Source organism: Heteronotia binoei, chromosome 15 (assembly GCF_032191835.1).
Source record: "Heteronotia binoei isolate CCM8104 ecotype False Entrance Well chromosome 15, APGP_CSIRO_Hbin_v1, whole genome shotgun sequence".
In the NCBI taxonomy this organism is placed as follows: Eukaryota; Metazoa; Chordata; class Lepidosauria; order Squamata; family Gekkonidae; genus Heteronotia; species Heteronotia binoei.
The window spans coordinates 22,193,988-22,255,788 of NC_083237.1; the positions used below are offsets into that span (position 1 = coordinate 22,193,988).

The 61,801-nt window shown below is 48.1% G+C and overlaps 2 protein-coding genes across 2 annotated transcripts; both read left to right on the plus strand.

Moving 5' to 3' along the window:
• Positions 1–3,127: 3,127 nt before the first annotated feature.
• On the plus strand, positions 3,128–36,085 carry LOC132583312 (carbonic anhydrase 4-like). The gene is made up of 10 exons (XM_060254975.1): positions 3,128–3,197; positions 5,480–5,609; positions 21,236–21,312; positions 29,638–29,667; positions 30,378–30,542; positions 31,427–31,575; positions 32,004–32,093; positions 32,945–33,023; positions 34,813–34,976; positions 35,879–36,085. The coding sequence occupies exons 1-10, from the start codon at positions 3,128–3,130 to the stop codon at positions 36,083–36,085; spliced, it is 1,161 nt and encodes a 386-aa protein (XP_060110958.1).
• A 12,395-nt stretch (positions 36,086–48,480) lies between these two features.
• On the plus strand, positions 48,481–58,039 carry LOC132583313 (carbonic anhydrase 4-like). Its single transcript, XM_060254976.1, has 8 exons — positions 48,481–48,556; positions 49,553–49,582; positions 49,957–50,121; positions 53,946–54,094; positions 54,817–54,906; positions 55,738–55,816; positions 56,919–57,082; positions 57,825–58,039. Exons 1-8 carry the CDS (start codon positions 48,481–48,483, stop codon positions 58,035–58,037), a joined length of 966 nt encoding a protein of 321 aa, XP_060110959.1. The 3' UTR covers positions 58,038–58,039.
• The last annotated feature ends 3,762 nt before the right edge of the window (positions 58,040–61,801 follow it).

Below are 61,801 nucleotides of genomic sequence, written 5' to 3' on the forward strand. Positions count from 1 at the left end.
GGGGGGGGGGGGGCGGTGCTCTAGGCAGACTCTGACCTTGGCACCCATCTGCTCCAGCACTCCATTTTCTATAGCAGGGGTGGCCAATGGTAGCTCTCCAGATGTACAGCTCCCATCAGCCCCAGGCAGCATGGCCGGGGCTGATGGGAGTTGTAGGCAAAAAACATCTGGAGAGCTACCGTTGGCCACCCCTGTTCTATAGTACCCAATCAGTCATTTTTTTTATTGAGAAACCAACAGACATCACACAAAAGGCACAACGGCCCCCACTATGAACCTGTCTCAAGTTGGGAGTTCATCTCCTCCTCTGTGCAGATGGTCAGGAGCTGGAGTTTAAGGAGGCCATTTGAGGGGTGCTGGTTTGAGGAAATACACCAAAATGATGGATGACAATGAAGAGGGTGAGGCGGAGGGGGGAAGCTTGGGACAGACAGGACACCTCCCACAACAGTTAGGAGGCAGTCAGGAACCATAGGAGGCTGAGCGAGGGGTTTGGCTGCTGAAGGAGCAGCACCCAGACAAAGCCCACACACCTCTTTCTATCCTCCTTTGCTATTTCCGCGGCATGCTGAACAGCTCCCACCTCTCTTCTTTCTGATACTACAGTGAAGTTACTAGTTGCCAGAGGACTTTTCCTCCCTCATTACCTGTCACAAAGAGTGAGGGGGAGATGAGCACAGGAGAGGCTGGTGAAGAGGCAAGGAAAGGCAGGAGTGGCCGTTAAGGAGGGAGGCCTGCCCTGTGAGCATGGCTGCCAACCCCCAGGCTCCCAACCCATATGAAGAGAAGACAAATCAGCACTACAAGCACTTTTTACTGCAAGTACTTTTTATTCCAGGGATGGCCAAACTTGCTTAATGTAGGAGCCACATAGAGTAAACATCAGATATTTGAGCGCTGCAAGACAGGATGGAAGGAAGGAAAGCAAATAGATGGGGGAGATGGAGATGGAAAGAAAGCCACTTTAAATGCATTCTCCCAGCTGCTGGCTGGTTTGGCTTGGAAAAGTGATTTATGAGATAAATGCTTTTTCCAAGCCAGCTGATGGGGCGGTGAAGGCTTCGAGAGCCACATAATATATGTGAAAAAGCCGTAGTTTGGCCACCCCCTGCTCTATTACAAGCACTTTCCGCCTGTCAAGTTTGGAGTTTGGACTGACTTTCATGAACTTTGGGATTGAATTCTTTACACCTTCATGAACTTTAGGATTGTGAATTATATATTTATAAGAAGTTTGTTCTTGAATGTATGTTGGAATTTTTATTTATTTATTTATTTATATCCCACCCTCCCCGCCGAAGCAGCCTCAGGGCGGCTCACGACATAAAATCCCACAAACAATTAAATTAATGAGCATTAAAATTACACATTCAATAATAAAATAGATATACAATGATTAAAACAGTTAAAACAGAATATTGAGTGGGTGCTATTCTGGTGGCTACAGCTTTTCTTCCACTTCTCTTAAATACCAGTGCCGAGTCAATTGAATGCCAGCTGGAAGAGGACAGTCTTGCAGGCCCTGCAGAACTGCACAAGGTTCCACAAGGCCTTCACTTCATCTGGCAGTTGGTTCCACCAGCAGGGGGCTGCAATTGAGAAGGCCCTGTCTCTCGTTGATTTCAATCGGGCCTCCTTCAGCCCGGGGATTACAAATAGATTTTGTGATCCCGATCTAAGTACTCTCTGGGGAACATGTGGGGAGAGATGGTCCCTAAGGTAGACAGGTCCTAGGCCATATAGGACTTTAAAGGTAATAACCAGCACCTTGTAACAAATCTGGTATACTATTGGCAGCCAGTGCAGTTCCCGCAGTCCCGGCTGAATGTGCTCCCACCTGGGGAGTCCCAATAACAGCTGGGCGGCCGCGTTCTGCACTAGCTGCAGCTTTTGGGTTTGGCACAAAGGCAGCCCCATGTAGAGGGCATTACAGTAGTCCAGCCTTGAGGTGACCATTGCATGGATCACTGTTGCCAGGTCGCCATGCTCCAGGAAGGGGACCAACTGCCTTCCCCATCTAAGATGGAAGAACGCAGATTTAGCAGTGGCTACTATCTGGGCCTCCATTGTCAAGGCAGGCTCCAGTAGCACCCCCAAGATCTTGACCTTGTGCGCCATTGCCAGTGGCGCACCGTCAAAAGCCAGTAGGGGAATTTCCCTTCCCAGACCGCCACAACTTAAGCGAAGGACCTCTGTCTTCGCTGGATTGAGCTTCAATCTGCTCAACCTAAGCCATCCGGCCACAGCTTGTAGCACCAGGTCCAGATTTTCTGGGACACAGTCAGGCCGGCCGTCCATCAGTAGATAGAGCTGGGTGTCATCAGCGTACTGGTGACAACCCAACCCATACCTCCAGGCACTCTGGTTAAGGGGGTGCATGTAGATGTTGAACAACATCGAGAGAACACCACCCCTTGAAGCACCCCGCAGTCAAACGCGTGCCTCCGGGACAGTTCACCCCCAATCGCCACCCTTTGTCCCCGACCATCAAGGAAGGAGGAAAGCCATTGCAAGGCCAACCCCTGAATCCCTGCGCCAGTGAGACGGCAGGTCAGCAACCGATGGTCGACCGTATCGAACGCTGCCGATAGGTCCAACAACATCAGTACCGCCGAGCCGCCTCAATCCAGATGCCGCTGGAGGTCATCCACCAGGGCGACCAGCACTGTCTCCATTCCGTGACCTGGGCGGAAGCTGGACTGGTGAGGGTCTAGGACGGAAGCGTCATCCAGAAAGCTCTGTAACTGTAGCGCTACTGCCCTCTCAATAATTTTACCCAAAAAGGGTAAATTCGAGACCGGCTGGTAATGTGCCAATTCAGCCGGGTCTAACAAATATAAGGTGTTTGTAATTATAAATACAAATATATGTTAGTTTGGTTCATCATGGTATTTTATCATTGTTGATATCAGCCCCCAGGCAGGGCTTGGATTTCTCCCAGCATTACAGTTTCTTTCCAGACAGCCATCAGTCCCCCTGGAGAAAATGCTTGCTTTGCTGGGTGGCCTCTGGGACCTGCTGGGGCCCTCCCACTGCCCTTCCCAGGCTCCACCCCCAAATATCCAGGGATTTCTTAACCTACAGCTGGCAATCCTGCAGCTGTGACCCACTTTTCAGGTTGGGAAACATGGAACTAGCCAATCTCTTGGAGACCTGGTCTCAGGTGGAGGTGGAGGCATCGCCCACTTACCTGCTCTGTAAGGGACAGTAAACAGAGAGCTGAGGACACAGTATAAAGACCTTCAGTACAAAACATATTCAAAGAATCATAGAATTGGAAGGGACCTCCAGGCTCATCTAATCCAACCCTCTGCTCAATGCAGGAACTTCACAGATACCTCCCCCAGTGATACCTATCCCAGTATACCTGCTCCATGCCCCAAAGATGGTAAAAAAATCTCCAGAACCCCTGTTCAGACTGACCTGGAGAAAAATAGCTGCCTGACCCAAAATGGCAAACAGCAGTTCCTGGGACATGTAAGGGCCATGAGAAGTAAGCACTGGTGCAACCCTTCCTGTCCTCCTTCCCATGATCTGCCTAGATTCACAGAATCACCACTGCTGATAGATGGCCATTTGGCCTCTGATTAAAAACCTCCAAAGAAGGAGAGCCCACCACCTCCCAAGGAAGCCTGTTCCACTGAGGAACTGCTCTGTCAGGGTGTTCTTCCTAATGTTTAGCCAGAAACTCTCCTGATTTAATTTCAACTTGTTGGTTCTGGTCCAACTTTCTGGGCCACAGAAAAAACTCCACACCATCCTCTATATGACAGTACTTGAAGATGGTGATCCTATCACCTTGGCACCCATCTCAGCTGAGTGTAGATATATTGGGAGAGGAAGGGAGATTGTCCCCAAGGGAGAGCAAGCACAACAAAGCATCCACTTTCCACAGAGATACCTCTCTGTCAAGTTTATCGAGTTGACAATCTCAAGAAGTATTGGCTAAGCATAAAACATGGGACCAAGCCCGAAGATCCTCTTTCCAGTCTTTATCCTATGTGGAGCACTTTGGATAAACTTAGAGGCTGTGGCAGTGGAAGAGCCGGATCTTGCTCATCAGGTACACGTGTTCCTCTCACGGGCCCACTAGATGTAATGTTTGCATAAGAGCTGTGTCTACATAGGACCATCATGAAAGGACTTGAAATCCCAGAAATGTCAGTTTGACAGGGGCCTAAGCACATTAGATGTCACCCACAGGCAAATATAACTCTCCCCTTCACATGAGTCTCAGGGCACAGTCAGGCAGGATCTTATTTCTTCACCAACACATTGGGGGCCTCATGGCCAACTCTAGCATGGCCACCGTTGGCGCCTCAAGGCCCAAACCACTTCAGAAGTCAGAAAGATGTTTTCTCAGCAAGTAGCAGAGGTTGCATAAGATGTTCTCTGAGGGTGCTTTTTCTCTTGTCAAAGCAGATTGGCAGCTACCTGTATTTGTTTCTTCATCAGATGAAGTTCAAACTTGGCAAGAGGAAGAGTGACTAAACGGATTTCCACCTCCGAGTTGCTGCACAGGAAGGCCACAAAGGCAACACTTTCAGTTGCTTCTCTCTTTGCCTCAGGGCTCTTCAGCTTACTCACACACAAAAAAAGAAAGGAAGAAAACAAAATCACAACCAGATTGAGAGAACTGGGGCGGAAACCTTGGTTTCCCTATTCCCTACCAGGATTTCTTCCTGGATCTTGAGTGGCAGGAGGACAGGCTTCCCTTTGCCCACTAGGCAGCACTCCCATGACATCTGTTCCCATAAAATCCTGCTGCTGATACCATCACTCAGTTTCTCCATGTCAGGGCATGCAACCAGTTCTCAATTATTTTTTTGAAGTGGGGACCAACATTGACTCCTGAGATTATTTTTGAAGTATTGTCTTACCTTTGCACTTTACAGCAGTTTCTCCATTGGGTAGCTTGGTATTTCTTAACTAGAAACCTCCCTATTCTTAGTGGATGGCCTCGTTCTGCTACAAGAGTTACTGACAGAAGGCCACCCACCAGCTTTACTATTGGAAACAACAAACTGGGAGTCTGTGAAGACTCAGCTGGGGAAAGGAGGATTGCATTCCCCCTCTGTAATATAGTGGATTCCACACATAAATGAGGCAAGGTGGTAGTGAAACGTCAGCTCTTTACTGATTTCAGCATAGTATAGGCTAAGCAAAAAGACTGGAAACTGGGCCAACAGGGCCAACTATTTATGCACACAAAGTACCCGAGCTAGCATGCGATTGGGTCATTCAAACCAGCTGGGGGCTTGTGACTGGAGCAGGGCAGCAGGGATTTCGATCCTACTGCCCATTGTTCCAGAGTCCCCAAGCTCAGTCCTATAGGCTCCAATGAGCCAGGCAAGAACTCCATATACTAGATACAATTCTATCCAAATATACAACACCCTCTCAACCTAAATTGACCTCTTCTAGGAGACTGTAAAGTCCAAACACTAGGAGGACAATTAGCTTACTCCGTACTCAATAGGTAACGGGCAGCCCAATCCAGAGAACCGCCATGTAGCTGCGCTCAAGTGCAGAACTAGTGTCGGCGGCCACATTCGGCTCCCAAAGGGAGACGGCATGCCACGCTTGGAGGGGGAAGAGCGGCCCGATGAGTGAGAGAGAACCTGTTGCCATGGTGATTCAGCCCAGGCGCATGCCATTGGCCTGCTGCCAAGGTGAGGGTGGAGGAGGCGCAGGCTCACGCAGGGCCACGGGTGTCACGGCTGGGGCCGGGTCAGGCAAAGTCCAGAGGCAGTCCGAGGTCTGTAGCCAGCAAGCAGGAGTGTCCGAGGTGCCAAATCCAAATCGCTGTGCAAGTATCGCAGGTCCGAGGTCCAGAAGCCGAGGTCAGGGAGTCCAGAAGTCAGAAGCCAAAGTCAGGAATTCAGGAACCAAAGTCAAGCCGGAGTGGATGCTAGAACGTCAGTGAGATGACTAGTTGCTTCCACAAAGCCTCCTCCCAAAGCCCACAGCTATATAGCCCTCTGCTGGCTGTTGCCCATTTGGGCTAATTGCTGGCTCTGGGAGGCAGCCAGGATCCTGTTACAACTCAAGCATCCTTGCTCTTAGGAGGGCCAGAATCCTCTCAACACTCAGGACTCAGGGAGCGTCTTGCTTGTGAGCGTGCCGCCCTCCTCCGATCCCTGAGGTCCTGACGGAGGCGGTCACGCACACGAGCCACCCGAGAGGGCGAGGCAGGGGGGCTGGGATCTTCTTCAGCAGGAGGCAGGGGTACTGGTGCAGGTGGCAGGGGTACAGTTTCCTTGGCAGACTCGTCTTCCTCTGCAGGGTCCCCAGCACCCATGACAACGGGATTGGCCAGCCTGTTGCACGTGACCGGGCGAGGGGGTGGAAAGCCCGCACCTGAGAGGCCGTCAATCCCCCCACTCTCTCCCACTGTCAGAGACTCTGCCAATGGCAGGCAGGCGGGCAGAGGCATGCGCGGACAAACAGGAAGTCCCAAGTGCAGGAGTTCACTGTCCTAGACAGCAGCTGGAATGTGTGTCTGGGAGTGGCCAGGCCAAGTCCAAAAGACACCACCACCTGGAGCCTCCCCCCCTGGTGTTGCCCTGCTGCCGCCCCCTGCTATGTGCAAGGAACACCTCCCCTGGGAACTGCAGAACTCAGAGTGCAAGCCGCTGGCATGCATCCACTTCAGCAGCCCCCCTCCCTTAGTGCCCTGCGCACAACAGCCCTGTGAGGTTGGGTAGGCTATCAGTCTGGGCAGTCCGAGGGGCACCCCCACTCCCCTGTCCAGCCACGCAGGGGGCAGCGTGACGGCTCATAGCCCATTCCCCCCCCCAAGAATTAAGTCTGCCCACCCTCCCAGGCATTCCCTCAGAGAGGCCACTGACAGGGTGGGGGGGTTGCCTCGGGAACCTGCAGCAGATGCCAAGCAGGAGAGATAACAGAGGGCACAGCTCAGACTTTATTTTTCCAGAACAGAGTGCAACAGTCTCCCTGGCGCGCGCTGGGCAGTCTCGCCATGGGCAGGGCTCCATTCCGAGCAGCAGGCAGAAACAGCTGAGGGAGTGTGGGGGTGGGTGGGTGGTGGAGCAACACACGCGGAAGCCTCTGTGTTGGAGTCCCACCTCCAAAACAGAGACAGAGATCAAGAGCACTTGCAGGGACGGCAGCTGGAAGAACAGACTGCGTTTCAGCTGGGCACTCTCTTAAAGGGACAGTCTCTGACACCCCCCCCCCCACATCAGGGCAGCTGCCCCCCCCACACACACCCTGTGCCCTTCCAGGAGTTGAGAATGCAGCAGAGGGCAGACCAAAGGAAGAGGGCAGGCAACAGCATAGGGGAGCGGGCTCAGCAAATGCCCCTTGCCAGAGCCAACTGCCTGGTTCAAGTGTCAGGGACACTCGCACGCCAAGCAGCCAAGAGCGAGGGGAGAGGGAGAATAGTGGGGGTGCACAGAGAAACTTGCCCAGCCATGGGCGACAAAACTCACTTGCATGCAGAGCCTCCACGAGCCTGGAAACAAGAGCAGTTAGCCCCAGGGGAGAGACCTTGCTCTCCCCCGTGCAAGTCAAAGATACTGTCAAAGCTATGGCGCAGTGCAAAACCCGTCACCAACGTGCCTGCCTGTCCCTCGCTCTCAGTCCGTACGGCAGGGAGCTCACTGGCATAATTCCCACCATGCGCTTCTCTCCCTAACAACTGAGTTGTGCGAGGCCAGAGTATTTCTGGGGGGGGGGGACAGCGATTGGGTGCCCTGGAGGGGGTTCGCCAGGCCAAGGCGTGAGGGGATTGGTGAGGCAATCATGTCGCTCTCTAAGGGGTTTGTGAGCTTCCGCAGCCGCGAAGGCGACCTTTGTTTTTGGTTTCAATGAGTGCCTATGGGACACGCCGCTGTTTTTGCAGGTGTAACGTTGCGCCTCTCGGGCCCAAACTGCTCAGGAAGCCGCCTAAGCCTGGCCACGCCCCCAACTCCACCCCTCCTCTGCCTGAGCGCCCCACTCCACCTCACTTCTGCCCACAGCCTTCAGGTGCCGCTGCTCTCGGTCAGAGCGGAGCTGGGGCGGGCCCCCGCTCACGTAACTCCCCTTCACCGTGGTGGTGCCAGTCGTACATCAGCGCAAATGCTTCTGGCGCCCACATAGTGGCAAGTCTGCTCCCAGAGCACTTTTAGCCCTCCCCCCTCTGGATTGTGCTGTTAGGGTTGAGTTTTCATCTTTTTTAACAACTTGCAAAGTAATATTTTCCTACTTACCTAAAGATTCCTCCATCCACACAAAGCCTCCTACTCCTTGTTTGTGGCTGAGTGCATTTGATTGCCTTCCTGAGAGGAGATGATCAAATTTGATATTAGGATATCTGGAGATATCCTAGAACTGCAATGAATTTCCAGTCTGCGAAGATCAGTTCCTGTGGAGAAAATGGACTCTGTGGCGTTATACCCTGCGGAGGTCCCCCCCTTTCCCCAAGCCCTGCCCTCCTTAGGCCCCACCCACAAATTTGCCTACTGGGAGTTGACAACGATACCCATGCTGTGCCTCATGGAGCACGTTTGGTCCTCAGCAACTATTTTTTGAGCAGTGGTGATGCTAGGTAACTTTAGACTCTGAAGATAGATCCAGGTGGGCAGTTGTGTTGATCTGAAGCAGTGGAACATTGCTATCCAGCATTTGTGTGCTATCCAGACCAAATGTTCTTTCAGTTTGTTAATTTTACTATTTTGCCATTGGATTCTAACTTTATACCACTCTGCTTTCTTAATCACTCCCCACCAACTATAAGTAGCTCTGCTCACTGTGCCCCATTCCATTTTCTGATGTTATGATCCTGAGACTTCTTAGCTTGCAGGCAGAAGACTCCAGGTTTTGTCCTTGGCATCTCCAGTAAGAAGTCTGTTAATAAATTTACAGGGCTCTTAGTACAGGGCCTACTGTACTAATCTTGGAGGACTGGCTACATCAGAGGTGTGGGACCAAATATGCAAAGGAGTTCCTGCTACAAAAAAAGCCCTGTTAAAAAGAGATGCTGGGGGTGGAACCTGGGATTTTCTGCATGCAAAGCAGAGGCTCTGCCACAAAGCCATGGCTGCTTCCCCGGACAAGGTAGCAGGTGATGTGAAAGACCTCTGCCGGAGACCCTGGAGAGCCTCTGCCAGTCAGAGCAGACAACACTGACCTTGGTAGGCACAGCATAAGACAACTGCAGGTGTTCATGCATACGGCTGACCTGGTTTCTCCACTTTCAAGACTGGAAGAATCGGAAAGGATAAATTTCGTAATCTCATGGGATGGGTCATGAATGGGCCAGCTGATGAAATATGTTAACAGAACAAACCGGCAGGTGCCATGATGGCGCAAGACGGCATGGAAGTCATACACGGTGACCCAGAAACTTTTCCTCTAGTCTGAGATGAACAGTTCAGCAGCAGCGGTTTGTTCAGCTGTCCCCTTCCTGTTGGCAGCCCATCTTCAAGGTTGCTCTCGTTCTCGTTCCCTCTGCCCCATCAGCTCTGCTATACCTGCCCTATGAACAGACCCTCTTCAAAACACACACGCCCCTTTCTAAAGAACCCATGAGCTTGTGCTCACATCCCCTGTCTCTCCCCCAATACAGCTGAATTCGATGGCCTCAGCCAAGTTTGAAAATTCTGATTCATCTCCAAAGCTGATTCACTTCCAGAGACGTCCTATCCTGCCCCACATTTGACCCTCGGCTATATTTACTGACAAATTATTTGTATGGTACTATAAATTCAGTAGTGTAGATATAAAATCCTTTAGCATTCACAAAGTGTGGAACACACAATAGTTCATTTAAACTGGACTTGTCAGTGGTCCATGCTAGGTGGCAGAAAAATCTTCATTCCATCAGAGTCCACTATGCATTCGCAAACTTCTCCTTGGGGCGTAGCCCTTTTCTTAATAAGCGAGTGGAAACAAATCCTGCACAAAGCACCCCACACGTTTCCATAACGAGGCCGCAAGCTGGAATCGGCTGTTCCACAAAAGATAGCTTTGTCGGATATTCCGATTGGGGTATGAAGACTATATCTCAAATGCATCCATAACTTTTACATGAGTCACAATATGCTGGCTCCTTCCGGATGTCCTCTAGACTGGTCTCCCTCGAAAGCTTCCTTCCCCTTTCTAGAGAAAGGGTAAAGGGGTCATGGCTGCTGGAGATCTCCCAGGACTGCAAGTGAATTTCAGGCAACAGAGAGCAGTTTGCCTGGAGAATATGGACTCTGTGGTATTATACCCTATTGCAAAGCTTTTGTGTAGAAAAAGCCCAGCAGGAGCTCATTTTCATATTAGGCCACACCCATGATGTCACCATTATTTCACACAGGGCTTTTTTGTAGAAAAAAAAACAGCAGGGACTCATTTGCATATTAGGCCACACCCTCTGATGCAAAGCCAGCCGGAACTGTGTTCCTGTGAGCTCCTGCTCAAAAAAAAAAAAAAAAGTCCTGCCTTGTTAAAGCTGACTCTCCTCCAAGCCCTGCTCTCCTCAGGCTTTCCCTCCAAATCTCCCAATCCAGAGCCGGCAAACCTATTAAGAGTGTCACACTAGCATCTGGAAGACCCTGATTCGAATCCCCACTTTTGCCATGGAAGCTCACTGGGTGACCTTGGACCAGTTACATTCTGTCAGCCAAACCCATCAAACAAGATTGTTGTCAGGATAAAATGGAGGGAGGCTTTTTTGTGGTATATATATGCATGTATGTAATGGAATAGTCTGCTCTTCCCTAATATCTATATGATTTAGTTTGGTCCTATTGGGCAGAGTTCTTGTTTCTGTTTCCGTTTTTGTATGTTAGCTAAAGTTGCTGATTGTTGGAGTTGTCTCCTTGCAAATAAATGGCTGATATTCTGAGCCAGTTTTTCTCTGCTGAATAGACTGGAGAATGGGTGCCTGAGTGGGTTCTCTAACCTAGGAACACACAGCCAAAGGGGGACATTACAGTTTTTATTAATATAATTTTATGCTATTCAGTGTTTTATACTTTTTATGCCCTGGCTAGTTTTGTCCAGGGTCCACAATAGACTTCCGCAAAAAAAAAAAAAAAAAGTGCAGAAAACTTTATTGTTTGTGTGTTTCGGGGCACTATTGCTTTAAAAACTTTTTGCGATAGACATTGCAATTCTGGGATTTTTTTTTCTCCAATAGCTGCCATTTTCCAACATGACAGATATAGTTATTTCCAGGGCTTTTTTTCCCCTGGGGAGAACATGGCGGAGTGGAGTTCCAAAACTTCTTTGTGGAAACAAAATTCTCAAATGTTTTTTGCAAGTTCATGAGAGACACCCATGTGTTTCACCTTCATTTCCATCTGGGATTTAGTCATTTGTGTATGTGAAATAAATCTCAGTTTATCAAACATGCCCGCATCAGAATTGCCGGACCATCTGATGAGATACTTTTCCACATTGGAAGTTTATTCCTGAGATAGACTGTCAGTCTTAGCAAAATGTTCAAGAAACTTAAGAGCCTGTGCTCAGGGCTGGCTCTAGACTTTCTGGCACCCTAGGCAAAGCTAACTTCTGGCACCCCCGCCCCCTGCACTGGTAACCTCACCGAGTCACATGAGGGGTGCCCAATTTGGCGCCCCCAGAAGGCCAGCACCCTTGGCAATCACCTAGTTTGCCTAATGGCTGGGCCAGTCCTGTTCACTGCTGATGGTTTGGTCCCAGCCTTGCTTAAAACTTCATCACCGGTTAGAATGTGGCCCTTCGCAATAACTTTGTGGAATGCAAAGCTTCAAAATCTCGCCTTTTTGGTATTTGACCCCACAGAAGATGGTTTACCTTCCCAGAACAGTCTCCTCTTCTTGCTGGAGGGCCTGTGGAGAATTAGGCTCTTATCTTCATTGTTGGATAGAGGGGCCACTGATACAGCTTTCTGGCTAGATATCTCACAACGCATACACTGCATAACAGGTATTAATGTCCAGCTTCCACCAGAACTTATTTTTGTGAATGGTTGGATTGATTAAACTTCTCCAAAGGTTGTTTCCATCCTTCTATATGCTGTGAAAAGTGTAATAGCCACACAGTGGAAAAGCCAATCAAGCCCACACATTCAGTTAAAAAGCGAAGGAGCCTATATGTTATGGCTAAGATAACTGACAGCCTCTCTGAAGTAGAATCTCATATTCCCACATTCAGTTTTGAAACTCTTTGGTTCCCTATACTGGAATATTTGACTGCACGGGATGAAATTCTAAAAGAACTAGGCAAATTCTGGTTTGGGTAATCTTATGTCTAGTTCATTTTGTATCTAGTTTTGATGGATATTTTATCTTATTTTTATGCCTTTCCTTGCATTTTCTGATTTTTTTCCAATAAAGATACTTTAATTGGAAAAAAAATAATAACTGTGGAATGCCATGTACAGCTGCGGTTTTCCTTGAGGTCCCAATTGCTAGAAGACCCTTTGGAAAACGATGCCCCTCCCAGCCGACATAAATTGTTTGCTAATGTCCAGGGCCAGCCCTGCCACTAGGCAAACTAGGCAATTGCCTAGGGCGCTGGCCTTCTGGGGGGTGCCAAATTGGGTGTCCCCGTGGCACAGAGTGTTAAAGCTGCAATACTGCAGTCTTAAGCTCTGCTCACAACCTGAGTTCGATCCCCGATGGAAGCTGGGTTTTCAGGTAGCCGGCTCAAGGTTGACTCAGCCTTCCATCCTTCCGAAGTCGGTAAAATGAGTCCCCAGCTTGCTAGGGGGAAGTGTAGATGGCTGGGGAAGGCAATGACAAACCACCCTGTAAAAAGTCTGCCATGAAAACATTGTGAAAGCAACGTCACCCCAGAGTCAGAAACGACTGGTGCTTGCACAGGGGACCTTTCTTTTCCTCATGTGACTTGGTGACATCATCAGTGCAGGGGGAGCACCAGAAGTTAGCCTTGCCTAGGGTGCCAGACAGTCTAGGACCGCCCTAAGCTAGTTACCTCTGTGGATGCAGACTGGGCGGGAGACTTAACAGATAGAACGTCTACCAGTGGCAATATAGCTTTTTTTGGTGGAGGACCTATACACTGGTCAAGCAAGAAGCAAAATATAGTTACTGACTCCACCGCTGAAGCAGAATATATGTCTGCAACGCTAGGCGGTCAAGAGAGACGTTGGCTGCTTCAGCTACTGAAAGACATGGGCCTAGATATATCAAAGCCTGTCACGGGGTTTGAAGGCAACGAAAGTTGCATTCACATTTCCCAGAAAGATGTGAGTCAGCGTACCAAGTGCACATTGACGAGAAATACCACCTGGTGAGACATCTGTGGCAGGAAGGAGCGGTCAAGCTGATCCACTGTCCAACGAAGCAGATGGCTGCAGATGTGCTCTTCTAGCCACTCCGAAGAGAACAGTTTGAAGTTCTGAGAATGAAGATGAACCTCGTGAGTGGATTCATGAGACATCGAGAGGGGGTGTTGGAAGAAGCAGGCCTCATTTTTGGCAGGAGCTCACAGGAGCAGAGCTCCAGAACCTCTAAATTTGATTGTGTTCTTTCTTTCTTGTCCCCTCCCCCAAATACTTGCTTCTGGCCTCCATTGTTCAACCCCCCTGGGCAAATTTTGCTGAACTCTAAAATTTGACAAACTGTATAATATTTTTCCTCACAAAAAAATGGGAAAATAACCAAAACATAAAACAGGCAGATGGAAATTTTCCTCATGTCACTGTAGCCACATAGGAGAAAGTAATTTTAAAAGTATAATGGGAGTCAGGTTTTATTATGACAATTCTAATTCAAGAAGCATTTTAAGGTAAATGCTGAGCTGATATAATTTAGTACACGTCAGGGGTTTGTGGCATATGCAAATGAGTTGTGCTAATGAGCTCTGGCACCTCTTTTTCTACAAAATGACTCCTGGTTGGAGGTGAAGGCGCTGTTCCCTGCCTCCAGATGCTGTGGCAACAGAGTAGACAGCTAGATAGTCACACTGACCTTTCCTTCCTGTGTTGACTATTCTTCCATTGTCCCCCTTTGAAGTGTAGATTGTGTGTTCTTAGGGAACAACGGCCTTCCACTCACTTTCTCACATGAAGCTCTTCTCTTGGCACACACCAAGAGGCGCAACATGCTGTCCTCTCTTGGAACTGTGAGGCAGTTGGCCCTCTGGTAGGGTTGACAGTCCTCAGTTGGGGGCAGGGGATTCCCCAGTTTGGAGGTCCTCCCCCGCTTCAGGGTTATCAGAAAACATCGGGGGTCCCCATAGGGTATAATGGAGAATCAATCGGTGAGTATTTGGGGCTCTGGGGGCCCCTGTTTTTTGAGGTAGATGCACCAAATTTTCAGCATAGCATCTGGTGCCTCTCCTCAAAACAACCCCCAAGTTTCAAAAAGATTGAACCAGGGGGTCCAATTCTATGAGCCCCAAAAGAAGGTGCCCTTATCCTTCATTATTTCGAAATGAAGGGAAGGCGTTTAAAAGGTGCATGGTCCCTTTAAATGTGATGTCCAGAACTCCCTTTGGAGTTCAGTCGTGCTTGTCACACTTTTGCTCCTGGCTCCACTCCCAAAGTACCCAGATATTCCTTGAGTCAGACTGGGCAACCCTACCCTCTTCCAATCTGCTTCCATTCTTAGCTAGTAAGTTAGTACTCTATGCTGTCTCTTCCTTTTCTTGTCTAAAAGTGTACTTCTCAAATAAAGAGAGGAGTATTTTTCCCAGTGTCCATAGGGTAGAATGCAGTGCCCAGCAGATATTCAACCCCCTCTTCTGATAACCCTGAAGTGGGGGGAGGGCTTCCAAACCAGGGGATTCCCCTGCCCCCAACTGGGGGTTGGCAACCCTGCATAAGTGGCAGTGGGCCCTGGCCTGGCAGATGCTCCACCCCAGGGGATCCTGACTCCAGCCCTGCTTCCATGCCAAGTTATGGGTAATCTCTTGAAGCCTATCATATTGCCATCCCTCCCAGAAACCTTTCAGAGAGCTGAGGGCCTGGGCTGCAGCTGACACATCCAGCAACCTGTACAGCAAACAATGCAGAGGGGTTTTTTTATGGCACTCACAAGATCTGTTGGGCTAACCGCAGATGATGCATGTTACCAGGGGTCATTTTGTAGAAAAAGAGGTGTCAGAGCTCATTAGCACAACTCATTTGCATATGCCACAAACCCCTGCCATCACCATCAGCTCAGCATCTACCTTAAAATGCTTCTTGAATTATAATTGTCATAATATACTTTTCTCTCATCATACTTTTAAAATTACTTTCTCCTATGTGGCTACAGCGGCATCTGTCTGTTTATATGTTTTGGTTATTTTCCCATTTTTTTGTGGGGGGAAATATTAGAAAGTTTGTCAAATCCTAGAGTTCAGCAAAATTCTCACAGGGGGTTTGAACAATGGAGCCTAGAAGCAATTATTTGGAAGGGGGAGTAAGAAAGAAAGAGCACAATAAAATTTAGAGGTTTTGGAGCTCTGCTCCTGTGAGCTGATGCCTAAAACGAAGCCTGCATGTTACCATCGCAGGGAGGATTCTGTCCTCTTTATTCCCCCCAAATCAGTTCAAATAAAAAGAGTTGGATTCCTTCCAGTAATTCCATCCTCCGTGACCTGTTATGCCACAGTCTGCTCAGCTCTGAAGAACTTTGAGAACATGCAGATCCCGTTACAAGAGTCAGTGATGTCAGTCTGCTGTGGCGAAGGCATTCTCCGTACAGGAGCTGAAGGTGATAAAACAATTAAACCTGACAAACAAACTTTAATTGCAGAAGGTTCTGGACTTTTCCCCTCTTTTCTGCAAGTGTCAAAAGGACTCTGCAAAATATTGCATAGCAAATTGCTTTTGTTGAAGAATAAGAATTTAACAAATAAGTTAACATTATAAATATCACGCCGACAAAAAAAAGAGCACTCTAATATTTCGTTTGCTGTTGTTTAAAGCAGCAGGATAAGTACTTTTCTGTAGGTTTAGGAGTTGTCACCTTAACTGTTCTCTGGCTACATTATGTCCCAATATTACAAACATTACAAACATTTTTAAAAATAACAATTTCTCTGGATTTATCTCCCCCCCTCCCAATTATAACACTTTTTTTAAAAGCTGTATTTTGTTTTTGCAACAAAAGCTCTCATCATACTATAACATACTATATAGTACATCATACTATACTGTCCATCCTCCAAAGGAGCCATTTTCTCCCAGGGATACTTTTGGAGATCAGTTATAATTCTGGGAGATCTCCAGGTCTCACCTGAAGGTTGGCAATGCCAGAGCTCAATCCACACGTATGAGAGAGAGAGTCTGAACAGTAGAGTTGATAGGAAATGAGAGGCTTGGGGAGGGGGCGCTGGGTCAAGCTGATGTCTATCCGCATGCCTGACCCAGCCAGTCCCCCTTAATTTGAAAATAGGAAAAGAGGTTTATCATGATGATGACAAAGTGGCAACCCACCAGTGGGACTGAGGCTGCAAAAGGCATCCATTCACTTTTAGTCTGAATACTCCTCAGAGCTTGGCTGCTAGGGTTGCCAGGTCTGTGCTGGAAAATACCTGGAGACTTTGGGGGTGGATCTGGGAGAGGGCGGGGTTTGGGGAGGGGAGGGGCCTCAGCATGGTACAAGGCCATACAGTCCATCCTTCAAAGCAGCCATTTTCTCCAGGGGAGCTGATCTCTGCCAGCTGGAGATCAGCTGCAAAAGCAGATCTCCAGGCCCCACCTCGAGGCTGGCAACCCTATTTGCTTCCAGGCAGTTAGTAGTCCTTGCCACCCTGCCTAAGGGGGAGGGGAGGGCAGAGTTTGATATCAGGTTGCCAATATTTCATAGCTCCTCCTGCCTTAACGTCTGTCAGCACTTTGATCTGCAGATCTGAGATAGTAATTCTGTGACAAACGTCACCCACTGATCTCTGCAGATTAAAGCCAATGTTCAAAGACACAGAAGGGGCACAGCCTTCTTTCTTTCTTTCTTTCTTTCCGGGGGGGGGGGGCATTTGGCAACTCACTGTAGGTATGGAAGCAAGTCCCCCAGATTTTTTTTTTTTTTGCATGAGGGATGAAGTTTTCAGATATGCCCCAGGAGACAAAAAAAGCTAGACGGAGAACAGGCAAAAAGGGAAACAGTTGCCAGCTCACCACCTCCACAGGGCTCCTGTGCCTAACAGCTGCATTGAAAGCAGAACCTTAGCAGGCAATTTAGCAGCACAGGAGCCTTTTCAATGGGGGGGGGGGGAAGGCAAAGGTGCTTGGGCCCTCTAGGAAAGAGTGGGGTTATGATTAAAACCAAAAAAGGGCAGCCAAACAGAAGCCCAGAAACTCTTGCCTGTTCTGACAGAGGAAGCTGTTAGAACACTTAAGACGGGACCCTGAACCTTCCCTCTCTCAAGCAGTGGCATCTAATGGTCCTAACAGAAGCCTAGAATGTCTCACAGCCGGGAGTGCCTTGGAGAAACCTGAACGTGATCTTTCTCATGTTCAAGGGCTGAGAGAGTCATTTCCTAATTGTGAAACTGTTTGCTCACATCTCTTGTTCAACGACTCCCTGCAAGGGCTGGCACAGAGGCACAGGGCTTTCTCTGAGCCCTGGTCCTTTCTCTCCTTGCTTCCCTCCTCCTTTCTCTGAACTGCCTGTGTCTTCTTCTCCTTTTCCCCTCCTCCCTTGTAATCTACCCTTCCTTCCCTGGTAATTCCACCCGCCCCAGCAGCCAGACTGGGCGGTGACCTTGATGCCTATATATGTAGAAGACGCCAGGATGCTTTGTAGCCCTCATCTAGTGTCACCTTGTCCAGCAGGAGGGAGAAGGACAGGCACATCTGACAGGTGAGCCATTTGGGGGCCTGGAGGGGAGGAATCAGAGAGGCTGGCTGGCTGGGATTGGAGAGGGCACATTTTGCCTCTAGGGGGCACCCAGACCCAGGGTGGGAAGAAGTTGGGGAGCTGAGGAGGTGCCCAGAAAGGTTACTTTTGCTCCAGCTGTTAATTTCTCATAATCCTGTTGGTGTGAAAAGCCCTGCATTCTAATCCCAAAGTGGGGTGTGATCTGGTTATTTTCAGGGATTTAAACATGCATTTTGCACATGCTCAGAGACATGCCACTCATCACTAAGAATATGGCTAGTCCAATGGCTGGCCAGTGACTTTTGGGCACTGTCAATCAAGGCACGGCTGATTGTCTCCTGTTATCTGCCCTTCCTCATTTGGTGTTCAGAGGTAAACTGCCTCTGACCATGGAGGCCCTGCAGAGCTACCGGAGCTAACTTCCACCGATAGACGTCTCCGTTAATAGGTCTAATCAATTTTTAAAGCCATCTAAACCGCTGGCCATCATTCCATCTAGTGGCATTGAGTTCCATCAGTTAATTATGCATTGTTCGCATGTTCTAGAACCTGTAGCCCAGGCATGTGTTTTTTCTTCTAGAGATTCTAGAGCTGTGTTCTGGGCTTCTGTTTAGGTCACTTTGGAAGATCTGTCTTTTCTATATACAACAATTCTGGGTTGGAAATGGTGCAATAGAAGCATGGCCATCATTCCATCTAGTGGCATGTGGATTGCTATTTGGGGGCATTTATCACTTTTGTTGGCACCCTGCGCATGTCGAGACGGTGGAAATGAGGAGCAAGCAATCATGACATGCGAGGAAGACCTACTCATAACTTCAATTTGGATGCCAGCAATCACAGGAAAATTGGAACAGCAAGATTGGAGTCCAGCGGTCCCTTAGAGACCGACTTGATTTTGGGTGTATAAACTTTCCAGAGTCAAAGCTCCCTTTGTCAGAAAAGCTGGAACTTCCAAACAGCTTTGAACATGCTTAGAACTGTCTCAGCACAGTTAACCCTCTCTGTTGCCGCCTCTCCCTCTCTCTCTTGCACACACAACAATAGAACCCAATTAATTTAATGAATGGGTTTGTTGGGTTTATTCACATATTTGTAATGCTGCTGCTTTGCCCAAAATTGGCTGCAAAAGCAACTCGCGGGAGTTGAAAGCCAACACAAAGGACAGCTAATGCAATTGCTCCTCGAAGAAGGGGGGGGTCCCTGCTGACTGTTCCCCCCACGGCCATATGGAAGGAGGCAGGAGGGAACTCTCATTTGGATTGCTAGCTGCAAGCAGGATGGAAGAGAGCCAGATGAAATTGCCTGAATCAGACCACTGGTCCGTTGGGTCCTATATGACTGACTGGCAGTGGCTCTCTAGGGCTAGGGTTGCCAAACTCCAGGTAGTGGCTGGAGATTTCCTGCTATTATAACTGATCTCCAGGCGACAGAGATCACGTCCCCTGGAGAAAATGGCTGTTTTGGAAGGTGGACTCTATGACATCATACCCTGTTGAAGCCTCTCCCTTCCCCAAACCCTGCTGTCCGCAGGGTCCACCCCCAAAACCTCCAGGTATTCCCAGAGCTGCAAACCTAATATGGACCCTTCCTGGCCACATCTGGCTGTTAACAGGAAATGTCATGAATCAAACCCAGGATCTTCAATACTCAAAACCTGTGCTGGTCAGTTAAGCTGTAGCCTTTCCCCAACAGTACAGTCCGCCTCCCTCCAGGCACCAGTTTCAGGCAGGAAGAAAAATGTTACTGGCTGGTTGCTGCCCCACAGGTGTAGCACACCTTCCCTCTCCTCTGATGTTCCTCAAACTTGCTAAAGCCTGAACCACTTACAAGACCTGTCTGTCCAGGGTAGCTTTTGGCAATGAGGCTTAATCTTTTAATTAGCTGTGAAGTTTCAACGTTATTTTTTATTTCATTTTCTGTGCATGTTATTTTGCATGTCTTACACCACTGTGGATTATAACTCATTGCAGTAAAACTCCGCTCATCATGACTCAACACAGCCAAGAAGTTTTATTTAAAAGTTAGCTTGTTTGATTCCTCTCACTGTATCAAAGAAGTTTCCAGATCTTATAATCAGGGGAGAACGGGAGAAATCTTTATCATTTAAAAATGTTATCTTGAGGAACATCAAACAGAAAAGATTGATGTTACAGTAGACCTGAGATGTGGTCATTCCTCAATATTTGTACTTACCGAACCAATATTATCATCTGCGTCACACTGAGATGACAGAGTTGAAGAAAGGGAGTCGCCTCCCCATTAAAGCCAAGGATCCCCACACTTCCTGAGTCTACGGGCGCCTCTGGAATTCTGAGGCAGGGTGGAGGGCACAACCACAAAATGGCTGCAATTGAAGGGGGAGACAGAGAGAGAGAGAAAGCCCAAGAGTAGAGGGCAAAAGCAATAATTTTTTTAAAATATACTTGGAAAGAGGCGTGTGTGAGAGAGAAAGAGAACAGAACCAACACTGTGATGGCAACTGCAACTAAAATTACATCATTTTAATCTGCACAGCCACTCAGATCTCCAGCCAGGGCTTTTTTTGAGCAGGAACACAGTTCCAACTGACTTGGTGTCAGGTGTGTGGCCTAATATACAAATGAGTTCCTGTTGGGCTTTTTCTACCAATGGTGACATCAGGGGGTGTGGCATAATATGCAAATGAGCTCCTGCTGGGCTTTTTCTAGCAAAAAAGCCCTGTCTCCAGCACTCAATCAGAAGCCCTACTGAGTAAGAGCGCCACTTGGCCCTGCCCGCTTTCTAAAAACACTTGGTGGGTGCCGGAAAAGGTGCCCTTGGGTTAGGGACCCAGACTAGGGTTGCCAAGCTCTTGGGAGAGGCGGGGGTTCTCCTGCTCAGTAGGTTCCCAACCCACCGGCCCTCGTTGGGCTGGTGGGGGGATCCCCTCCCAATGTCGCTGGCACAATAACGTCACTCACAAGTGATGTCATTGTGCCAGCAACGTTGCATGCCGTCCACTCTATGAGCTTCTGGGGAAATTCTATGGTTTTCCCAGACACTCTAGCAATTTGGGAAGAAAACTATCTCTCCCAAATTGCTAGAGCATCTGGGAAAACCCAGTTTTTCTGGAAGCTTCTAGAGCAGACGGTGCATGAAGTCACCAGCACGATGACATCACTTGCGAGTGACATCATCACGGGAAAAAAGTCCCCTGCTGGAGGCCACTGGAGACTTGGCAACTCTATCCCAGATGTATGAAATGAGCAGGGCTTTTTTTAATAGGAGGAACTCCTTTGCATATTAGGCCATACACCCTGATATAGCCAATCCTCCAAGAGCTTACAGGGCTCTTACTACAGGGCCTCCTGTAAGCTCCAGGAGGATTGGCTTCATCAGGGGTGTGTGGCCTATTATGCAAAGGAATTCCTACTACAAAAAAGCCCTGGAAATTAGTCTAGTAAACACACTAGTTCAAGATGTGTGTCATTTAATACCTTTTCTTGCTTCTTTCTCCCTAGCATGACTCGTACAGGAGTACAAGTCATCTTCACCATGGTTCTTCTGTTTTCAGGGACGTGCTACGCAGCTGTGGAAGGTAACGCTACTGTGTGTGCATACACCTAGCTGTCAGAGTTTCATGGTGTGTCGAGGGCATGATGAAGTTGTTGGGATTGTATGGCCCCTCCTCATCCCACATCAATCCAGTTGAGGGGGCAACAGCCTTTTATAATTCATAGAATCATAGAGTTAGATGGGATCTTCAGGGTCATCTTGTGAAACACCCCTGCACAATGCAGGAACTTTACAAATTCCACCCCCCACACACACACACTTTCCTGACCGCCTTCTTACAGGATCAGCATTGTTGTCAGATAGCCATCTAGCCTCTGTTTAAAAACCTCCAAGGAAGGAGAGCCCACCACCTCCTGAGGAAGCCTGTTCCACTGAGGAACTACTCTAATTGTCAAGAAGTCCTTCCTGATGTTTAGCCAAAAACTCTTTTTGTTTTAATTTCAACCTGTTGGTTCTGGTCTGACCTTCTGGGGCAACAAAAAACAATTCTGCACCATCCTCTATATGACGGCCCTTCAATTATTTGAAGATGGTGATCATATTACCTCTCAATTGTCTCCTCTCGAGGCTAACCATGCCCAGTTCCTTCAGCCTTTCCTCATAGGACTTGGTTTCTAGACCCTTCACCATTTTTGTTGCCCTCCTCTGGACATATTCCAGCTTGTCTGTATCTTTCTTAAATTGTGATGCCCAAAACTGAACACAATACTAGGTGAGATCTAAACAGAGCAGAGTACACTGATACCATCACTTCACATGATCTAGACACTATACTTCTGTTGATACAGCCCAAAATTAAATTTGCCTTTTTAGCTACTGCATCACACTGCAGTTTCATGCTCAGTGTATGATCTACTAAGACCCCTAGATCCTTTTCACACATACTAGTGCTAAGACAAGTGTTCCCCAACCTATAATTATGCATTGGATTTTTCCAACTTAAATGCAGAATTTTATTTATTCTCACTACAATTCATTTTATTTGTCTTAGCCCAGTTTTCGAGCCTGTCAAGATCATCCTGTATCCTGTCTCTGTCTTCTATTGTATTTGTGGTGCCTCCCAATTTAGTATCATCTGCAAATTTAATAAGCATTCCCTCTATTCCTTCATCCAAATGATTTATAAAGATGTTCAACAAAACGGGTCCCATGACAGATCCTTGAGGGACTCCACTTGTCACTCCTCTCCAAGAGGATGAAGAACCATTCACAAGTGCTCTTTGGGTGCAATCTGTCAACCAGTTACAGATCCACCTCACAGTAACAGGATCCAAACTACACTTTACCAACTTGTCAACAAGAATAGTATGTGGAACCTTACCAAAAGTCTAACTGATATCAAGATAAACTATGTCTACAGCATTCCCCTGATCCAGCAAGGTAGTAACTTTCTCAAAAAAAGGAGATCAGGTTAGTCTGGCATGACTTGTTCTTGAGAAACCTGTCACGGCTGGGGCCGGGTCAGGCAAAGTCCAGAGGCAGTCCGAGGTCTGTAGCCAGTAAGCAGGAGGGTCCGAGGCGCCAAATCCGAATCACTGTAGAAGTATCGCAGGTCTGAGGTCCAGAAGCCGAAGTCAGGGAGTCCAGAAGTCCAAAGCCAAAGTCAGGGAGTCAGGAACCAAAGTCAAGCCGGAGTGGATGCTAGAATGTCAGGGAGATGACTAGTTGCTTCCACAAAGCCTCCTCCCAAAGCCCACAGCTATATAGCCCTCTGCTGGCTGTTGCCCGTTTGGGCTAATTGCTGGCTCAGGGAGGCAGCCAGGATCCTGTTACCACTCAAGCATCCTTGCTCTTAGAAGGGCCAGAATCCTCTCAGAACTCAGGGCTCAGGGAGCGTCTTGCTTGTGAGCGTGCCGCCCTCCTCCGATCCCTGAGGTCCTGCCGGAGGCGGTCACGCACACGAGCCACCCGAGAGGGCGAGGCAGGGGGGCTGGGATCTTCTCCAGCAGGAGGCAGGGGCACTGGTGCAGGTGGCAGGGGCACAGTTTCGTCATCAGACTCAACTTCCTCTGAAGGGTCCCCAGCACCCATGACACTATCCCCCCCCCCAGGCCCCCCCGCCGTCGAGGGACCTGGAAGGTCGGGGTGGTCGTTGTGGAACCGGTGCACCAAGTCCGGGGCATGAAGATTGTCCTCGGGCTCCCAAGACCGGTCTTCTGGGCCGTATCCCTCCCAGTCCACCAGGTACTGGAGGCCTCCACGATGGTACCGGGAGTCCAGGATCTGGCGCACCTCGTATTCTTCTTCGTCATCCACCAACACCGGTGGTGGCGGCGGTGGGCAAGGAGGCCGAGCTGGGTCAGGGGGTGCAGCTGGAACAAGGAGGGAACGATGGAACACCGGGTGAATGCGGAGATGGGGTGGCAACTGGAGCCTGAAGGCGACGGGGTTTATTTGGTCCGTGACGGGGTAGGGTCCAATGAACTGCGCATCCAGCTTGTGAGACCGACCAGGCCGGCGCAGGTAGCGAGTTGAGAGCCACACCTGATCCCCTGGCTGGATTGGGGGGCCCTCCTGCCTCTTCCAGTCCGCAGCCAGTTTGTAGGCTTCCTTGGCCCGCTGTAGCTGCTCCCGGAGCAAGTCTTGGCTGGCGCGGAGTTCTTGCAGGTAGGCCTCGACGGCGGGGACATTCGTGGGTGGCAGGATCGCCGGGAAGAACTGAGGGTGGTACCCGTAGGTTGCAGCAAACGGGCTCATTTGGGTGGACGAGTGGACCGCGTTGTTGTATGCAAACTCTGCTAGAGGCAACAGAGTGGTCCAGTCATCCTGCTGGTAGCAGGTGTAGCAGCGGAGATATTGCTCTAGCGTGGCATTGGTGCGCTCTGTCTGACCATCTGTCTGTGGGTGGTAGGCTGAGGACAGGTGCACTCGAGTACCCAGGCTGGAATGGAGGGCTTGCCAGAACCGAGAGGAGAACTGGGGGCCTCGGTCTGAGATCAGGTGGGCTGGGAGTCCGTGCAGACGAAAGATGTGTTGCAGATAGAGCTGGGCTGTCTCCTGAGCTGTGGGAAGTTTCGGGCACGGAATGAAGTGGGCCATCTTGGTAAATAGGTCGATGACCACCAAGATGCAAGTCTGACCTTTGGATCGTGGGAGTTCTGTAATGAAGTCCATCGAGATGGTATCCCAGGGTCCTGAGGGTGCGGGCAAGGGCTGTAACAACCCCGAGGGTTTGGCCGGGACGTCCTTGGCCCGCCGACAGACGTCAAAGGAGCTGACATAACGGGCAACATCGGAGCGAACTCGTGGCCACCAGAATTCTCGTGTCAGCAAGTGGGTGGTCTTATGCTGTCCAAAGTGCCCGGTGGGTAACGAGTCGTGGGTCAGGCGTAGCACTTCTGCCCGCAAGGGCCCGGGCGGCACATAGAGGCATTCGTGGTGTAGCAAGAGACCGCCTCGAGTTGTGAACTCGCCTGCCGAGTCGTCTTGGAGTGCCTGGAGGTGTTGCTGGACCCAGGGATCGTTGGCCTGGCTAGCACGAATGTCCTCCACGAGTGCTGGTGAAGTGGAGGTGGCTGCAAATACTGAGGGTGGCAGGATGGGAGCAGCGGGCGCGGCCTCAGTTGAAGCAGGGGCGTATTCCGGTTTCCAGGAGAGCACATCTGCTTTTCGGTTCTGGGTATGGGGGATGTAGGAGATCCGGAAGTCAAAGCGAGAGAAGAATAGGGACCACCGGATCTGGCGCTGGTTGAGACGGCGGGTGGTCTGGAGGTGCTCTAAGTTCCGGTGGTCAGTGAGCACTTGAACAGGGTGGCGAGCCCCTTCGAGGTAATGCCTCCAAACCTCAAAAGCCGCCTTGATCGCGAGCAACTCCCTCTCCCAGATGGTATAGTTCCTTTCCGCAGCCGTGAGCTGGCGCGAGTAATAGACGCAGGGCTGGAGTGGCTGAGACGGCTCCTCGCGCTGGGACAGCACTGCTCCCAGGGCCACGTTGGAGGCATCAGCTTCCACCGTAAAGGGAAGCTGGGGGTCAGGGTATCTCAGGAGTGGGCCGGTGGCAAAACGGGTCTTCAGGGTGGAGAAGGCGTTATCGGCCTCTGGGGACCAGCAGAAGGGTTCTTTGGGGCGGAGTAGTCGAGTCAGGGGTGTTGTCAGGGAGGCATAGGCCGGGATGAATTGCCGATAGTAGTTGGCAAAACCAAGGAATCGCTGCAGGTCTTTGCGATTCTGAGGAGCCTGCCAGGTCAGGACCGCTTCTACTTTTTTCGGGTCCATGAGGATCCCTTGCGGGGACACAATGTGACCGAGGAACTCGACAGAGCGCAGGTCGAAGTCGCACTTCTCCAGCTTGGCGTAGAGGCCATGGGTTCGCAGGCGCTGCAGGACCTGGCGGACGTGCTCGGCGTGCTGGGCAGGATTGTGGGAGTAAATTAGGTTGTCATCTAGATATATGATTGTGAAGCGGTCGAGCAAATCCCGGAATATGTCGTTCATGAACCTCTGGAAGACAGCGGGGGCGTTGGTCAATCTGAAGGGCATCACCAGGTGCTCGTACTGCCCGTACCGGGTCCCAAATGCGGTCTTCCATTCGTCTCCGGGCCGTATGCGCACCAAATTGTACGCCCCACGGAGGTCCAGCTTGGTATAGATTTGGGCCCCCTTTAAGCGATCCAAGAGTTCAGGGATCAGTGGTAGAGGGTACCGGTCGTGGATGGTGATCTTGTTCAGGGCCCGGTAATCATTGCACAGCCGGAGCCCCCCACTTTTCTTCTTCACGAAGAGGACTGGAGCAGACAGGGGAGAGGTTGAGGGTCAGATGAAGCCGCGTTTCAGGTTCTTATCTAGGAAGTCTCGCAGAGCGGCCAACTCAGGCTCCAACATTGGGTACAGACGCCCCACCGGGAGTGGTGCCCCAGGTACCAAGTCAATGGCACAGTCATAGGGCCGGTGAGGGGGAAGCTGATCCGCTCCTGTCTCTTCGAAGACATCGGCGAAATCCGCATACTTCTGAGGGAGCTGAGGACCACCACTCGGGATGCCAGCTGCCAGAGTGGTGGGAGGAGTCAGATGGGGGCATGGGTCTTGGAAACGTAGTTCCTGCTGGGCCCAGTCCACGATGGGGTTGTGCAGCTTCAGCCAGGAAAGGCCCAGAATCAGTGGGAAGCGAGGCATGCGGGCGACATTAAACTGCAGCTGTTCTTGGTGCTGCTGGACGTGGAAGGTGATGGGACAGGTCTCCTGGGTGACGGGCCCAGAACGGAGGAGGCGCCCGTCAATAGCCTCCACCAGCGACGGAGTCTCTTTTGTCTGCACTGGGATCTGGTGCTGTTTTACAAAGGCGGCATCTATAAAACAGTGGGCTGCTCCCGAGTCCAGCATGGCGTACACGAACAGCCAGCGTTCATCAGGCAGACGGAGTTTGACTGGTAGCAGGAACGGGCCCGGGGTATCAGCCCGCTGTTCGGAGGACCCAGCTAGTCGCCCCAGGCTGGGGGGTCCACTTACGCCTGGGGCTGCCCTTTTGGCAGCGGTGGCGGCGAAGGCCCGGGTATCCAATGCTTAGCAGGGCAGCCAGAGGCATAGTGGCCTGCCGTGCCGCAGTAGAGGCACAGATTCTGCGGGCGGCGTCTGGCCTTTTCCTCTGGGGTCAGGCGAGGTCGAGCAGCTCCAAGCCGCATAGGCTCATCCTCGGCGCTGGTACTAGCTGAGGATGGGCGAGGAGCCAAGTGGCACGGCGCAGGGAGCTGGCACCCTCTGGTCTTGGCTTGGCGGCGACTTTCCAGGCGGCCATCGATGCGGAGGCAGAGGGTGATAAGTTGTTGGAGCGTGGGTGGTTGCTCCACCCTGGCCAGTTCATCCAGGACCTCCTCTGCCAACCCCTCAGTAAACTGGTCCATCTGGGCAGCCTCATTCCACGCCAAGTCCTGGGTCAGGAGCTTGAATTCAGTGGCATATTGAGCCACCGAGGAGTTGCCTTGTTTCAGTGCCCTGATCTTCCAGTTGGCTGTGGCTGCTTGGACTGGGCTAGAGAAAGCAGCAGACAGGTGGGCCTCAAACCCCTGGTAATTAGTTAGTAGGGGAGAGGACGCGACCAGCAAGGGTGTGGCCCATTTGGCCGCCTGCCCCTTTAACAGACTGATGATGAAACATACCTTTGTCTTGTCATTGAGGAAGTCCCGTGCTCTCAGTTCAAAGTACAGCCGACACTGTGCTAGGAAGGCAGGAAATTCTTCCACGGCACCCCCAAATCTGTCAGGTGTGGGAACTGGGCACTTGGCTGGAGCACTGGCCGCAGGTTGTTGCTGCAAGTGCACTACTGCCTGTGTTAGCTGCTGTACCTGGGCTTGGAGCGCAGCCAGTAGTTCTGTGGTTTCACTTGCTTCAGCATCCATCCTGTGGAGTGGGTGTTTGTCAGGTGGAAGCAATCTGTCACGGCTGGGGCCGGGTCAGGCAAAGTCCAGAGGCAGTCCAAGGTCTGTAGCCAGTAAGCAGGAGGGTCCGAGGCGCCAAATCCGAATCACTGTAGAAGTATCGCAGGTCTGAGGTCCAGAAGCCGAGGTCAGGGAGTCCAGAAGTCCAAAGCCAAAGTCAGGGAGTCAGGAACCAAAGTCAAGCCGGAGTGGATGCTAGAATGTCAGGGAGATGACTAGTTGCTTCCACAAAGCCTCCTCCCAAAGCCCACAGCTATATAGCCCTCTGCTGGCTGTTGCCCGTTTGGGCTAATTGCTGGCTCAGGGAGGCAGCCAGGATCCTGTTACCACTCAAGCATCCTTGCTCTTAGAAGGGCCAGAATCCTCTCAGAACTCAGGGCTCAGGGAGCGTCTTGCTTGTGAGCGTGCCGCCCATGCTGGCTCTTAATAATCACAGCCATCTTTTCTAAATGTTCAAGGAATGATTGTTTGATGATTTGTTCTAAAACTTTTCCAGGAATAGATGTCAAGCTGACAGGTCGGTAGTTACCTGGATCCTCCTTTCCCCCCTTCTTGAAGATGGGGACAACATTTGCACACCTCCAGTCTTCTGGCACCTCACCTGTTCTCCAAGAATTCCCAAAAATAGTAGCCAGAGGCTCAGAAATTACATCCACAAGTTCCTTTAGTACCATTGGATGTAGTTCATCTAGCTCCGAGGACTTAGTTTCACTTAAAGAAACTAGGTGTTTATGTACTACCCCTATGCTGCTCCTAGGCTGAAACTCCCTTCTCTCATCATACGTTAACAAGCAAGACTACCCCCGGATTCAGAGTAAGAGACCAACAAAAAGCCAGTACAAGAAATCACATTTGCATAACCAAGCATATACTTCTTAACATTATTAATAGTTTACATGTTAGTTAATATCCAGAAAGTTTCCCCAGCCCCACCTGTGTTTGTTGTGAGTCTCCTCTTAGGAAAATGGTACTCACCAAGCCTCACAATAAGTAATAAATATAAACCAGAGAATGCCAGATGGTTGTTTTAGCAAACTGGCACACCTATGTGTGGCTTGCCCTTGGATTATTGGCAACTGTTCACCTCTATAAGTTTCCTTCCCAAAGGCCTGTGAGAAGCCCTTTTCCTTCCCTGGGCTTCACCTACTGGCTATTTTATCATCCTATCTCTCCCCTGCCAACCATTAACTTTAAGATTTGATTTTTTTAAAAAAACCACCACCATATTTGGTTCCATACTAAGCTGTGTTTGGCTCTAAAGCTTTGGCTTCAGGTCCCTGAAATACTCCTATTCATTGAGTCCATTTTTGTCCCATCCACCCCCACAGAAGCTCAGGCCGCCGACCCTAGTTCTCCTTTCCTCATTTCATCCCCACAAATACCACCTTGTGAAGTCAGTGAGGCTGACAGAGTGAGTGATTGGCCTAAGGTCTTCCAGCAAGCCTTCATGAAGGTGGGATTTTAACTCAAGTGTCCCACATCCCACTTTGACCCTCATTGCCTTTAGGGCTGCCAACTTAAGGTAGGGAAATTCCTCTATAATTGGGGTGGAGGAGAGGATTTAGGGAAAAGAAAGACTTCATCACTGGGGTATAATGCCATAGAGTCCACCCTCCAATGCAGCCATTCTTTCCAGGGGAACTGATCTCTTTTGTCTGGAGACCACTTGGAATTCTGGGTAATCTCCAGGCTCCATCTGGTGGACGGTAACCATCAGGGCTTTTTTTGTAGAAAAAGCCCAGCAAGGACTTATTTGCATATTATGCCACACTCCTTGACATCACCATTGTTTCACACAGGGGTTTTTTTGTAGAAGAAGCCCAGTAGAAACTAGTTTGCATATTAGGCCACACCCCCTGAGACCAAGCCAGTCAGATCTGCTTTCCTGTGCGTTCCTGCTCAAAAAAAGCCCTGGTAACCATAATTGATGCTTTCCCTTTCATTTACACCATCGTCTTTGCTCCTTTTTTGTGTAGGCCCCTGGTGCTATGATGAAGAATCTTGTGGTAAGAAACTGTCGTTCTTCTCTTTAACCCCAGATTGTGAGCCAAGTTTATTTTAAAATTCTCTAATAAGAATTTATTTTCACAGTGGAATGTGAAACATGTTTCTGAACATATGCAGAGAGCACTTCTTTCTCCACTTCGTAACTGCAGTGACCTGGGATCAAGTGGGAGGGCGCCATACCATGGCTTTTTGAACAGTTAAGAGTCCCAGGGGTATCTGTATATTTCCCTCATCTCATGTAACAAAGAGCAGGTTCCCAAGGGCCATTTAATTAGGGGTAAAAAGGCATGGGAAGAAAGTCCACCCTTCCTCGGTGCTCCAGCCAGCTTTGCCAACTCAAGTTTAGGAAATTCCAGGAGATTTGGGGTTGGAGCCTGGGAGTGGCAGGGTTTCAGAAGGGCCATAGTGCCTTAGAGTCCAGCCTCCAAAGCAACCAGTTCACCCCCCAGGAAAACTGATCTCCATTATCTGGAGAGCAGTTGTAATCCCAGATTTCCAGGCCCCACCTGGAGGTTGGTAACACAACTTTCAACCCCTGCCCCCCCTCACAAATGCTTTTCTCTTTTCCACCTTTTTTTAAAAAAAGGGATTTCCTAACCACGGGTCTCAAATTTAGTTTGGCCTTCAGCAATTATCTTTGAAAGTTAATCCAGTGCAACGAATCTCACTCTTATGTTGATTCTTCCTCCCCCCCCCCCCCCACAACCAGGTCCGTCAACATGGATTGCCCATGGTCATTGTGGTAACAGTAGACAGTCTCCCATTGACATCATCACTACCAACGTTATCTTCAACTCCACCTTGGGCCGTGTCACCCTTTCTGGCTATGACAACTACAAGAAACTGCAGGAAATGACGAACACAGGGAAAACAGGTGGCCAGTTCTTTTTGTTTTTTCACAAACCATTTGGCCTGTAAGGTACTAGAAGACATTTGGAATGCAGGAATTACCTGGAAGGAGGCAATGCACTGAGCCTTCTGTGCTTTCCCTCCCTTGCCTATGTAGTTTGTGAAGTTTGGCAAGCCTAGTCATGGTCCTCACTTCTGTTTTTTCTCAGTGTCATATTGGCGCAGAGTGTTAAAGCTGTAGTATTGCAGTCCTAAGCTCTGCTCATGACCTGAGTTCAATCCCCAGCGGAAGCTGAGTTTTCAGGTAGCCGGCTCGAGGTTGACTCAGCCTTCCATCCTTCTGAGGTCGGTAAAATGAGTACCCAGCTTGCTGGGGGGAAAGCGTAGATGACTGGGGAAGGCAATGGCAAACCACCCTGTAAAAAGTCTGCTGTGAAAATGTTGTGAAAGCAACGTCACCCCAGAGTCGGAAATGACTGGTGCTTGCACAGGGGATCTTTCCTTTTCCTTTCCATATTGGTGACATCAGTAACGGCCACTGCTGGGGCACGTTTTCTGAAAGAACTGCTACTCTCATCACACATTCTCACAAACGCAGTCCCATATTACCATCCTTCAAACTTTTCAGGAATAGAAGGAAAAAGAAATCCAGCCTTTTACCCAGGGCGGGGTTTGTCTGTTTCATTGTCTCAGTTGCACAAACCAAAGCAGAGAGAAAGAGAATTCGAAAGCTACCCAATCCATGTAAGACCTTCAGAATAAGCAATCCAAGAGAGGCAGATTTCCAGATGTGCCTTATAGATACTAAAAGCAGCACTTGGTGACCCCAAAAGCTGGATGTAACGGAGGAGAATTCTAAATCTCTCTTCATTCATAAAAATGTGATCAGTTCTTGCTTTCTATCCACAGTTTATGTCAAACTGAGGGATGGTCTCTTCCTCAGTGGGAATGGCCTTCCAGATGTATACACAGCCAAAAGCTTGCACTTCCATTGGGGAAACGGTGCTGCACATCCTGGATCTGAGCACTGTATTGATGGCAAACAGTACTCTATGGAGGTGAGATTATAGTATCCATCCCAGCTAGCTGCCGAGGCCAGATGCAGAGTCCTAGGAAGATCCTATGCCTATTAAGAGTTGCACAGGAAGGACAGTTCCATCTGCTTCAAGGACAGGAGAAGCTACATATTATTAATACCTGAAGTCATCCTAAGTTGAGCTAGAGTTCCACCTTGCAACAGGAGAAGCAACAATAACTAACAGTGTTCCTCTGAGCATGTGTAAAGTACACTGTTTTTACCACTGAATAACTATAATGTATAACCTTCACATTTAGAGCAGACGGTAGGGCTTATAAACTAATGGAATGGGGGTGCTATGAGAACAGATTTCCAGCAAGTAGCTGATTTAGTACATGACAATGTACATTTTATCTGCTAAGAGGTTTGCAGAGGGATCCCAAATTGATCCTGTTTTTCTCCCTTCAGTTTCACATTGTGCATACCAGAAACAACATGAGCTTGACGGATGCACTGGATGACGCAGAAGGAATCGCTGTGCTGGCCTTTTTTGTCCAGGTAAGAGATACAGACCAAGCTCTCCTGACTGGCTTGCCGTGCAAACTTCGACTGTGTTGTTAATTCTTAGGGTTCCCCCCAAAGAATCCTGGGAGCTGTAGTTTGTTGATTTCTGCCACTGGTGATGGTGGAAAGTGCCATCACGTAGCAGTTGATTTATGAAGACCTCATAGGGCTTTCAAGGCAAAAGATAGACAGAGGTGGGTTTGCTGTTGCCTCCCTCTGTTTAGAGACCCTGGTATTGCTTGGTGGTCTCCCATCCAGATACTAACCAGGGCTGACCCGCCTTCCAAGATCTGTTGATAGCAGACTAACCTGGGCTATTTAGGTCAGTCTTTCAGAGAAACTGAAACCCCAGGACTCCCTGAGAAAAGAGAATTACATTTTAAACCAAATTTTAAAATAGCAGTCAATCAATACCTTTAATGCATAGAATTTTAAAACAGCAAATAGAAGAGCTGGAGGAAACAAAAAAATTCTTTATAGATGATCAGTTTTTCTACACAATACGCACGTCTCTTTTCTTAAAAAGCAATTGTGTTGTGGGATAATGCCTTTCTGCCTGCATATCCAAACTGCAGCATTCTGTCATCAGGAAAAGGGTTCGTTTTCAAGGGCTTTCATTGAATGTTGGGCCTGCTATTGGACAGCGCCTTTGGACAGAGTAACACACAACTCCTGCCTTTTGGCGTCCAGGATTTTTAGCCTAGTTTTGGAAAGCAGGAGGGAGGATTATATATTTAATTAAAGCAGGAAAGGTTTGGGTAGTAGGATCCCTGGGTTCTTTGCCAGTGCCACATATTCTGTCCGCACCTTGGTTTATCTTTTCTCATGTCTTCTGTCTGCCGTAGGCTTCTGACAGTGCCAAGGGCAAGACAGCTAAAGCGTGGGAATCCTTTTCTAAGAACCTCCAAAAAGTCACTAAGAAGGGTGAGTAGGTGACCAGGGGAGTCGAAGAAAGAGGGATATTGCTTATTTCCTGAGGTTTCCAGCCTCCAAGCGGTGACTGGAGGTCTCCTGCTTTTACAATTGATCTCCAGGCATCAGTGGCAATCCATTCATATGGAGAAAATGGCTGCTTTGGAAAATGGACTCTAGGGCTTCCCCTCACCAAACCTCAGGCTCCACCCCCAAAATCTCCAGATATTTCCCAACCCAGAGCTGTCAACCCTATTCTTTCCTCAGGTCTGAGGAAGACAGTGGTGCTCATAGTAGATAAAACAATAAAGGAGAATGCAGCGATCATTTTGTAGAAAAATAGGTGGTGGAGCTCATCCAGGGATTGTTATGCAGCTGCAATACTATTCAATGGACAAGGAGGTGGAACTCTCAGAAGGAGAAGGTGGAACTCTCAGAAAGGTTCAGGAGCTGTACTCCTGTGAGCTCCCACTGAATCTGAGGCCTGGGAGAATGTATTTCCTCCTATGCGCCACCCATTTTAGCCATTTTGAAAGTAGTGACCTGTCATAGCTTCTTCTGATGAATCCTGGGAATTATAGAAAGTCAGTTTGGTGTAGTGGTTCAGAGCATCAGACCCTAATCCGAAGAATTGGGTTTGATCCCCCCCTCCTCCACATGAAGCCTGTTGGGTGACCTTGGGCTAGTCACAGTTCTCTCAGAAGTCTCCCAGCCCCAACTACCTCACAGGGTGTCTGTTGTGGGGAGAGGAAGGGAAGGTAATTGTAAACCGCTCTGAGACTCCTTTGGGTGGTGAAGAGTGGGGTATAAAACCAATTCTTCTTCTAGTAGTGTTAGTCTATGGTAGTGAAATAGAACAAAAGCCCAGGGACATCTGAAGGACTAACATTTATTTCAAGGTGAGGCTTTTGTGAGTCATTCAACGTCTTCAGATATACTGAGACAAATATTAAGTCCTTATAGGGTTGCCAAGTCCAATTCAAAAAATATCTGGGGACTTTGGGGGTGGAGACAGGAGGCCATCACATTTAAAAGGACCGCACATCTTTTAAATCCTTCCATAGGAAATAATGTAGGGACACCTTCTTTTGGGGCTCATAGAATTGGATCCCCTTGTCCAATCTTTTTGAAACTTGGAGGGTGGTTTGGGGAGAGGCACTGGATGCTATACTGGAAATCTGGTGCATCTACCTCAAAAAACAGCCACCCAGAGCCTCAGATACCTGATCAATTCATTATTTTCTATGGGAATAAGTCTCCATAGAGAATAAGAAGAATTGCAGATTTATACCCTACCCTTCTCTCTGAATCAGAGACTCAGAGCAGCTTACAATCTCCTGTATCTTCTCCCTCCACAACAGACACCCTGTGAGGTGGGTGGGGCTGATGTCCTTTCAAGGACAACCTCTGCCAGAGCTAATGGCTGACCCAGGGCCATTCCAGCAGCTGCAAGTGGAGGAGTGGGGAATCAAACCCGGTTCTTCCAGATAAGAGTCTGCACACTTAACCACTACACCAAACTGGCTAATAGAGTTGCCAGCAGACATTCCCCCCCCCATACTTTCTGATGACCCTGAAGCGGGGGGAGGGCCTCCAAACCAGGGGGTCCCCTGCCCCCACCTGGGGATTGGCAACCCTAAGTCCTTAAGATGCCCCCAGATTTTAATTCCTTCCCCCCCTCCCCCCCGTGCAGCGGCCAGAAGGCCCTGGATTGGGAGCCATCATCATTCAGACCTGTTTGAAACGGGTTTAAATTTGAAACAGAGAGATCATATGTTTTCCTCCTCCTTCACTCACACAGGTTCAGATACAGAAATTCAAAGCACCGTCTCCCTCCAGGACCTAATGGGCGCCACTAATCTTGCCCGCTATTACCGCTACAGCGGGTCTCTCACCACTCCCAACTGCGACGAGGTGGTCATCTGGACTGTCTTTCCCGATCCCATTCTGGTGCCCACCAAAGTGGTGAGTGCAACCGCCTTGGATGGTGATGGGAAGGTGGGGAGATGCCAGAAAATGGAGGGGAGGGCCTGGCTGGGTGAAAGAGGAAAGCAGGTATCTTTGGAGCCAGCTCCTCTCCTTTTGACAGAGGAGCTTCATTTGTACCTATGAGCATCCAGTGTACAATTTGGCTCCATCTGCTGACTTCTGCATAGCAAAACCCTCTTAAAGAGACAGAGCAAGCTTTTTGTTCTGGCCAGGTAGTGCCTCTTGAGGTGACTGGCTAGAGAAGTATTGTCTCAAGGAGAGTTATTAGTGACAGTGTGAGCCAAGAAGCTGCTGCTGTTAGAGCTACAGAGACTTTCTTAAAGTCTTGAGAAGGATGAGGTCTGGAAGAGCAGAAAGGGCCCTTCCAATTAAATGCTGACAGTGCCGAATTAAACCCTTCAGAGGCTCCTAGGCAGTTGAAATCTTGGGGGGGCCCTCGCAAATTATCTATGAGTCTGAGCGCCCACCCTGCCACCCATGGCCCTCGCTGCAGCCTGCAGGCACCTTCTTAAAAGCCCCTTTTGCTAAGCTGCAGGGGGGAGGCAGAGAGAGGCAAACTTGGCGACAATGCCAACAGCAGCCACACCAGGCAAGTCGGGCAAAGAGCAGCTCAGTTGCTGGCTGTGCATGCAGGATGGGAGGGCTGCATGCAGGGGGGAAATGCGGGGGGTGGGGGAACTGGCCCGGGCCCCCTAAAGGTGTGGGGCCCATAGGCCAGTGCCTACTTGGCCTAATTGTTAATCCAGCTCTGAATGCTGAAATTCTGTTTTGCATTTTGTCCCATTGATTTGTCTGGCTCACACAATTCTACCTCAAACAGCCCCAGGCTCTACCTCCTACTTGAAATCTGTTCTCTTCCTTCTCCCTCCCCCCAACAGGTGGCATGTTTCCCACTCGATCTCCGTGCTACAGATTCTTCTACGGGGCCTCACCTGGTCAACAATTTCCGCCCCCCGCAGGGAGTCCACAATAGAATGGTGGAAGCATCTGCCTTATTGAAGCCTCGCTCAGCCGCCTCCCAAACCTCACAGCCAGTGTCACTCATCCCATTCTTACTGGGCATCAGTGCTGTCTTACCCATATAAAGGCTGTGGGCGGTCAGAACCACCCAAAGGAGGAGATGGCATGATCTCGTCAGAGAACAAAACTCTATCATTGCTCTTCCTATCAAACCCCTCCCCTCCCGAAACTCCAAATCTTCCTCCATCTACCTCTCCTCCAGCTCGCCAGTAGCAAAAATCCCTGCCAAATGGCACTAAAAGGGGCAGAGGTGCACGTTTCAAAGAGGATCAGGAGCACAGAGAAGACAATAATAGGAGCCAATAATTGTCAATGGGAGGATCCCCTTCTTTGATTTGCCGTAGTTAGAGCTGAGCTGAGATTTCTCATTACCTTCAAAAACAACTAATTTTTAAACATCTGAAATTTTGAAAGCATTTAAAATGTTAATACTCGAGCTCTCAAATTCCCTTTCAGGATGAGATGGAAAAGACCCATCACCAAACTGTGAGCGCTGACACTTTTCTGTTATCGCACCAAAGTCTAAAATGAACACCAAAATGAGGGTAGTGATTCCAAATACAGATTTGGTTTGAGTTTTGAGATTTATATTTTTGAACACAGAAATATAATTTAGTGATCTCCGCCCCCCAAAAAGTTGATTTTCAGCTCTAGTTGTAGCAGGAAAAGACAAAAATTGTGAATCAGAAAGTCAATTCATACATACTTGGACATCGTTATGAAAACCCGGGCCGCTAATTCAAACATGTATTTACACCTAATCAGATTTAAAGTTACCTCAGAGGCAATAACTTTCCAACAGAGTCTTTTCATATCTCATGGTGCCGTTTTGGCATCAAACAATTTGTGGTGTGCTTGCTTGAAACATGCTCTGATTTTTTCCCATAGTGCCACAGGCCAGCAATGGCACACTGTGAGGTATAGTCATGGCCTTTGGGTTTATGTTTTAAAATTTCCCCTCAAATGAAAAATAAATAGGGCAAGCATCATCTCCCTTTTAACTACCTCATCTGGCCTCTTTGCTAGAAGACATCCTTTAATAGCGGGAAGGATTTATGCAATCCTCTATCATGAAAGAATGTAATTTCTTGAATTTACTTGTTAAAGATGTGAAAAAATCTTTAAAATGTTAAGTGGAAATATTCAGGGGTATGTTAATATAACTTCCCTCATCATGCTTGGGGGATCCTTCATGTAAAAACTGTTTTGAAAAATGACTGACTTCAACAAATAAGCTGTGATGTACAAGACAAATATGTGTGTAATTAATGTTATTTAATGAATGTGTGTGTGTCCACGTTCGTATGAACAGAGGGGTAAATAGTGATAAGTATTCTCGGTAGAAGTTACGCAGGATGATGTGTGTTGCTCAGTGTGTAGATCAAACACTCTTAATATATAAGACTACACTGTCCTACTTTTTTCCTTCCAAGGTGCATCATATCTAGGACAGTCATGTTAGGCCCATTACGCATGAACAGCTTACTCCAATTTACGCCAGGGAATCTGAGGATTCTCTCCTTTAAGCTTGACTTCAGAGCTGAGTGCCTGCTGTATGCACCATGCCTGTTTTCCCTGGCGTATTCATATATATTCTCCACCCACAATCTAAACCCACAGTTTTTGCTTAATTGTGGTGGGAACACCGCTTGTGATCAGTGTTCCCTCTAAGCTAAGTTAGTGTGAGCCAGCTCAGTTTAGCCTCTGGTTCACACATTTTTGTCTTAGCTCAGGAAAAATGGCCTCAGAGCAAACTAATTTATTCAGTAGCTCTCAACTTTAATGCCAGGAGCTCACAAAGCAGAGTTTTTGCTCACAAGATTCCACAGCTTAGAGGGAGTATTGCTTGTGATGTGTGGGGGGTGGCTCACTGTGGGCCTGCCCCAGCACCACTCCATAGACCCTTCGCCTAGTTCTCCCTGCAGTTCCTGCCCTTTCCTTCCTAAAGCAGCAACCACAAAGACAGAGAGGGCTCAGGAAAAGACAGGGAGGCAGCTGCAGCCCAGGACACCATGCAGGGACTCTGCTCACAGCTTCCGCTCTTGGGGACAGAGGCTGCAGAGGGGGGTGAACAGGGCCGGCCCTGCCAGTAGGGAAACTAGGTGATTGCCTAGGGCGCTGGCCTTCTGGGGGCACCAAATTGGGCATCTCCCCATGTGACTCAGTGATGTTACCAGTGCAGGAGGGGGAGCAGCAGAAGTTAGCCTTGCTTAGGGTGCAAGACAGTCTAGGGCCAGCCCTGGGGGTGAAAGCCATGCCCAGGCCAATCTGCCACAGGAATCCATCAGGAAGGAGGGGGAAGCACAGAGATGTGGCTGCTCACTCATTCTCCTCCCTCCACCTTCTCCCAGTCTGGCTTGTGAATTAATTTGGCAGTCCAGCACCACGAGAAACAGTTTCCTGAACCGAGTTGCCATTTTTCACCTTACTGGCTGCCCTTGTGGGAAGTGAGCCAGTCTCTTCTTGAGAGCAAAAGCATGGGAGAGGGGCTGAAGAAAGCTTTATGAGTCTGAAGCCCAGGACCTGCAACCTGATATTGTCAAAGAAGGATCTGCTCGTTCTGGCTCAGATAGATTCCACCTCTGGCACCACCACCCGCCAGGCTGCCTCACCCCGAGTCCAATCCACCATCTGTTTGACTGCCGATTATTTATAATGCACACAAATTTTGGGGGGAGCCTGTTCCCAACAAATGGGGGTACAATGAGGAAGGGACAGGCTTTGTACACAGAAGTCATCCTGGAAAGTGGAGCTGGGCAAAAAGGAGGTCTTTAGATTTCTGACATTTGTTGCCGGCCTGAAGATTAGGCCAAAAAAGAAAGAAGTGCGGGGGAGGGGGGAAATCCTGTAATCAAGGGCTGCCTAGCAGAGCCCCAGCTGAGAACACACACACCCCTCTTGATTCAGTAAATTCCCCCCTCCAACAGTCCAAGGACTGATAAACTCCTAGAGCTAAACTCATCCCGTTTCTTTTTTAAAAAACTAAAACTTTGCATGTAAGCACCAGTGAATTGGGGGAGGGGGGATGCTGGAAGGTGCAGAGTGGGAGGAACAACCTCAATGTGGGTGAGGGAATGGCTTTGAAGGGGAGGGAAGAGGGAGGGGGGAAATCTTGAATAACCTTCAGCATGGAAGCAAAGCTCGGGGAAAGGCTGGCCCAGAACCAGTTTCAGAAAAACCACAGAAACAACTAACAATGCATAAGAACATAAGAGAAGCCATGTTAGATCAGGCCAATGGCCCATCCAGTCCAACACTCTGTGTCACACAGTGGTAGGGTTGCCAATCCCCAGGTGGGGGCAGGGGATCCCCCAGTTTGGAGGCCCTCGCCCCGCTTCAGGGTTGTCAGAAAGCGGGGAGAGGGGAGGGAAATGTCTGCTGGGAACTCTGTTATTCTCTATGGAGATTTATTCCCATAGAAAATCATGGAGAATTGATCCGCAGGTATCTGGGACTCTGGGGGGGGGCTGTTTTTTGGGTTAGAGGCACCAAATTTTCAGCATAGCATCTAGTGCCTCTCCCCAAAATACCCCCCAAGTTTCAAAAAGATTGGACCAGGGGGTCCAATTCTATGAGCCCCAAAAGAAGGTGCCCCTATCCTTCATTATTTCCTATGGAAGGAAGGAATTGAAAAGGTGTGCCATCCCTTTAAATGTGACGGCCAGAACTCCCTTTGGAGTTCAATTATGCTTGTCACAGCCTTGATCTTGGCTCCACCCCTAATGTCTCCTGGCTCCACCCCCAAAGTCCCCAGATATTTCTCGAATTGGACTTGGCGACCCTACAAAGTGGCAAAAAAATTATATATATATATAATTTTTTTGCCACACACACACACACACTGTGGCTAATAGCCACTGATGGACCTCTGCTCCATATTTTTATCTATAAGAACATAAGTAGAACATAATGCAAACTGAGTGCTGAAGGGAGGGAAAGTAATGCAGAATGAAAAACAAAACCGGATAAAAGGAAGTACTTTTTCACCCAAAAGGGTGATTAACATGTGGAATTCACTGCCACAGGAGGTGGCAGCGGCAACAAGCATAGCCAGCTTCAGGAGGGGATTGGATAAAAATATGGAGCAGAGGTCCATCAGTGGCTATTAGCCACAGTGTGTGTGTGTGTGTGTGTGTGTGTGTGTGTATTGGCCACTGTGTGACACAGAGCGTTGGACTGGATGGGTCATTGGCCTGATCCAACATGGCTTCTCTTATGTTCTTAAGACCAACAGAAATGCAGGGTGAAAGCGAAGGCAAATGTAGTAGAACGGCAAAGATAATCTGACAAACATGCATGGTGAAAGTGAGGGGAAACACCATGCACAATAGACTTAAGTCTCTCACTGAATTAAATTCTGTTTTGCTGCCTAGGCAGGAGATAATTCTCCTCTCTATGGTAAAGAGAGGTAACCTGGGAAAGAAAGAAGATGGCCCTTCATTAGGCTGGCCAACCAACAGGTAGGGATGTGTGTCCAACTGATCGCTAGACTACAGAGATCAGTTCCCCTGAAAAAATGACTGCCTTGGCGGGTGGGCTCTACGGCATTATTTCCCACTGAGATCTCTCCTCTCCCCAAACCTATTCCTCCACCAGCCAGATCTCTGCCAACCTGGAGCTGGCAACTTTACCCATCATGCAAAGAGAACTGGAATTTATTTCTACTGAACTGAAGCAACTTTTGGCATGTTTGTCATTTCAATTTCACTCTATGTGCTGCACAAACGGAGAAGCTGTCTTCCTCTCCAGTTGGTGGGGCTTGGAAATTTCTTCACCTTGTATAGAACAGAGTGATAAACAGGCCACTTCCCCCAATGCCTCACTGTTCTGGGCTGGAATCGTGAGAAGCACCAGTACAGGGTTGCTGTTGGGCTGGAAAACCATGCAGTTGTTATCTAATGGATGTGGTTATAGACTTAATAAATATAAGTCTTCTGAGAGGTAATAGTGGCACTATTACCACTAGAGGGGGAGGAGCCAGCATACCGCTTGTACTCCAAAAGTTCCTCAGTCTACTTTTGACAGCTGCCTCACAGGCAGGAATGCAACAGAGTTTGTCTCTGGCATGGGGCATGTCACTTCACCTGCTGAATTTCTGCCTGCCTAGCAGCTATCAGAAGCATAGGAGGCCCAGAAGCAGAGTATGGTCGCCAACTTCCAGGTGGTGGCTGGAGATCTGCTGGGATTATAGCTGATCTCTAGGCAACAGAGAAATTAATTCCTCTGGAGAAAATGGCTGCTTTGGAAGGTGACCAGTATAGGATTATACCCCTTGAAGTCCTCCCTTCCCCAAACCCTGACTTCCTCACGACATACCTCCAGGTATTTCCCTGGCAACCCTAAGAAGGAGAATGGCAACCCTAGTTTTGTGGAAGAGCTTGGGTGGAGGGACAAAACCCTGTTAATGAGCACTAGAAAAGACCACCAGGCCCCAACTTTGGGTTGCCAATCCCCAACTGGGGGCAGGAGATCCCTGGCTTGGAGGCCTTCCCCCCCCCACACACACACACACTTTAGGGTTATCAGAAATCAGTGGGCTGAGAAGGATATATTCGTTGAATACTCCATTATACCCTATGGAGATCAGTCCCCATGGGGCATAATGAATAATCAATCTGTAGGTATCTGGGGCTTGGGGGGGGCTGTTTTTTGAGGTAGAGGTACCAATTTTTCAGCATAACATCTGGTGCCTCTCCTCAAGAAACCCCCCAAGTTTCAAAAAGATTCGACCAGGGGGTTCAATTCCACGAGCCTCTAAAGAAGGTGCCCCCATTCTCCTTTATTTCCAGTGCAGGGATGGTATTTAAAAGGAATGCAGTCCCTTTAAATGTGATGGCCAGAACTCCCTTCAGAGTTCAGTCATGCTTGTTACTAGCTTTCTCCTGGCTCCACCCCCAAAGTCCCCAGATATTTCCTCAGTCGGACCTGGCAACCCTACTCCAATTTCATTTCTCGCCTGGCCTCCACAAAGAGCACCCAGGGCTTGGCTGCCACCTGAGGGGGAAGGGAGGGCAGAGACTGCCAATATTTCATGGCTCGTCTTGCTTTAACGTCTGACAGCACTTTGATCTGCAGATCTGAGGTAATAATTCTGTGACAAACGTCACCCACTGATCTCTGCAGATCAAAGACACTGTTCAAAGACACAGAAGGAGCACAAGCTTTCCTTCTTTTCTGGGAGTGGGACAGTTGGCAACTCACTGTAGGTTTGGAAACAGGCCCCCCCCCCAGGTTCTTTCCATTTCTTTTTTGCAGGAGGGACAAAGTTTTCAGATTTAGAATAATAGAATCATAGAGTTGGAAGGGACCTCCAGGGTCATTTGGTCCAACCCCCTGCACAATGCACGAAATTCGCAAATACCTTCCCCTGCCACACACACGCATACCCAGTGACACCTGCTCCATGCACAGAAGATGGCAGAAAACCCACAACCCTCCAGGATCCCTGGCCAAACTGGCCTGGAGAAAAATTGCTGCCTGACCCCAAAGTGGCAAACAGCATTTCCCTGGGCATGAAAGGAAGGTCCACAAGAACTAAGCACTGATGCAGCCTTTCCCACACTCCTTTTCATGATCTGCCTAAGTCCACAGAATCAGCATTGCTGTCAGATGGACATCTTGCCTCTGTTTACAAACAAAAAAAGAGAGAAGGAGAGCCCACCACCTCCCAAGGAAGCCTGTTCCACTGAGGAACCACTCTGTCAGGAAGTTCTTCCTAATGCTGAGCCAGAAACTCTTCTGATTTAATTTCAGACTGTTGGTTCTGGTCCAACCTTCTGGGGCAACAGAAACAACTCCACACCATGCTCTATATGACAGCCCTTCAAGTACTTGAAGATGGTGATCATATCACCTCTCAGTCATCTCTCCAAGGCTAAACATACCCAGCTCCTTCAATCTTTCTTCATAGGACTTGGTCTCCAGACCCTTCACCATCTTTGTCGCTCTCCTCTGGACACATTCTAGCTTCTCTATATCCTTTTGTGGTGCCCAAAACTGTACACAATACTCTAGGAGAGGTCTAACCAGAGCAGAGTAAAGTGAAATCATCACTTTGTGTGATCTGGACACTGTACGTCTGTTGATACAGCCCAAAAATTACATTTGCCCCATCGTGGGGGGGAGAGGCAAAGGAGCTTGGGCCCTCTAGGAAAGAGTGGGGTTTCTATTAAAACCAAAAAGTGCACCCCACTGAAAGCCCAGAAACTTTTGTCTGCTCTGACAGAGAAGCATCAGTGGGTTAAAACACTTAAGACGGGACCCTCAACCTCACCTCTCTGAAGCAGTGGCATCCAGGGCTTTTTTTTTTTTGTAGAAAAAGCCCAGCAGGAACTCATTTGCATATTAGGCCACATCCTGACATCACCATTGTTTCACCACATGAACTCATTTGCATAGTAGGCCACACCCCTGGTGCCAAGCCAGCCAGAACTGTGTTCCTGTGTGTTCCTGCTATTTTAAAAAAACCCTTACTAGTTAGAGCAGTAAGTTGTAACAGAAGCCTAGAATGTCTAACAGCCTGGAGTGCCTTGGAGAAAAACCTCTATGTAATCTTTCTCATGTTCAAAGGCTGAGGGTCATTTCCTAATTGTTAAACTGTTTGCTCACATCTTTTGTTCAAAGACTCTTTGCAGGGACTGGCACATAGGCACTAGCCCAGTGGCTTTCTCTGAGCCCTGGCTCTTTTTTTCTGCTTGCCTGCCTGTGTCTTCTTCTTCTTCTTCCTTTGCCCTGCTCCCTTGTCCTCTACGGTAGAGGCTCTACCCTTCCTTGCTTGGTAATTCCACCCGCCCCTGCAGTCAGGCTGGGCGGTGACCTTGGTGCCTATATATGTAGAAGAGGCCAGGATGCTTCCTAGCCCTCATCCTCTGCCATTGTCCAGCAGGAGGAGGGAGAGAGACACACACACCTGACAGGTGAGCCATTTGGGGGCCTGGAGAGGAGGAATCAGAGGGGCTGGCTGGGTGAGTGGCAGAATTGGAGAGGGCACATTTTGCCTTTGGGGGGCACCCAGACCCAGGGTGGGAAGAAGTTGGGGAGCTGAGGGGGTGCCCAGAAAAGTTAGTTTTGCCCCAGCTGTTAATTTCTCATAACCCTGCTGATGTGAAAAGCCCTGCCGCCCCATCCCAGGGTGGGGTGTAATGTGGTTATTTTCAGGAATTTAGAAATGTATTTTGCACATGCTCAGAGGCATGCTGCTCTTGACTAAGAACATGGCTGGCCAGTGACTTTGGGGCACTCCCACTCCAGACACGGCTGATTGTCTCCTGTTATCTGCCCCTTCCCATTCGGTGTTCAGAGGTAAGCTGCCTCTAACCATGGAGGTTCTGCAGCGCTACTGTAGCTAACATCTGCTGACAGACTTCTCCTCCATTAATAGGTCTAATCAGTTTTGAAAGTCATCTAAAGTGCTGGCCATCATTCCACCTGGTGGCATTAAGATCCATAAGTTAATTTTATTTATTTATTTATTTATTTTGTAATTTATATCCCACCAGGTGGCTCAGGGCGGCTTACAACATATAAAAACTAACATAGAATATAAAATTAAGCATAAAAAGTTAACATTTCATAATTTACATAGTTAAAATCTAGACATTTGTCATGGTTATATACGTAAACATTAAAACCATACCGCGATCTTACAGCTACACTCAGTTCAAGTTCAGTGCCCGTTAGTTGTGGGCCAGCCGGAAGAGGACTGTCTTACAGGCCCTGTGGAATTGAGCAAGGTCCCGCAGGGCCTTTACCTTTTCCGGCAGCTAGTTCCACCAGGAAGGGGCCATTACGGAGAAGGCCCTGTCCCTTGTAGTTTTCAAACGGGCTTCCTTTGGCCCGGGGACAACAAGGAGATTTTGAGTTCCTGATCTCAGTACTCTCTGGGGAACGTGTGGGAAGAGACGGTCCCTCAGGTAGGCAGGTCCTAGGCCATATAGGGCTTTAAAGGTAATGACCAGCACCTTGTACTGAACTCGGTAGAGTATTGGCAGCCAGTGCAGAGCCCGGAGTCCCGGCTGGATGTGCTCCCATCTTGGGAGCCCCAATAACAACCGGGCGGCGGCGTTCCGCACCAGCTGCAATTTCCGGGTTCGGCACAGGGGCAGCCCCATGTAGAGGGCATTGCAGTAGTCCAACCTCGAGGTGACCGTTGCATGGATCACCGTTGCTAGATCGTCGTGCTCCAGGAAGGGAGCCAGCTGCTTTGCCCGCCTAAGATGGAAAAATGCGGACTTGGCAGTGGCTGCTATCTGGGCCTCCATTGTTAAGGAAGGCTCCAGTAGTACCCCCAGGCTCCTGACCCTATGCGTCGCAATCAGCGGCGCACCGTCAAAAACCTGAAGGGGGATTTCCCTTCCCGGACCCCGACGGCCCAAGCAAAGGACCTCTGTCTTCGCCGGATTTAGCCTCAGCCCGCTCAGCCTGAGCCACCCAGCCACAGCCTGTAATGCCCGGTCCAGATTTTGTGGGGCGCAGACCGGCCGGTCATCCATAAGCAGATAGAGCTGGGTGTCATCAGCATACTGGTGACAACCCAGCCCGTACCTTCGGGCAATCTGGGCGAGGGGACGCATATAGATGTTAAATAACATCGGGGAGAGAACCGCACCCTGAGGTACCCCGCAATCAAGCGTGTGCCTCTGGGACAGCTCATCCCCAATAACGACCCTCTGTCCCCGACCTTCAAGGAAAGAGGAAAGCCATTGCAAGGCCAACCCCTGAATCCCCGCACATCATGTGTTCCAGAACTTTTAGTTTAGGCATATTTTTTTTCTAAGCATGGGGATTCGAGAGCTCCATTCTGGCTTCTGTTCAGGTCGCTTTGAAAGATTTGTCTTTTCTATATACAAAAATTCTAGGTTGCAACAGGTTCCATAGCCGCATGCAGATAGCTGTTTGGGGCGTTTGTCGCTTTTGCAAGGACTGTGAATGCGTCGAGGTGGTGGAAGTCAGGGGTTGGCAATCATGGCAATCGTGAGGGGGATTGACCTGTAACTTTAGTTTGGATGCCAGCAATCACGGAAAAATTGGAACAGCTAGATTGGAGTCTCGTGGCAGCTTAGAGACCAACAGAATTTCTTTTTGGGGGAGAGGATAAACTTTTGAGAGTAAAGCTTCCTGTGTCAGAAAAGTTGGAACCCTGAAACAGCTTTGAACATGCTTAGAACGACACTCTGTTCTCTCTCTCTCTCTCGCACACATATTACAGGGTTGCCGAGGCCTTGAATTCAGTTAGGGTTGCCAAGTCCAATTTAAGAAATATCTGGGGACTTTGGGGGTGGAGCCAGGAGTATTTGGGGGTAGAGCCAGGATACATTGGGGGCGGAGCTGAGAGCAAGGGTGTGACAAGCATAATTGAACTTCAAGAGAGTTCTGGCCATCACATTTAAGGGGACTGCACAAATTTTTAAATGCCTTCCTTCCATAGGAAATAATGAAGGATAGGGGCACCTTCTTTTGGGGCTCATAGAATTGGACCCCCTGGTCCAATCTATTTGAAACTTGGGAGGTATTTTGGGGAGAGGCACTAGATGCTATACTGAAAATTTGGTGCCTCTATCTCAAAAAACAGCCCCCCCCCAGAGCCCCCAATACCCGCGGATCAATTCCCCATAATTCCCTATGGGAATCATTCATAGAGGTGCATGATGGCTCTGGGGGCGGGGCTTCCCCCGCCGGCCAGCTGGCTGGGGGAGGGGGGAAGCCTGTAAAACCGGGGGATCCCCCTCTGGGACCTGGGGATTGGGAAGCCTAAATTCAGTTCTGCTTCTCTGCCCAAAATTGGCTGCAAAAGCAGCTCATGGAAAGAAGAGTGTGTGAGAGAGAACACAGAACCAACAGTGTGATGGCAGCAGCCACCAAAATGACATTATTTTAATCTGCACAGCCAAGCAGATCTCCAGTGCTCAATTAAGAACATAAGAACATAAGAGAAGCCATGTTGGATCAGGCCAGCGGCCCATCAAGTCCAACACTCTGTGTCACACAGTGGCAAAAAATGTTATATACACACATACACTGTGGCTAATAGCCACTGATGGACCTGTGCTCCATATTTTTATCTAAACCCATCTTGAAGGTGGCTATACTTGTGGCCGCCACCACCTCCTGTGGCAGTGAATTCCACATGTTAATCACCCTTTGGGTGAAGAAGTACTTCCTTTTATCCGTCTTAACCTGTCTGCTCAGCAATTTCATCAAATGCCCACGAGTTCTTGTATTGTGAGAAAGGGAGAAAAGTACTTCTTTCTCTACTTTCTCCATCCCATGCATTATCTTGTAAACCTCTATCATGTCACCCCGCAGTCGACGTTTCTCCAAGCTAAAGAGTCCCAAGCGTTTCAACCTTTCTTCATAGGGAAAGTGCTCCAGCCCTTTAATCATTCTAGTTGCCCTTCTCTGCACCTTCTCTAAAGCTATAATATCCTTTTTGAGGTGCGGCGACCAGAACTGCACACAGTACTCCAAATGAGACCGCACCATCGATTTATACAGGGGCATTATGATACTGGCTGATTTGTTTTCAATTCCCTTCCTAATAATTCCCAGCATGGCGTTGGCCTTTTTTATTGCAAACGCACACTGTCTTGACACTTTCAGTGAGTTATCTATCATGACCCCAAGATCTCTCTCTTGATCAGTCTCTGCCAGTTCACACCCCATCAACTTGTATTTGTAGCTGGGATTCTTAGCCCCAATGTGCATTACTTTGCACTTGGCCACATTGAACCGCATCTGCCACGTTGACGCCCACTCACCCAGCCTCAACAGATCCCTTTGGAGTTTAGAAACCCTACTGAGCAGGAGCACCACCTGGCCCTGCCCACTTTCTAAAAATGTGTGGTGGGTGCCAGGAAAAGTGCCCATGGGCACCATGTTGGGGATGCCTGACATGCTGGAGAAGCAACAGCACGCTATGACTGTGATCACACACACTGAACAATGCACTTTCAATCCCCTTTCAATGCACTTTCCAACTGGATTTTGCAAGTTTACACAGTAAAATCCAGTTGTAAAGTGCATTGAAAGTGGATTGAAAGTGCATTGTTTAGTGTGTGTGATCACAGCCTAAGAGTCTAATTACTGTAAATACCACTGAAAGAGTAGTTTAGTCCACTTGTACCCTAGAATTGCTGTGGAACATTCTCTAGTGTTTAGGGCTTAGCGGATCTTTTTCTGTTGCAGTTCAGCCTACCTCTTGCCGTTTTTTCTCTCTGCTGTGTAGTAGTGTGTTAGTGCTGGTGCTCTGAAGACATCTCTGTTGCATTAGTAGCCTGCAGTTAGTTCTCATCTTTATGCAAAAATCCTGTTGCAGTAAATTCATTGGCTGCAAACTCCAAAGTGTGGATTGCGTCTTTTCCTAAACTCTGCCAACATGACATAGGCAATGGTGAAGTCTGGTATACGCATTGGTTTAAGATGTGTGTCATTTAATACCTTTTCTTCCTTCTTTCTCCCTAGCATGGCTCTTACAAGAGTACAAGGCATCTTCACTATGGCTCTCCTGCTTTCAGGGACCTGCTACGCAGCTGTGGAAGGTAACGTGTGCACATACTTAGCTGTCAGGGTTTCATTTTGGTAGAGGCAGGGCTTTCTTTTTTGTAGAAAAAGCCCAGCAGTTACTAATTTGCAGGGGTGGAATTTTAGCAGGAGCTCCTTTGCATATTAGGCCACACACCCCTGATGTAGCCAATCCTCCAAGAGCTTACAGTAGGCCCTGTAAGAAGAGCCCTGTAAGCTCTTGGAGGATTGGCTACATCAGGGGTGTGTGGCCTAATATGCAAAGGAGCTCTTGCTAGAATTCCACCTCTGCTCATTTGCCTATTAGGCTGCACTCCCTGACATCACCATTGTTTCACACTCGACATATTTTGTAGAGAAGGCCCAGCAGGAACTCATTTGCATATCAGGCCACACCTCCTGATACCAAGCCAGCCGGAACTGCGTTCCTGTGCGCTCCTGCTAAAAAAAAAAAGCCCTGGCTAGAGGCTGTGATTGTATGGAATTGTATGGCCCCCACCTCCCCCCGCATCAATCTAGTACAGGGGGGCAGCAACCTTTTATACACTACCTCAGGATTCAGAGCAAGAGACCAACAAAGAGCCAGTACAAGAAGTCACATCTGCATAACCAAAAGTATACTTCTTAACATTATTGATAGTTTACATGTTGGTCATGATCCAGAAAGTTTCCCCAACCCCACCTGTGTTGGTTCCTTTTTAGGAAAATAACATTCATGAGTCCTCGCAAGTAAACTTTACTTGCCAAATGGTCTGACTGCTTTTAGGGTTGTCAACTCAGCCTAGGGAAATTCCTGGAGATTTGGGGGTAGAGGGCAGGATTTAGGAAGGGAACAACAGCAGGGTATAATACACCCTTCAAAGCCGCCATTCTCTCCAGGGGAACTGGAGACCACTTTTGTCTCGGGACCACTTGGAATTCTGGGTGATCTTCAGGCCCCACCTGGTGGATGGTAACCATAACTGAGGCTCTTTTCCTTAACACACAATCATCTCTGCTTCTTTCCTCTGTAGGCCCCTGGTGCTACAATGACAATCGTTGTGGTAAGCTGCCATTCTCCTCTTTCACTCCAGATTCTGAGCAAGGCTCTTTTTGAGGTTCTCTGACCACACTGTGGAATGTGTTAACAAGTCCAGTTTCCAAAGCAAGCATTTCCCCTCCCCTCCCCCCCAGCCAGGGGACCTGATCTCTATCATTTGGAGGGCGCTTGTAATTCCAGGAGATCTCCAGGCCTCACCTGGAAGTTGGTAATACAAGCTGCAGCCCCTGTCCCTCTTGCAAATGCCTTTAACTTTCCTAACCACAGGGCTTCCAAATTTAGTTTGGCCTTTGGCAGTTCTCTTTGAAAATTAATCCAGTGCAACAAATCTCATTCCCACGCTGACTTGTCCCTTTTTTCCTCTTCCTTTTCTACCAGGACCTCCAACATGGGTCTCCCATGGTCATTGTGGTGACAGTAGACAGTCACCCATTGACATCAATACTACCGAAGCCGTCTTCAACTCCAGCTTGGGCCCTGTCACCCTTTCTGGCTATGATGACTACAGAAAGTTGCGAGAAATAAAAAACACAGGGAAAACAGGTGACCAGTTCTCTTTTGCTTTTTTATAAACCTTGTGGTACCAGGAAGAAAGCTGATATGCAGGAATTACCTGGGAGGAGGTGATGCTCTAAGCCTTCTGTGCTTTCCCTCTCTTGCTTATGTAGTAAGTAAAATGTGTCACAAAGTATTCCTCCATTGGCTGAGACTAGTCCCCAATACGATGCCGATGGGCACCCTGGCACCTGCTGACACCTTTCCAAGTGTTTTTAGAAAGCAGGTGGCACTGTTAGCCACTGGAGATTTTATTGGCTGGGCAGATTTTTAAAAATTTTGCTTTGGCAGAAGCTGCCACCACATTTCATGGATCTTCATCCTGTGCCTGAAGGTAAACTGTGACAGCCATTTTGTGACAGCTGCACCCCCATACTGTACTGGAATTCCAAAGATGCCCTCATGCTCAAAAAGGTTGGGGACCCCTGTTCTGAGACCTAAATTAAACTTGGAGACACATTTCACTCTTACCCATGAAAAGGTTTATCCTTTAGATGAAGAAATTTCTGCCCTTTGAACACACCTGTTGTGTTTATGCTATTTGAGATGTACTGTCTGATTATGAGGCAACTCTGAGAAGCAACTCATGCTGAGATACAACAGGCAGTTGTCTCTAAGAGCAGTTCCAGTGTGTCCCTCTCATGGATGATTCAGTTGCACCTGATGCAGAGAGGGGGCAGCATTCAGTTAACGATCCCAACAGAGCCTGACTGGAAGCAAGGAAGGCCAGAACAGTACATCATGCAGAGCTGCAGTGCTACAAGCAGCCTCCTCTGTGGGTTTGTAATTTGGGCTCCCTGGAGCCTTTGCTGATTTAACTGATGTAGCTCTCGCAGCAGTCAAGCGGTCTCCTCATGGTCACAGTTTGGGAATTACTCATACAGCCCCTCATTCTTGTCAACAATTTTATTATGATTAAGTCCCTTTGAAACTTTTGGAATGGTGGCCAAACCAGCCATGATCAGGAATGCTTGTGGTTTTTTAAAAAGCTAACGAGCTGCCCCACAGGATTGCTTTGAAGGCTGGGGAAAGGTTGGCGGGGATATCCGCCTGAGTGCTGTACCTCTAAGGGCTGCCAGCCTCCAAGTGGTTTCCTTGTTTTGGCTAACCTCCAAGTGGAGGTTGGCAATTTCCCACTATTACAACTGATCTCCAAGCAACAGAGATCAGTTCACCTGAGGAAAATGGCCATGTTGGAAGGTGGACTCTATCCCACTGAAGTCCTTCCCCTCACCACACCACACTCTCCTCAGGCTCCACCTCCAAAATCTCCTAACGCAGAGCTGGCAACACTGGCCCCTATCCTTTGCCTCAGTTACAACTTCAGAACTGAAGAATCATTTACAAAATTTGTGAACTGCCTTTCTGCCCTCCTAAGGGCTGCTGAGTCAGATAAAATATACATGATAATTTAAAAAAAAAAATCATTAAAATCAACACCCCCACCCCCAAACACACATCATTAAAATAGATGAAAAACAAAGTTAAAATTTGTACAAAGTTGTGAAAATAGCAATTAAGACATTGGTTAGGAAAGAGGGATTGCTGAGGGACTGACAAATGAAACAAAAAAAGCCTTCCCCACCCTCCGGCAGAAGATGGCAACAGAAGGGGAATTCCCCTGCTTCCCCCTCTTCCTGTGACCTTTTTCTAGTCTACAAAGCTTTTGTTTATTAGCAGGGTTGGGGGGGGGCGGGGTTTAAGCCCCTAGGAGATCCTGCTCACAGATAAAGTTGTCAGCCTCCAGGTAGAGTCTGGGGATCACCCAGAATGACAACTGATCTCCAGATGACAGAAATCAGCTCTCCTGGAGAAAATAGCTGCTTTGGAGGGTGAACCTCTATCGCACTATACTAAGCTCTTTCTGGTCCCTAATCCCTCCCCAAACTTCACTCCCATAATCTCCAGGAATTCCCCTACTCACGGTGCTCACTTCTGTTTTTTCTCAATGCCACATTGGTGACATCAGTTATGGCCACTTTAGATGGATCTAGGCCCTTTTCCTTCAGTGGGGTTGTTCTACTGCTAGTGCATGTCTTAGGGATGCCAGCCTCCAGGTCAGACCTCTCTTGCTTATGTAGTCTGGGGATCCCCCCCGAATTACAGTTCATCTCTGCACTACAGAGATCAGTTCCCCTAGAGAAAATGGATACTTTGAAGGGTGGACTGTGTGGCATTGCACTTTACTGATGTCCCTGTCCTTTCCAGGCTCCATCCCCAAATCTCCAGGACTTTTCTAACTATGCCCCCATCCCCGACCCCGTGGTCAGGGTCGGGGGGTGGACCTGGCAACCCTGGATGCAGGGCTTTTTGTGTAGCAGGAACTCCTTTGCATATTAGGCCATGCACTCCTGATGTAGCCAATCCTCCAAGAGCTTACAGTAGGCCCTGTACTAAGAGCCCTGTCAGCTCCTGGAGGATTGGATACATCAGGGGTGTGTGGCCTAATATGCAAAGGAGTTCCTGCTACACACAAAAAAAAAAGCCCTGCCTGGAAGTATTCTGAGAGAATTACTACTCTCGTCATGCATTCTCACAATCACTGCCACAAAGTACAATTCTTCAAACTTTTCAGGAATAGAAGGGAGAAGAAATCCAGCCATAAAATGTAATGCCAGCTGCCGGAGATATAAACTTTATAAAGGACACAGGCAAACCCAATTAACGATATTATATTTCACTCAAAATACAAACATCCTTTAAATAATAACACTTTGACTGATTTTGCACTAGGGCTTGTTCCGGGTGGAGAGCCTTTTTGCCCCTGGTGCTTCTCTCCATTTTCGCACAAGCTGCCCCAGAGCTGCGAGTTGGTGCGCTGCTTTTCCACAGCAAGCAGAAACCACTTGTAAGAGGATCTTGCTTGCTGCAGAAAAGCAGAGTTCCAATTCGCAGCTCTGGGGCAGCCTGTGTGAAAACGGAGAGAAGCACCGGGAGCAAATGGGCTCTCCACCTGGAACAAGCCTAATCCAAAATTGGTTTCTTACAGTATTTCCTCAAAGCCTCTCCCTAATAGGGTTGTCAAGTCTTCCTCAAGCCCCGGCGGGGGACATTTGTGCGTGTGCAATGCACGCACGCGAAGAAATGATGTCACCTGGAAGTGATGTCATCAAAATAGCGGGGTGCATGCGGGCCGTTCTAGGCATTTCCAGGAAGACTCTATAGTTTTCTTGGACACTAGCCATTTGGGAGGTTAAAATTCTATGGTACCTATTGTACCATAGAGTTTTATCTCCCAAATGGCTAGAGCGTCTGGTAAAACCATAGAGTTTTCCTGGAAATGCCCAGAGTGGCCCTGCATGCACGCCGCCATTTTGATGACATCATTTTGGGGTGATGTCATTGCGCCGGCGACACAGGGGTAGGTTCCCCCCGCCAGCCCAATGTGGGCCAGTGAGTTGGGAACCTCTGGGGCAGGGGATTTCCTGCGCGGACTGGGGACTTGGCAGCCCTGCTTCCTAAGGCCCACCCTCCCACTTTCACTGCCCTTTACTCATTAGCACTGGGACAGTGTACAGGCACATAATGCCCAGCCTTTGTCATCTGGAAGTAAAGGTAATGACCAATTGTTCACAGGCCAGATAAGAGCCCTGGATGAGCTGGTTCCAGCCCACGAGTTGTATGTTGGACATACCTGATTGTAGATCATAAGATCTTCAGAATCAACAGTGCAAGAGAGGGAGATTTCCACAGGTGCCAGATGCCAAATGCAACACTTGGTGACCCCAAAAGTTCGATGTGACTTAGGGGGGAGGATTTTTGACCTCTCCTCATTCATAGAAATGTGTTCAGTTCTTGTTTTCTCTCCACAGTTTATGTCAAACTGAAGGATGGTCTCTTCCTCAGCGGGAATGGCCTTCCAGATGTATACAAAGCCAAAGCCTTGCACTTCCACTGGGGAAACGGTGCCTCCAAGCCAGGATCTGAGCACTGTATTGATGGCAGACAGTATTCTATGGAGGTGAGGACATAATAGCTGGCGAGGCCAGCCGCAGAGTCTGCTACACCTGTTAAGAGTTGCACAGAAGGGTCAATTCCATCTCCTTCTGCTTCAAGGTGCTTCAAGGACAGGACAAGCTACATATCACAATTAATATCTGAAGCCATTCTAAGCTGAGCCAGAGTTCCGCCTTGCGACAGGAGAAAAACAATAAATAAAAGTGTTCCTCTGAGCATGTGTAAAGTGGACTATTTTGGCATTGAAAAACTATAATGTAACCTTCACATTTTAGAGCAGAATGTAGGGCTTTTAAGCCAAAAGGCTATTAAAAAGGGGGCTATGAGAACAGATTCTCAGTAAGTAGCAGATTTAGTACATGGCAACGCAAGAGCCCCATGGCACCGAGTAGTAAAGCTGCAATACTGCAGTCTGAACTCTCTGGTCATCATGACCTGAGTTCGATCCCGGTGGAAGCTGGGTTCAGATAGCTGGCTCAAGGTTGACTCAGCCTTCCATCCTTCCAAGGTCGGTAAAATGAGTACCCAGCTTGCTGGGGGGGAAAGTGTAAAAGACTGGGGAAGGCAATGACGAACCACCCCATAAAAAGTCTGCTGTGAAAACGTTGTGATGCAACATCACCCAGAGTCAGAAACATCTGGTGCTTGCAGATGTTTTTAACATACATTTATCTGCTAAGAGGTTTGCAGAGGGATCCCAAATCAATCCTTTTTTTCTCCTTTCAGTTTCACATTGTGCACACCAGAAACAATATGAGTTTGTCGGATGCACTGGACGACCCACAAGGAATCGCTGTGCTGGCCTTTTTTGTCCAGGTGACGGATGCAGACCAAGCTCTCGTGGTTGGCTTGCCATGCAAACTTCTACTGTGTTGTTAATTCTCAGTGTTTCTGGGAGCTGTTGATTTCTGCCACTGTTTTGTGGTGGTGAAAAGTGCCATCATGTTACAGCTGACTTATGTAGAAATCCCTGGGAAAAGGGAATGACTTTTAAAGTCAATTTTTCAAACAGCAAATGAGAGAGCTGGAGCAAATTTTTAAAAATTCTTTATATATGATCAGTTTTTCTACAGGATTCAAATGGCTCTTTTCTCAAGAAGTGCTTGTGTTGTGGGATAACACGTTTCCTCCTACATTCCAAACTGCAGCACTTTTGTCACTGGGAACAGGGTTCCTTACAAGGGCTTCCTTTGAATGTTGGGCCTGCTATTGGACAGTGCCTTTGGACAGAGTAACACAACTCCTGGCTTTTGGTGTCTAGGATTTTTAGCCTAGTTTTGGAAAGGGTGAGGGGAAATTCTATATTTAATTAAAGTAGGAAATGTTTTGGCTGGACAGCCTTACTGATGTAACGAACACGAATTTGAGCAGACTTCGGACGCCTGGTTCTTAGGACTGCCAGTCTTCAGTCCTATTAGAGTTTCACTCCAGGTAACAGAAATCAACCCCCCTGGAGAAAAAGGTTGTTTTGGACTCTGCGGCACTGTACCCTGCATAAGTCCCTCCGCATCCCAGAGCCTGCCCTTCCCAGGCTTGGCCCCCTAAATTTCCAGGTATTTCCTCCCTCAGAGCTAGCAGCAACCCTATTTGACATACATTCCTTCCACACCTCAGTTTACCTTTTCTCATGTTTTCTGTCTGCCGTAGGCTTCTAAGAGTGCCAAGGGCAAGACGGCTAAAGCGTGGGAATCCTTTTCTAAGAACCTCCTCAGAATCATTAAGAAGGGTGAGTAGGTAGTGGGGGAGTCAAGGAAGGATGGATGATGGTTCTTTCCTAGGATTGCCAACCTCCAGGTGGTGGCTGGAGGCCTCCCACATCGGATCTTCAAGTAACAGAGATCAGTTCACTTGGAGAAAATTGCTGCTTTGGAAAATGGACTTTAGGGCATTATATCCCATTGAAGTCCTTCCCCTCCCCTCCCCTCCCCAAACCCCACCCTCCACTGGCTCCACCCCCAAAATCTCTATTTACCAACCTGGAGCTACCAACCCAATTCTTTCCCCAGGTCTGAGAAAGACAGTGGTGCTCATTGTAGATACGAACCAGGCCTTTTTGTGTAGCAGGAACTCCTTTGCATATTAGGCCACACACCCCTGATGTAGCCAATCCTCCTGGAGCTTACAGTAGGCCCCGTAAAAAGTCTGCTGAGAGCCCTGTAAGCTTTTTGAGGATTGGCTACATCAGGGGTGTGTGGCCTAAATATGCAAAGGAATTCCTGCTACAAAAAAAGCCCTGGATAATAAAGGAGAATGTATTTCCTTCTGTACACTACCCATTTTAGCCATTTGGAAAATGGAGACATGTCACTGTTTCTCCTGATGAATCCTGGGAGTTATATGGAGCCAGTTTGGTGTAGTAGTTAAGAGCAGTGGACTCTTATCTGGAGAACTGGGTTTGATTCCCCAGTCCTCTATATAAAGCCAACTAGGTGGCCTTGGGTCAGTCACAGAGTCAATCAGCCTCACCTACCTCAAAGGTGTGTCTGTTGTGGGTAAAGGAAAGCCATCAGTTCTTCAAATACACTAATAAAAATGTTTTTAAGATGCCCCCAATCTTCATTCCTTTTTTTCCCCCCTGTGCAGTGGCCAGAAAGCCTTGGGGGCCCTTGGTTGGAAGCCACCATCATTCAAAACTGTTGGAAATGGGATTAAATTTGAAACAGATACCGATTTTGCACACCGCTTACCCCGCGGTCACATTCCTCTTCACTGCGCAGTGTCCATCGGATTTCCCACTATCTGCGCCAGAGTTACAGGAAGTGTTGTGGCTTTCGCGTAGCAAACGTCAACCACTAAAACCCAATTTTCCTCCTCCTTCGCTCACACAGGTTCAGATTCAGAACTTAAAAGCACCGTCTCCCTCCAGGACCTAATAGGTTCAACAAATCTTGCCCACTATTACCGCTACAGCGGGTCCCTCACCACTCCCAACTGCAACGAGGTCGTCATCTGGACTGTCTTTGTTGAACCCATTCTGGTGCCACGTAAAGTGGTGAGTGCAACCAGCTTGGTTGGCAATGGGAAGCGGGGGAGATGCCAGAATATGGAGGGGAAGCCCTGGCTGGGTGAAAGAGGAAAGCAAGTAGATCCAAGAGGGCAGCCGTGTTGGTCTGAAGCAGTAGACAAAGTAGGAGTCAAGTTGCACCTTTAAGACCAAGTTTTATTCAGAATGTAAACTTTCGTGTGTGCATGCACACTTTTTCAGACGAGGAATCAGGTACAGTGAGCAGAGCTACATATACCTGGTAGGCAGTGGTTTAGAATGCAAAGTATCTTTTGAGCCCGCTCCTATCCCTTTAACGGAGGAGCTTCATTTGTACCGATTAGCATCCTGTGTACAATTTGGCTCCATCTGTTGACTTCTGCATATCAAAACCCTCTTAAAGTGACAGAGGAAGGGCAAGCTTTTTGTTCTGGTCAGGCCTGGGGTCACTGGCCGGAGAAGTAGTTGTCTCAAGGAGAGTCGGTGGTCTGACTTGAGAAGCTGCTGCTGTTAGAGCTGCACAGACTTTCTTAAAGTCTTAAGAAGGAAGAGGTTGAGAAGAGCAGAAAGAGCCCTTCCAATTAAATGCTGAAATTCTGTTTTGCATTTTGTTCCATTGTTTTGACTGGTTCACACAATTCTACCCAAAAGGGTGCTCTAGAAGGTTCTCTCCTGCAATAGGGCAGCCAGTGTAGCCCCAGGCTCTTTCTTTTACTTAAAAACCTGTCCTCTGCCTTCTTCTCCCCAACAGGTGGCATTTTTTCCATTCTGTATCCGTTCTACAGATTCTTCTTCAGGGCCTCGCCTGAACAACAACTTCCGCCCCCTCCAGGGACTCCACAACAGAATGGTGGAAGCATCTGCCTTTTTGAAGCCTCGTTTAGCCACCTCCCGAGCCTCACCACCAGTAGCATTCATCCTGCTCTTACTTGGTATTAGCGCTCTTGGGGTCTTACTCCTATAAAGGTTGTGAGATCCCAGAAGAGGAGATGGTAGGGATCTCTTGTCAGAGGACAAAACTCGATCACAGTTCTTCCTATCGCCACCCCCCCCCCTCTGAAACTGCAGATCTTCCTCAATCTACCTTCTCATCCAGCTCCTCAGTGGCCAGAAGCCCTGGCAAACAGCACTAAAAGACCAGGAGGTGTGCATTTCAGAGATCATCAAGAGCATAGTCTGTGCTGCAGAGAGGACAGTAATAGTAGGCAGCTATTGTGGGAGAGTAACCCGCTTTTATCTGCTATAGCAAGAGCTTAGCTGAGAATTCTCATTACCTTCAAAAAGCAACTAATTTATAAACACCTGGAATATTTTAGCTCTGAAATCCATTTTCAGGATGAGATGCAAAAGACTATGTCACCAGGCTGTGAGCATTGACACATTTGCATTACCAAACATGCACTTTCACCACATCAAACTTTTATATCTCCCAAATGTTAGAACAAAGGCAAGAACTTCTTAAAGGACTCTGATCATACTTCCATTTCCGCATCAAATGTTGTGTGGTGTGCTTTTGTTTGAAACACTCCCTGATTGTGGAGAGCCAGTTTGGTATAGTGGTTAAGTGTGTGGACTCTTATCTGGGAGAACCAGGTTTGATTCCCCACTCCTCCACTTGCACCTGCTAGAAGGGCCATGGGTCAGCCATAGCTCTGGCAGAGGTTGTCCTTGAAAGGGCAGCTGGTGTGAGAGCCTTCTCAGCCCCACCCACCTCAAAGGATGTCTGTTGTGGGGAAGGAAGGTAAAGGAGATTGTGAGCTGCTCTGAGACTCTTTGGAGTGGAGGGCAGAATATAAATCCAATATCTTCTTCTTCTTCTCCCAACAATGGAACACTCTGATTTATAGTCACAGCCAGGGGGTTGCATTTGTTATATACTGAACCAAATAAATACCCGAAAAATACCTTATTTGTATTTTTAAGGTATTTAGTCGGTTCAGTATATAATACATTTTCAGGAATTTATTCAGCCAAATCAGATTAAGAACATAAGAGAAGCCATGTTGGATCAGGCCAATGGCCCATCCAGTCCAACACTCTGTGTCACACAGTGGCAAAAAATTTTTTATATACACACACACTCTGGCTAATAGCCACTGATGGACCTCTGCTCCATATTTTTATCTAAACCCCTCTTGAAGGTGGCTATGCTTGTGGCCGCCACCACCTCCTGTGGCATTGAATTCCACATGTTAATCAGCCTTTGGGTGAAGAAGTACTTCCTTTTATCCGTTTTAACCTGTCTGCTCAGCAATTTCAGCAAGATTAGAGAATCAGATTCAGCTACTGATCTAGTAGAGCCCAAATAAAAGCCGATAGTATTTGGTTTTTATTTGGGCACTGCTTGAGGAAGCCAAGTTGCTGTGCCATGGCGGCATGGGCTGGCTTGGAAAAGGGATCTAAAGAGACCTTTAAATCCCTTCTCTAAGCTGACCTGTGCCATGGCAGCAGTGTGACTCAGTGAGTGAACTCAGGCATTTACAGAGAACCTTTAAATACCTGAGTGTGTAGGTCAGCTTGGAGAAGGGATTTAAAAGGGTCTCTTTAAATCTTTTCTCCAAGCTGGCCCACGCCACTGCTGTGGCACATCTCAGTGTGTGAACTCAGGCATTTAAGGGGACCATGTCCCTTTATGTGCCTTCCCTCCCGCCCCGGTCCAATCTTGGGGGTTTGAGGTGAGCCATGTTGCAAATATGGTGCCTCTATCTCAAAAACAGGCTTGCAGAGCCCCAGAAAACCATGAATTGATTCTCCATGGTCTCCATAGACTGTAATAAAGCTGAATAAATTAGTTTTCCCAATTATTTCCCAAATCCCAGTATCATACCGAAATAATGATATTTTCCAAGTTCAATATACCTGAACCAGAAAAATACCCTTTATTTTGTTTGTTTTTGCACACACCTAGTCCCAGTTCTTGGATGTTTTAAAATTTCCCCTCAAATGAAAAACTGGCAAACATCTGCCATTTAACTACCTCATGAGGCCTCTTTTTGAAATAATCTCTTTGCTAGAAGACGTTCTTTAATAGCCAGAAGGGTTTCTATACTTCTCTATCCTAAAAGAGTGTAATTTCTTGAATTGACTATAAACCACTTGTTAATGATGTGAAAAAAATCTTTAAAATTTTACGTGAAAATGTTCATGGGTTGGAAGGTGTGTTTGGGGGATCCTTAACATGAAAACTGACTTTAATGAATAAGCTGTCATGTACAGGCCAAATACATGTGCAATTAATGTTATGTAGTGAATGCGTGTGTGGTCACGTTCGTATAAACAGAGAGGCAATAACGATATTTTCTGTAGAAATTATGTAAGATGATGCATCTTGCTCTGCGTGATGCTTGTCCAAATCCGCTTGTCCACTGATGCTTGTCCAAATCTGGAGAACTGGAAAGATAAGATGCTAGAATACACTGGAATGGCAAAACTGACAAAATTATACAAATAAAAGACTGATAATTGAGTTTAAGAACAACTAGAGTGCCTTTTATGCTTATTCTTGATTCTCTTTATTCTATTTAAACATTCATTATATAAATGTTAATTATTCTATGGAATATCATCTTTTGTTCCCTTTCATGTCTTTTTAATATAACATGGCTGTTACTTTGGTATTATAGACAAAGTTAACATGAATTTATAATCATTTAGTTTAGGGAACAGTGATAATGTGTTTCTATTATGAAATTATCAAAGCCTTAGAATGCTGATTTATTATATCATGTATTTTTATTGTTTGTCCTTGATATTTGTAAAAGTGCCTTGTATATTTTGTATTGCTTCTCCCCCCTTACCCTATCATTTTCTGTACCCCTATAAAAATGTAAAATAAATCTTATATAAAAAGTAGACGTTATGTGGGATGATGTATCTTGTGTAGTTCTAACACTGTTCATATATAAAAAAGTACAAGGTGGTTCATACCCAGGAGAATAATATAAGTCTGTCACTGAATTAACCTCTCTTTTGCTGCCTAGGCAAGAGATAATTCTCCTCTCTATGGTAAAGAGAAGTAACCTGGGAAAGAAAGAAAGAAAGATGGCCCTTCATTAGAGTGGCCAACCAACAGGTAGGGGATGTGTGTCCAACTGATCACTATACTACAGAGATCAGTTCCCCTGGAGAAAACGGCTGCCTTGGTGGGGGGAATCTATAGCATTATATCCCACTGAGATCTCTCCCCTCCCCAAACCTATCCCTCTATCCCAAAATCTCTAGGAATCTGCCGGCATGGAGCTGGCAACCTTACCCTCCATACAAAGAGAACCGGAATTTATTTCTATTGAACTGAAGCAACTTTTGGCATGTTTGTTTCACTCTACGTACTGCACAAGCGAAGGAACTGACTTCCTCTCCTGATGAGGCTTAGGAATTTCTCCACTTTGTATAAAACAGAGTGACAAACATGCCATCCCCCCAATGCCTCTCTGTTCTGGGCTGGAATCCTGAAAAACACCAGCATATGGTTGCTCTTGGGATGAAAAACCATGCATTTGTCATCTAATGGATGTGGTTATAGATTCAATAAATATAAGTCTTCTGAGAGGTAACAGTGGCACTTTAATCGCTTAATACTGACACATACCAGTTATGTCAGAGGGCAGACATGTTGGTATGAAGTACAACAGATCTGAGTCCAGTAGCATCTTAAGAGACCAAGGAGACAGACGTTCAGGGTATGACATTTTGAGAGTCATAGTTCCCTTTGTCAGATGTGAGTAGGAA

Bases quoted from the DNA above. Each gene is read 5' to 3' on its own strand.
- LOC132583313 (XM_060254976.1), top strand. From the start codon at position 48,481: ATGGCTCTTACAAGAGTACAAGGCATCTTCACTATGGCTCTCCTGCTT. The intron at 48,557-49,552 runs GTAACGTGTGCA...TTTCCTCTGTAG, and splicing joins CTGCTACGCAGCTGTGGAAG to GCCCCTGGTGCTACAATGAC. The intron at 57,083-57,824 runs GTGAGTGCAACC...TCTCCCCAACAG, and splicing joins TTCTGGTGCCACGTAAAGTG to GTGGCATTTTTTCCATTCTG.
- LOC132583312 (XM_060254975.1), top strand. From the start codon at position 3,128: ATGGAACTAGCCAATCTCTTGGAGACCTGGTCTCAGGTGGAGGTGGAG. The intron at 5,610-21,235 runs GTGAGAGAGAAC...CTTTCTCCCTAG, and splicing joins GGGGAAGAGCGGCCCGATGA to CATGACTCGTACAGGAGTAC. The intron at 34,977-35,878 runs GTGAGTGCAACC...TCCCCCCAACAG, and splicing joins TTCTGGTGCCCACCAAAGTG to GTGGCATGTTTCCCACTCGA.